The following is a 70466-nucleotide window of genomic DNA, read 5'->3' as shown; positions in this document are numbered from 1 at the left end:
AGAGGGCGTTCTTCAAATCACTAAGACTGAGATAAGCGTTGCCGAGATTGCCATGCGCAAACGCCTCCCCTTCCTTATCTCCAATATTTTTAGCGATATCAAGATGTTTTTTGTGATAGTAAACTGCCTTTTCGAAATCTCCGAGGCTGTCAAAAGCAATGCCAAGGCCACCATACGCAGCCCCTTCTCCTTCCAAGTCTCCAAAATCTTTGGCAATTTCAAGGTAGCGTTCGAAGTATTCTATGGACTTCTTGAAGTCTCCAAGACTTTTATAAATATGTCCAAGGTCGCAATACGCATCTCCTTCCCTATATTTGTTTCCTAATTCTTTGACGCAGGTAAGTCTCAGATTAGAGTATTTTAGTGCATTTTTGGTATCTCCAAGGCTGCGGGAAGCGTATGCTAGACCAGCATATGAGTGTCCCACTGCTTCTTTGTCTCGTACATCTTTGGCAATGCTAAGGCTTAAGCTGTAATACTCTTGGGCTTTTTTGAAATTCCCAAGGCCCTGAAAAACGTTGCCAAGACCTCTGTACGCTTCTGCCTCTCTAGACTTGTCTCTCCTCTCTTTGGCATTGCTAAGGTGAAGCCTGTGGTAAGTTTCAGCTCGTTTGTAGTCACCAAGGAAGTCAAAAGCATGTCCGAGATTGCTATAGGCAATACTTTCTAATGACCATCTGATTGTCTTGTCAGACAGACCTTTGGCGACACTAAGACAACGCTTGTAGAAGCCTATTGCTTTATCATAACTACACAAACCTCGAAAAGCATTGCCAAGACCGTAGCAAGCGTAACCTTCCAAAGGTTTTTCTCCCAGATCTATTGCTATACTGAGTGCACGGTTTTTGTACTCCATGGCTTTTTCGAATTCACCGAGCTTTTGGAAAACATCACCACGACGATGATACACATATCCTTCCTGTCTCTTGTCGCCCAATTCTTTGAAAATATCAAGAGCAAGGTCGTTATATTCTATGGCTTTCTTGTAATCGCCATGACTCAGAAAAAACAAACCAAGAGTACTACACACAGCTCCTTCACTAGCTTTATCTCCTGCATGCTTGGCACTACTGAGCTTTTGGCGGTAAAAGTTAACGATGTCGTTGACATTCCCAGAAAGATTTGGCACATCATCAATATTGCTCATGACGCGTGCAAATTCACCATCTTTAATTTCAACGGGTTGGTTTTCTTTGGGCAATTTCGTTGATGATTGATATGGAGTAAACACCTGTAAAATTGAATTGCTCTTTGTTCAGATATCATTCAGACATTTGATTGTATAAGTTTGCCGGTTTTTACGTACGTCTCTAAAAATTGTGTGCCCAACCATGCAAACGGGGTAGGTTTGAGGTAAGTCTCATGTGAATGTCTTTCTTATCAGAACCATGTGTATACTTACTTCAAAACGTATTTATTTCCTTTTAACGAATTCTTTTGGCCGAACATTTACCCGTAAGCCCAAAATATAAGAACATCGACCACTAACCGTTTTTTTCACAATGTTAGCTTCTGACTTTGGAGTATCCCTTTGGCTTATCCTCCTTTTTTCAAAGAGCTCCTTGTTAACATTGTCAATCTTACGACTGTCAAGTTCGATAAACAGGTTTTAGAAAGTATCCTACAATGGTCTTGGTAAACGATATGGATATGGATGGATTCCAGCTGTTTCTTTTCTTTGGTGGGAATGGGGTTGATTTAGGAATGAAAGAATTACGAGTAGAAAACGGTATAAACGTAAACCAGTTGATCCACTAATGAGCTCAGGGGAACCTTGTGGTGATGGTGGACCATCTTGTATTTGCCTGCTCATTATTTCCTTCATATTTTCATCCTCACTTCTCAAACTCATTAATAATTCATAACGAAAATACAAAGGAAATTGATGTTTAACGAGTGTTTTGTAAATAAGATGAAAAGCTGCTCATTTTTGCATCCTTGATTTCTCTTTCTAAAACCATTTTGTTTGAGAAGCAATATCAGGCATTCGACACAGTGTTTCATCATCAGATGAAACACCTGGAAGTTCGTCAAAAATACTCTGCTGCGCGTCGTATTTTAACTCTCTTCTCGGCGTTTCATCTGGTGATGAAACACTGCATGTCATGCTTGATATGTTACAACCAGTATTTTCCAATTTTACATCCCCCACTTTTATTCGTTGAAAACGGTCAAGAAATCATCCAAAAATGCCAACCTTTTAATTATGGAGCCACTTTTTGATGGGATGCAATCTTGGTCAGATTTAGAAGAAAATATTTTGAAATAGACGAGAAACAAGGTTTGTAACAAGAATCACCCCTTAAAAACACTGAGTGAATATACGTGAAAAAACAAGCCCCACATGGCTATTTGTCAAAGCGAGAAAAATTCCCAAATCCTTGAAATCTGAATGGTTCCGAGAGCGCCGGATTCGCCAGCCGGGAGGAATCGTTGAGGCGTCTTCATTTCAAGTATTTTTGTTGTTCGTGAATTTGTGAGAAGTGGGATTTTGTGCAACATTATCCTTTAAACGGGCCCTAATTATGAGCACCAGCTAAGTTTCATCATTCAAACAAAACATCTGAGTCGAAGTGAGAAACGAGCATGCTACTAAATAAATGCAAAACGGGCGATCATATAGCCGTATGCAAACAATGCAATATTGCTTCTATACACTATTTATACGACATTTTTTTCTCGGTTTCTTTATTGTTATGCTTTTCCATCTCTTGTAACCTGGGACCAGGCTCCGCATTGGGGAAAGAGGAGAAAAAAATCGGCGAGCGAAGCGAGCCCAGCGGTAGTCTGGGAAGGGAAAGGGTGGCTGTGGCACCGCCCGTCCCCCCCCCCCGGCCCACCCATCGACGCACTTCTCCAGCCGATATATATTTTTCCCATTTCACTTCGTGTTTTGCCTTTCCCCCCACTTCGGAGCCTGGTCCCAGGCTAATTTTTTGCTGAAACTGCAAACTCTGAATTTTTTCCGGAACGAATTTGCCCGTAAGACTGATTTTCTTACTTAGTCTTGAGTTATCTGAGTTATAAACACCTCGGGCAGAAGTTATCCGTCTTCAGTTATCAAGACTTAGATCATGTTATCAGAGAGGCCCACATAGGGCCTCCTGGAAAAAAATAAGAACCGTTAAAGACTTTGACAGCAGATCCAAGAAAGGATACTGATAACGAAGATGAGAAATAATGAAAAAAAACGTTGACGTAGTAAAACTGAAGAATTAATAACGCGGTCAGGGTTTTTGTATTTACTCTTCTAAGAAAGGATAGCCTGTCCACACGTACGTTAGCGAACTAGTTATTTGTCCAGTGCATTACGAATTAATAAATCCCACGCGGGGGTTATTTTTTGTACACACACTAGAAGATCTGAAAAGAGAAAATAGAAGGTCTGTGAAGAGGCTAAAGAAAGGATACGGCAAGTCCTTTATCACACCAGATGATGGCTTCTTCAAACTGCTTCAACTTTAAACAGGTGTTTGCTCCTAATGAAAAAAAAGTAGACTCGTTTAAAATAATTGTTTCAGGAAAAATTCAAGTTTTCAACTGAGATTCATTTTCACCTCTGATAATCGCCTTGAGGTAAGAAGGCTGTAGTGCTGTCGCAGCTTTTACGTCACTTAGACAATCTGGATAATTTCCTGAAAAAGAGTTTTATTACACCCACATTAAAAAGAATAATCCGCACAAACTGAGGGGGCAGCGTCTACTTTATAGACTCCACGTAAACCTTGCGTACGCTCGAGTTGTTATCAAATCCGATACGACGAAACACTTAATGTGATGTAAGAAAAGTTTAGTGACCCATGAAAGCAAGATTGTGAGTATTTTATAAGATTCCTTGCGAATGCAGCGAAGTAAAAATTGGCGGAACTGGAAAAGGGGAAAGATGCAGAATAGACAATAGAATGTTGGATACGGAACAACATGCAGTGTTGACAATGCGTTGAGTTAATATAATATGAATGATACTTTACCCAAGTGATAATACGCTGATGCCCTGTTGTTGTATAATTTGGCATTCAGATCCTCATCCTTGCATTTTACTTCAATTCCCTCTGTGTACGAGTTAATAGCCTTGACAAGATCACCTTTAAGAAATGCATCATTGCCGGCATTTTTGTGAGTTTCTGCTATGGCTGAAATAAAAATACAAACAGAGTGGTTTTGAGTTCTGCCAGTATGAATGAGTGAAAGCCAGAGATCAAAACATAACATTTGATGCCTGGCAAATTGTACATTCACTTGACGTAAAGACCGTGGCCATGATTACAAGTGCGCTTTCTGTTTAGATTTTACTTACACGTGCGATCAAGAGGTCTTGGGTTTGTTGGTGGATTGCTCTCCTCTTTTGCTGGTTTATCACCTTCCTGTGTTAAAATGTGTTCGCATTCTATGAAAGAACAAGTCTTTATCTCCAACAGATCCTGGTTGTTCTTGTCAATCTTACAAGAGTTAAGGGGGTAGAAAATAATAATAATCTTGGCTGGCGGCGGTGGTAGTAGCAGCAGCAGAAATTGGAGAAATGGTTCATCGGTAATCCGTTTTGTACGTGTATATAAATGGCTACTCTTTGTGTGAGACGTCAGGACGCGTCACCAACAAGTCACTTAATATTTAAACCGACTGTATTAAGAGATATTGACCTAGTAAAATAAAGGATTGCGACGTAACAATTTGTCCGGTCAGCGATTATATTTACTCCTCTAAGAAAAGATAGCCTGTTCACACAATTTTTTTCCTTTCTTTTGGTTTGAGTAATTTATCCAGTGCGATACGGCTTAATAAATCCCCCACAGTTTCTATTTTCGTGAGCGCACAAGATGTCAAAAGAGAAAATAGAATGTCTCTGAACAGGATAAAGAAAGGATACGTCTAATCCTTTGTCGCACCAGATGATGGCTTCTTCAAACTTCTTCAACTTTAAACAGGTGTTCGCCCCTAGTGAAAAAAAGTCGACTCATTTGAAATGATTTAATGGAGAAAATTTTAAGATTTAGGTGTTCTACTGAGATTCCTTTTCACCTCTGATAATCGCCTTGAGATAAGATGGCTGTAGTGCTGTCGCAGCTTCTACGTCACTCAGACAATCATGGTAATTCTCTGAAAAAGAGTTTTTTGAGAAAGATGACTTTTTAATCAGTGACACATACAGGCGGCCAAATAGGAGTCGAAGCTACGACCTTCAGGCTGCTAGTATAGTCCGGATGCTCAACCACTAATTAAGCTACAGGGGACTAGTGGGAGCCAAGGGAAGGTTCAAGTGACAAATTACGCTGGCACATACTGCTAGGACTAGAATATTGATATGTGCTTATGCGCAATGATAGAGATGTGATGGGGAATTTGAAGTCTGTTGAATATATAAAAAAGATGGTTTTACGATCCGTGGCACAGGAGGTACTGGGAGTACATGTACTCGGATTCTTCCTTCCGAGCCGCCTGTTACACTAATTTAAAAATCATCTTTCTAATATATTTACAACGCTCACAATTCACTGGCACATCTCTATCAAGAATTTTTATCCCTTAGTTAAATTAAAAAGAATAATCCTCAAGTAGAGTAGATCAGAAAGAATTGCACCCTATTAACTCGAAAAAGTGAGCGCTTAAAATTCATATTTTATCCACTGGTCACTTAATTGAGGGGCAGTACCTATTTTGTAATTAAACGATGGGTACAACTGGGCTGTATTCATACTGGAAACGACAACACTTTGTGCGATCTAAGGATCCTTAAGTAACCCAAGGAAGCAAGATTGAGTATTTTATAAGATTCCTTATTGCGAACGCAGCGAAGTATAAATTGACGGAACTGGAAGATGCGTGCATAAATTGAACCTATTACGGCACATAAAACGGACATACGGTTTTCAGGTACTCCAGACGTGAGCTAGTAATGAACACGGAAATGAGACCAGGCACTATGCTCTTTGAGATGAGGTTGAAATTCTCTATAGAGACTCCATCCCCCTTCCCCCACTGTTTCTCCCTTAGGCTTTAACAAGGTCGTCCGCATAACCAAGAGATGATAATAGGACATAAAACTTCACCCTGATAACATCAATAGGGTCAATAGAGACAGTTGAATTGAGATTCTAGGAGTGTCTTTACGTAAAAGGGCAAAGATGCAGAATAGACAATAGAATGTTGGATACGGAACAACACGCAGTGTTGACAATGCGTTGAGTAAATGTAATATGAATGATACTTTACCCAAGTGATAATGGGCTGATGCCCTGTTGTTGTATAATTTGGCATTCAGATCCTCATCCTTGCATTTTACTTCAATTCCCTCTGTGTAAAAGTTAATAGCCCTGACAAAATCATGTTTACTAAATGCCTCATTGCCGGCATTTTTGTGAGTTTCTGCTAAAGCTGAAATAAAAATACAAACAGAGTTTTGAGTTCTGACAGTATTTTAATGAGTCAAGGCCAGAGAACAAAACATAACATCTGATGCGGCTGATATATTGTAGAACCACTTGAAATAAAGACGCTCGTTATAGGTACGCTTTGTGTTTGGAGTTTTAACACTTACTTGTACAATCAAGAGATGTTTGGTTTGTTCGTGAATCGCTCTCCTCTTTTGCTGCTTTATCGCCTTCCTGGGTTAAAATCTTTTCGCTTTCTATGACAGAACAAGTCCTTATCTCCAACAGATCCTTATTGTCCTTGTCAATCTTACAAGAGTTAAGAGGATAGAAAATAATCTGCTCTTACCTTAAACTAGGCTGACGGCAGTGGCAGGAATGACACGTTTGAGTAGCAGCAGCATCAGTTGAGCTGCATTTTCAGATGGTTCGATAATCAGTTTTCTACGCTACTCTTTGTGTGAGACGTCAGAACTCGACACCAAAAATTCACTTAATATTTAAACCGATTTTATCGATTCAAGCTTAATTTACTAAAGGAGGTAATAATCTGTGCGGTCAGGGATTTGTATTTGTTCTTCTAAGAAAAGATAGTCTGTCCGCACATGCACGATTTTTCCTTCCTTCTTTTTGAGTAATTTATCCAGTGCGTTGCGGCTGAATAAATTCCCTGCGGTTTTTATTTTCGTACGTGCACATTAAGATCTCAAAAAAGAGAAAAAGAAGGTCTGTGAGGACGATAACATAGAAAGGATACGGTTATTCCTTTATCACACCAGATGATGGCTTCTTCGAGCTGCTTCAACTTTAAACAGGTCTGCGCCCCTAGGGAAAAAAGGCGACTTATTTGAAATGATTAAATGGAGAAAAAAAATTCAGGTTTTCTACTGGGTTCATTTTTACCTCTGATAATCGCCTTGAGATAAGACGGCTGTAGTGCTGTCGCAGCTTTTACGTCACTCAGACAATCATGGTAATTCTCTGAAAAAGAGTTTTTTTGAGAAAGATGACTTTTCAATCAGTGACACATACAGGCGCTCAATAGGAGTTTGAAGCTATGACTAAGCTACAAGAGACAAGTTGGAGGTAAGGCCACTACTACTATAAGTTTCAAGCTTCAAGAGACTAGTGCGACCTAAGGCCACTACTGAACAAGGTTCAAGTGACAAATGACAAATAACCTGGATGCTGCTAGGTCAAGAATGTTGATATGTACTTATGCGCAATGATACAGATGTGATGGTGAATTTGGAGCTTGTTGAACACATGAGAAAGATGGTTTTACAATCAGTGGCACAGGGAGTTTTTTGGGAGTACTCGGATTTTTCCCTCTGAGCTTCCTGTGTCACTAGTTGACAAATCATCTTTCTAAGGTACTGAGCAGGCTCAGCGTTCGCCATCACCTCTCGTTCAAGAATTTTTTCTTATTATTCTTTAATTAAAAAGAATAATCCTCAAGTAGATTAGAAAGAATTGCCCTATAAGCTCGAAAAAAATCAGCTCTTAAAATTTATGCTTTATCCAGGGGTCTCTTAATTGAGAGGCAGTGCCTGTTTTGTATTTAAACGATGCTTACACCCGGGCTGTCTTCATATTCGACACGACACTAAACATTCTGCGCGATCTAAGGATCTTTAAGTAACCCAAGGAAGCAAGATTGAATATTTTATAAGATTCCTTGCAAATGCAGCGCAGCATGCATAGGCGGAACGGGAAGATGCATGCATGAATTGAACCTATTACGGCACATAAAACGAACATACGGTTTTCAGAAACTCAGACTTGAACTATTAAATAAATGAACACGTAAATCAAGAGACCAGGCACTATCTGCTTTGAGACGATGTTATCGAGGTCTATCGAGAACCCACCCCTCTTCCCCCTCTGTTACTTTCTTAAGCTTTAAAGAGTTCGCCCACCTAAGACTTTATCCTCATTCATCAATGGGGCAATAGAGACAGTTACATAGAGATTCCAGAGGTGTCTTAACGAAGAAGGGCTGGGATGCAGAATAGAGAATAGAATGTTGGATACGGAATTTAGTGCAATGCTGACAATGCGTAAATATGACTATGATACTTTACCCAAGTGATAGTGAGCTGATGCCCTGTTGTTGTGCAATTTGGCATTCAAATCCTCATCCTTGCATTTCACTTCAATTCCCTCTGTGTACAAGTTTATAGCTTTGACAAAATCACCTTTATAAAATGCATCATTGCCAGCATTTTTGCTAGTCTCTGCAATTACTGAAACAAAAATACAAACAGAGTTTTGCCAGTAACTGAACTAGCGGAGGCCAGAGAATAAAACTGAAAATGTACGTTGTCTGACATACAAAATGTAGCGCAGAGCCAGTGAAGACCCTGGTTAACAAACCCGCTTTTTGTTTGAAGTTTACTTACATGTACAATCAAAAGATTTTGGGTTTATAGTTCCTGAATCGCCCTCTTCTGTCGCGCGCGTCTTCTGAACTCCAGTTTATCATGATCTTTCTACTTTGCCGATTTGCTTTAATTATCAGCTCAGTTGATAAAACTAAGTCTTCGTGTAAGTTTTACTTCTCTACCGACGCAACACCACAGTTTCTTTACAAACTTACCCCTTTAATTGATCAAAAAATTTCGTTGTTGTTGATTGAGAAAAGAACTGAACTGGTTAAATTTTCGCCCAGACAAACGCAAGATGCATGTCTTGGACTCCTTTGTCGATCCCTTTACTTGCACAGTGACCCCTGCCCTTTCCTTACAGTCTGTGCAGCGTTCGTACGGGGCGGGGGGGGGGGGGGGGGGGGGGCGTAGGCTAACGTCATATTCAACAACCTAGAACTATTTTTACTGAGTGATTAAAAGTATGCATGATCGAGAGTTCAAGTGATATAAGACTTCAAACAGATGGTGGATAGTCAGTGTTAAAGTAAACTTGCCATTCCACATTTTAGTTAAGGCTTAGTATAATTCTACCCCGCGACCAAGGTTCGTTACTGGGTTTAAAATAAGACTGGTCAACTGTCTGAGATAGGAAGCACGTACCGGGAACGAACTGTAACTGTTCGTACCTTCCTTACTCACAGTTTCTGACAAACTGGTTCATTCTTTCCGGCTATTAAAAGACGTTTTTTGCCGCAAGGTTATGGTAGTCGAACTAACCTGAGTGGCTGGCGGTTTTCAGTGGGGAGCGTGCCCTGAACGAGCTGAGAAGCCGCGAGGGGACGGCGCGAAGGGGGGTACGGGGCGAAGAGATGTGCGCAGGAAAAACGGCGAGGGGGTGGAGTAAGGGGTGAGAGTTTCTCTCCCGCATCCTCATCTCCTTATTTTCTCCCGCTCTCTTACTTTGCGCAGCACTCTACTATCTGAACGCCTGGATAGGCTACGACTACAAACAAACCTCTAGCTACATAGGCTTCCCAAGAACGAGACTAAACAAACTTAAAAATTCTGCACTCGTTCTCCAAATAGCGATTAATACTGAAACCTGTGTTATAACGTCAACTACTATACTAAAATCGTTTTATTCAATTTATATACACCTCTTAAAGTGTCCTCCTCAAAGTCATTGTCAGTTTCATTGTCCTCCATTGTTTTCTTTACAGGATGGTGTGACATTCATTTCGCCTGTAGCTGTAACTGAACCCCTTACCACAGCTCCTGTGTTAAGAAAAATAGTATTCACATAAAATATAATAATAATGATAGTTACTTACTTTACACAGTTGTAAACTAACTGGGGACACCTAACTTACTACACACCAAGTTACACAGGGTGATTTTACTCGAGCCGTGTATACTAACAACTACTGCAAAATAGCTATTGGTGAACAGAAGAAGACAATGGAATTAGTACATAATGGTGCGTATTATTCTACTACCTATTTCACGGGTTAGTTAAAATCACTCTACTGTACTTAACTAGGATACATTACGATGCCTAAGATATCAAATTAATTTGCAGTCCTGCTAATCGCAAATGTAAATTTAGCTAGAAGAGTTGCTGCTCAATCTTTAAACTTTTCCGAAATTCATTTGCTTGACTGACATTTAATTTTGAGTCATTTAGTTTAGCATATGAAATTTAAAGCTGAATTTATCCAGATTAGTTTTCAGTTTTCAGCTGATTTTATTCAGCCCCCTTTCCATTTGTTTTGTGATGTTGTAATAAGTTGATCGGTCTGTATAAATGGAGCACTGTTATCCCTGTTTCTCGATTCACGTGCCTGTGTGATTTACGTCCACGAGCTGAAGATTAAACTGTTAAAGTCCAAGTTTGAGTCCTGTCTTGTTTTCAGTTGTAGCAGATCCGCAGTACTATGGAACAGTGACGAATTCCAGTCTTGCTAACCAAGCGAGTTACAGAAGACTGAGTTAGTTCCCCTCCTTGTTTTTCATACGCCGCCAAAATTCCCTCAACGCTGTTTTCCCCGATTTGTGCTTGGAAAGGCAAAACCTATCGTCACAGCATTAGTGCTATAAATATTGCCGAGGGTAAATAACGGAATTATTATTATTATTAGACACATTGAGACTCTTACAGCTCTCTGTAGTTACATCTTGAAGGCCTAAAATTTTGATTCTTAAAAGCGTGTATAGATTTAGCCTCTTTGACTCCTCTCTTGACACAAGTTTGACCAAATTACGGGACTCAAATAGGCACCCTTTGTTGGCGCACAGATTCACATTGAGAAAGGTGTTGGCAGTGGTGTGCAAACGGATGAAACAACTCCCAACACTATTAGGACCTGCAGTGCATCGGTGTGAGAAGGATACAGACCATAAGACTTCAATGCGCGTGAGTGGCCCTAACAATGTTGGAAGAGCTATGCATTACGGATCCAACATTGTTGGGCTACGCTTCGGCGATCAAAGAACAAAAAAAATTTTGAGACTTCTTAGCTCAAAGGTTTTACTGCTGTCAAACTTTGCGTAGCAACTCCTGACAACACGCAACAGCGTGCAACAAAGTGTGCAAAAGGACGCAACATATGACAACCAACAATGTTGCATCAGTTTGCAAGGGGCTTATTAAATAAGAGATTTACGAACACAATGGGCGCAATTCAAGCACGACGTTTGACTCAAGGCTGTACCAACCATAACGTAAAAACAACAGAAATTGTCGTGTGCAATCACTTGCAATTCAAAGAGTTGTTTTACCATTGTGTCTTAATTCAAAAGAAATATAAAACTGGCCCGTCATCAGTCAAATTATAAGCCTCTAGACCATTGTTATAACATCAGAGAAATCATATAATATAACGTTTAATACTCTTTAACTTTTTTCACCTCCCTAAAATTACATGAAGCTCCTTTGTGTACGGCATCGGTTTTTTTACAGGTAAGGCCCGTTTCAAACGTCGTCCTACTGCCGTGCCGAACTAAATTGATCGAATTAAGTTCGACTTTAGCACGGCAGTAGCGCGGCGTTTAAAACCAAGTCGTGCTATTGTCGTGCCGAACTCAATTCATAAATTATGAATACATTAGAATACATTTAAAAGTTTGCAAAATCGTTTCTTTATTTTTGTGTTTTGTTTTCGCAACAACCTTTCTATTCGACTGAATTAAATTCGACGTCTAAAACCGAGTCGTTCTAGAGTTGTGCTACAGTCGAGCTACAGTCGAGCAAGCTTAGCACGGCAGTAGCACGACGTCTGAAACAGACCTAATATTGTCAATATCAATAACACACAAAGAACAAGGAAGTGAAATTTGATGCCTAATTATCCCTTCAAGTGAGTTTAGTTCGTTTTCCTGACATGAACTAAGAAAAACATCTATAGGCGTTCTCGTTTCGTAACTCCAAAGACACGACAGGTTCGACATGACTCTGTTTACCTGCCTAAACTTCTTTTGTTCATAGATATCACAGCACCATATTAAATAGAAGCAATGGAATACCAACTATTCATGCTTCCATTCCACTTACCGCGGACTCTTGGTACATCAAAGAGTTACCGCTATGTTTAGTGCGTAACCCAAAAGTTTCGTCATTTCAATTTAAATGTTTGGTCGAGCGTAAAGTTTCCTTTGACAAAGATTATGCATATCCTTTGCGATATCAATAACACTCTCACATACCTCCGGGTAGAGCTAATAAAGCTTGATTTGTTCATATAAACGTAAATAGACACCTGTCCGATCGTCATTTGACGGCTATCCTCCAGGTACATTACCCAACTTGAGCGTCGATCGTATGAACTCTTACATGTAAATTTCGCCTTTTCAAATTATAACACTCGTCGACTGTCGTATTAGTATATAAATATGATCGCGCTCGCAGAGCGCAAATTTTGGGGCCGTTCTTGAAATCTGCACACCTCATGAAAGTACAACATATAAGAGCTTTTAAAAAAGTCTCATATAAAGGGGCGATAAAGATAAAGATAAAGATAAAGACTTTGAAACTTACCGGACGACTGACCATTGAACCGTCTGGAGTCTTCGCTGAAGCAAGCTTACACCTTCCCCAAACGTAACATTTCGTAAAAGTGGAAATGTTTAAAATGCTTGTGCTGCCTTAAACTCATGACATTTTGTACGAAGAGAAAGGCTACGGAAAGGCTCGTATGCTACGAGTTTTGTAGTATCCGTGTATACTACAAAAATATGCACCCACAGTACAGGAAACAAATTGAAACCTAGCTGGAGGGAAAATTCCTGTGGAACGATTAATTTTTGAGGGGGTAGTACAGGGGAATTCATATATATTTTTTCTCGCAGTTGTACTGAAGAGGTGAATAAACTATGATATCAGCCATTATCCATTTAAAACTGTTTTAAAATTTTCGATAGCTGTGTAACTTATCGATTATTAAATTACAAACAAACAGCTTTGCGTCTATATCTCTTTACGTCGCCCTATCTCTTTAGGTTTGTGACATGCGCGTTGCTTAGCGACCCTGATGACAATGTTTGTACTTTACTAAAAGTGTCTGGTTCTGTTTGCTTGCTCTTTAACTAGCCGAGATATTGGCCGTTTACATGTAATACAAACGAAAACGCTTCTTTCCTTTCGCGAATTCCTTTGCACTAGCTATGCATAGTTCTTCCACATCTAAATGAAAAGCCCGGGTTAGCAGGAAGTCGTGGCGCGTTTGGCTGGGTATGTGCCTTAAGGCTATTCTTTGCTTTTTTTCTTATTGTATTGGATTTAATGTTGCATTCCAAATTAAAAACACCTAGATCTTTTATTTCTTTTATTGGCTGGTAATGTGAAACTTTTGCGCCTTTTAAAGACAACAATGTGGTGATAATTACGACTCCGACGTGTAGATCTAAAAAAGACTTGGAAAAGCGGCAAATTGGGCTTTCCAGTCTTTTCCGCCCTTTTTCGCTGTGTTCCCTTCGTCGGGGCCGATTACTGTAATCGTCTTCTGCCTTTTCTGATTTTCACCTTAACTTGTTTAAGAAGAAGGGTTAAGAGCGTCCTCATTCTCCACGGTAGGAGCCCGCGCGCTCACGTCAGGCATGTGATTAGAGAAGCGAACTCGACAACAAAAAACGGACTGTCATTCCTAAAAGTTTTGACCTTAATTTCGTTGTTTTCTCTTCAGTCAGTAACTGTCTTTAACATTAAATTGGCGTTCCATTTTGCCTTGGCTTTTCCACTGCTCTCTAACTGGCCAGCCTCTCATTATTGAAAGGACCCTATACTTCTATGATAGAAATTTTCTTCCGAGTTATGCCGAACAATTTTCGAATCTGAAGGTCTAGTTATGTACTAAACAGATTCTTGTTTGCTCTTTCCCTTTCAGCCTATCTATTTCCCAGTCTCTTGTGGTCACAGAAAGTTAATGTTTAATGGAAGAAGATCCAAATCCCTTCAAGAAATACTCTGAATGGACAAAAATTCTGACAGAAGAGGAACTTCATCATATCAACTGAAAGAAAGAGTTCAATCTTTTCTGAACGAGATCAAGTTTGAGCTATATATTGTAGGCTTTAGTAAATTGTGCTCGCAAAAGTAGCATTATATGCTTCCAGAAGTGCTCGTATACAATAATTATGCTAGAATTTTATAAGAGAATTTCTGGGAATAAACAAAATACGTACTAAAAATATTCGAAATAAAAATGACTAAACCTCGTGTTTGTGTTGTGTCCTTTCTGTTTGCTTCTAAAGCCATTTCGAGGCCTTTTTTTCCTAGTTTTAAAGATTTTGAGTTGCACATACCATATAAGAAATACACCTGGAAAGGAAGTCGGGGGCCCTATTTCTCATTATTCTACATTGTACTCATTATCCGTCTTCTCATTGGCTAAGACCTATAGCTAATTTTGGAAATCAGCACAACTTACAGATTAGTTAGTTCTCTGCTAGCAGATAACTGACTAATCTGTAGGTTGTGCGGGCAATGCATGATTACCAACAACAATTATATCAATTCAGTTTCCTTACGACGGTGCGTTTGTCGTTGTTTTCTTCAAAACAATGTACAATAAAACAATTATTAGATATTCGGTTTTTGTGATATCCTAAATAATTAAGGTCTCAGTAACAGTTATTAGCCTCGGCCTTCGGCTGGGCTGATAACACTTACCTTGACCTTGTTTAGTTTAGTCCTCGCGAAAGAAGGCGGCAAAAATTGGGTGAGCATGAAGACATGCTAAGTGAAAGGATTTTGACTGTCTCATTGGTTAGTCCGGTAAAGCCTTTAACGGCCCTAAGAGTGATCAGCATGAAATTTCTTCTATCAATGGCTTATCTGGAACTCATTCATCACGTGAAATGAGAACACAACCACACAAGATGAATTCAATCGCTCTTTAACTATTTCTCGCCTGCACAATGTTTTCTCTCACCCCCTCGTCCCGCGCTCCACGCACGTCTCTTGCGCTTCGCGCTAGACTGTGTCTTCCCCATTAATCGGACCGGCGTCAGGATTTTCATGGGCCAAAGTTCGCAAACAGAAATTCTCGTCTTGCCGGTTAGCCGCCCATGTTTTTCGCTATCTTCGGCAAATATTTTGGCAGTTGACGAGATCCTGGCAGATATTGTTTGGGAGCGATGATAACAAGCTGCTCCGCAGATCTCCTTGGGGCTTCGACGTGCGTGGGAGGCTAGCTGCTCCTCGGATTGAAAATATCGCGTTTCAACGAACCGGGAAGGAACCCTTCATATAGACCATAATGCATCTTGTGCACAACCATTGTTTCCAGTTTCTGGGTAACATGGGTATTATAGCCGTCCCAAGAGAAACTGAAGACAATGTTTATGCAATTTCCTTCTTTTTTTTTGGGGGGGGGGGGGGGGGAGGGGGGTAGAGAGTAAACACGATACATTATGGCCTATGTGAAAATGGTGAACTCAGTATTTTTGCAGCGTATTCAGCCCTTCAAATCATAAGTTTATTTTGCGGTATTTTCCAGTATGGTTTGAGGTCTTTCAGCATTGAAAAAAAAAATATACAATCATTTTGGGGCTGCGTCAAGTTGTGTTTTATGATGGCTCTAATTGGCTAATAACGATGAGAGGAAGCGTTGGGCTACAAATACATTCTACTCGTAGGGTAGGCTACAAAAAGAAAGTCTACAGATTTCAGATTACCAGAGCTTGGTATCTCTCAGATCGCTTTCACGGCTCTTCTTCTGTTAAGGGTACTTATCGAAAATTAACGCTAAAGGAAAGCCTTAACCTCGTTCCCAGAATTCTCTCCTACCCGTCCCTACGTCACTCTGTAGGCACGGGTAGGAGAAAACCCTGGGAATGAGGTTGGGAAAGCCTTTCTCCTTTTTACTCATACTTCGCCTATCAGCTTCCGTGTTACGTCTAAAGTCAGTGAATGATTTGGGCGAGATAAAAGGGTTAGGAGTTAAAACGAGCTAAAGTTAGCTCACGCTTCAAGAAGATCTCTCCACTGTGGGTCATTGTTTGGAATTGGCGAATCCAGTTGACTTCAGATATTTTTTGACAGGTGCGAAGATAAGAAACTGTTTTCCTCTAGGGTTGTCGTTTCATTCAGTGTGGTCTTTCGCTATACCAAGGTAACAAGGAAAGACGCAAAAATTTAGAACAATCAGTTACCTTCCAAGTTGGAACGGAATCAATATGAAATCCTTTCATACAAGTGATTTGTGCCTGGTTTCATTGACCACCCGCCATTTTCGCACTAAAAATTGGTTGGTGCTCAAAACCTGAGCCTTCCAATCTCTTTATGGTGGTACCTCACTTGATAAAACAGATTTTGTGCGCTTTGCCTGCCAACGTCACAGCACTATATATATTTCGTAGGATTTTACAAAAAGAAATTTGTACCCCTGTATCAGGGGTAAAAGGGCTAAAGAGAGAGAAGGGAGAACACTCTAAGAGTGAATTAAGGGATTAAATAAGAAACTCTTTCATGTTCAGCTGCATTCCATGCACAAATCTCGAAATATGTTAGTTCTTATCTTTTGTTGCGTTGCCAAGTATACTATGAACCTTAATTTAAAACTTCTTTGCAATGCCTAAAGGAAGGAAGTGAATTAGACCCGATCAAATTAGATGTTCCATTGCAAAGAATTTTAACACTTATTTTTTAATTATTTATCTTTTTGTATTGCTGCACGATAACAATCAGATACCGCTTAAAACTACAGCTGAAACTACCGTGCTGAGAAAACACCATATATCAGTCGCGAAACTGCTCCTTTAACATTTAAGGCCTCGTTGCTTTCTAGAGTAGCAAAAAACTCACAGATTTCAGCCTTGTAATTAGTTTTCTCTACAAATTTTAGGGAACAATTGTATTGTGGGACACAGATATAATGAACCTCTATATAACGAAGTCCTCGGTATAACGAATGATTGAACGAAACCGCGTGAAAGCGAACAAATTTTGCCAGTGCCTTGGCTCTTTGTTTTGTAGGTTCCACAGTACTTCATTTGTCCGAAAAATGAAACAGAACATGATACATGAGATTGGCCTTGCTACAGTTTATTATTGAAATAAATTGTCTACTTGCTTAGATTGCTAGTCTCCCACGCAGCCGTGAGTTGTTTCTTCGCGGAAGAGAATTAAGATACCGCTTCTTTTACTCAAACGGGCATTATCTGGGTAACTTCAGGCAGGCGATATCTAAGTCTCATTTACTTTGCTCACAGTCAGATGAAGTTGTAGAAAGATCGACAAGACTTTGTTTCATACCATCTCTCTGCCTTTTGGGGACATAGTTTCTTAATTTATTTACGAGACCCTGATTTCTTCTTGTTCGTCGAGAGTGACGTCATCGCCTATAAGCGTAAAAGGCGCCCAGTATTTTACATCGCTGAACGTCTCGGATTCTCTGAGACATTTCATTGCGTAGTTAAGAGACTCGCTCGCACTTCGCCCTTTAACAAGGTTATGGTAGAAGCTTTTCATGAACTCCAACGTGGCCTCGTCATATATGGCCCAAAGCGACACCAGAACAGAACGAGCACCAGCACCAATAAAGGCACGTGCAATACCGACCACGCCTTCAGCTTTGATGTCTCCTCGACCACTGTGACAGCAACTAAGGACAACTAGCTTGGCTCGCAGCTTCACCCTCATCACATCTTTCATTGTCAACATGTAATCCTCTTCTGCAGGGGTCTGCGATTTCCGGCTTTCAGGATTTGGGCTCAACGCTATCTCTCCGGTTTCCATGCGTCCATGTGCAGCAATGTGTACTACGGCAACCGAACTAATCTGTCTTAGAACTTCACATTTGGTGGCCAATTTTCCAGTGAGAGGTGCCGTATTAAGAATCTGTCCAATCATCTGTGCTTCTTGTCTGGCAAAAGGAAGCTGTTCGAGCTGGTCTCCATGGCTGTTGATAACTTCACTCACGTCTGGATCTCCGACAATTAGAGCTCCACTACTGGAGTGATATTCTGGACAATGAGCAAGAATTTTCAAACTTGTCAGAGAGGGAATTATTCTGACTTTGAATGATTCACACAAGTATTTGGAAGAAGGATTCAGTAATGCAGCAAACGGAGCAAGCCATAATGGACCATCCGGGACAATGATTATTTCATCGCCATCAATTAGATTTAACATCGGGGCAATCACATAGCTGTACAAAGCTGACAAGGGATGAATATCGTCTTGGAGAATGGCCTGTGAGCTCTTTTTGGATGACCGCTCCACAGCAGAGCAGTTTTCGCGTAACACATCTAAAGACCGATTCTCGCAGTTAACATTAGCACGAACACCAATGTTTTCGTAGGCAAATTGAATTAAGGACTGTAATGTTTCAGCTGCAAACTTTGCACAATGATGGCCTAGTGTCTTCCCCCAGTGAAGAACAGGTTTCTCTTTTGAAAGTAACCAGATATTTACTTTGTTTTCGTGCACGTTTACAGCTAAGAATACGATGCTTGATGAAGTGCTGTTCAACATGCCAAATTCCTGTTCTTCTAGAGGTTTTCCTCTGTAATGGCAGTATTGACATTCTTTTAAACCATATTGAGAAATCATAAGATCAGCTAGTGACTGGGCCCGACCTTCTTCGGCAGCAGCTAGAGCTTCACCAATCTTTTCTTGTTTTAACAGACATCTCCACAGACTTATGTAAGCAATGTTACATTCGTTACGAAAACCAATCTTCCATTGATCTTCAGACTGGAGAGACCCTCTTATTTCATTAGACACTTTAACGCTTGATCGGTAATTTTCGACTGCTTTAGGCGGACTTCCCATCAACTCATAGCATCGGCCAAGATTATGGTAAGCGACAGCAGTCCCCATTTTATTTTCAAGCTCTTCATAAATTCTAAGCTGTTGTTTGAAAAGTTCTTCAGCTTTTTTACAATTTCCAAAACACAGGAAAACTCCACCTAAACTGCCATAGGCATCCCCTCTCCCCGCCTTGTCTCCCAGATCTTCAGCAATACGGAGACGAAGGGTGTAATATTCAAAAGCTTTACCATAATCCCCAAGTTTTTCATAAGTGTTGCCGAGATGAAAATACGCGCGTCCTTCCCCAGCCTTGTCTCCCAGACCGTTTGCGATACTAAGGCGCTGTTTGTAGTAGTGGAGGGCTTTCTCGAAGTTTCGAAGACCGGTATGAACGTTTCCCAGATTGCCATTTGCAACTGCCTCACCAACTTTGTCTCCAGTAGTTTTAGCAATCCTAAGTTGTTGGCTATGATAATAAATGGCTTTTTCGAAATCCCCGAAACTGTCATAAGCAATGCCAAGACCACCATACGCCTCGCTTTCTATGACCACATCTCTGACATCTTTGGCAGTATCAAGGGAACTTTTGTGGTGTTCTATGGACGACTTATAGTCTCCAAGGCTGTGAAAAATATGGCCAAGCATGCTGTATGTTTTTCCTATCTCCCTTTTGTTTCCGATTTTTTTGGCATAGTCAAGACTCCGTTCCAGGTAGCTGATCGCGGTTTTAATATGTCCAAGAGCATGGGAAGCATTTCCTAGTCCTCCATATGCAATGGCTATTTTTTCCTTGTCTTTCAGATCTTTGGCATTGCTCAGGGCATATCTGTAATAATCCAGGGACTCTCTGAAATCACCAAGGCGAAACAAAGCGTCACCAAGACCTGCATACGCATTTCCTTCCTCAAGCTTGTCCCCTAAGCTTTTAGCAGCACTAAGAAGTAGGTTGTAGTTGACCACGGCTTTTTTATAATCACTAAGACCAGCATAAGCACAAGCGAGATAGCTATAGGTTTTTTCCTCCAAAACTTTTTCTCCCATTTCTTTGACATCACCAAGAACAATGTTGAGATGTTCTATGGCTTTCTTGAAATCATCTGGACGTTTAAAAGCAGTGCCCGATCTGATGTAAGCCTCGGCTTCCAAGAACTTATTCATGATCCATGAGTGCTTTATATTTAAGAGCGTCTTGTCAAACTTGTCAATCTTAGGATAGTCAAGACATGTAACAAGGTTTGTGTGAAGTTAAAAAAAGAATGGGACGGATGACTTTGCCAGAGGATATTTAGGAACGGACCATTAGAAAACTGATGGGGGGCAGGGGGGTTGGGGGTGTGTCAAGGTTTTTTTCTTATAGTTACACGCGCAAAAAGTGAGTTTTTTTTGCTTCGCTGCTCACGGCTTCGGTGTCAAGCCGACAACGAAGATTCCCGCCACACGCGAGAAAAAACCTCTGGTACGCTGGGTACCAGAATGACCATGTGTTTTGGTGGGAGGGAAAAACCTCAGCCTGAACTAGAGAAGAGAAGAGAAGAGAAAACAAATTTAGAAACTGATCTATAGCTCTTAAAATAACAAAGTATATTAAGATATTTGACTTTATAGCTTATAAACACAGCTGAGTTTTTAGCTCCGATATTCTCGAAGAAGATAATCAAATATTCAGACTTGGACTTTTTGCGCGAGGAGTTAACGCCATTCTGCAATATTTTCTTATGTTTTGATCATTTCTCAAATTTAAAATGCTCCTAAATCACTAGTGAGATACAAATAACTTTCACTTATAGTCAGTTGCATAGTTTAAGCTGTAGTGTCTGGACACCAGCGTTTCTATCAAGACATTGCACATGAGTACGCTCTGTGTAAGACGTTAATGAAAGGATTTACACAGTGTTATGTGAAATGCAGGCATCTCAGCATACGATTTTCATGAAAAAAAACTTACATTCCCTGCCTAGTGGTGGCATAAGAGCAAAAGAAAGGCGCCATGCCGTCTAGGACAGTCATTGTGTAAGTTACATCAATTAAACTTTAGTATTGTGAGTCATAAGTGTAAACTTGAACAGTGAAAGTCACGTTTAAAGAACAACCTCTGTAATAAAACGAAGCAGCGTCATTTTCATTTATCTTAATGACTAAAACGTGTGAATGAAATTTTCGGAAAAAAATTCCTACAAAGGGTTGCACTTAAAAAAAAAAAATTCTTGCACAGGCAATCGGCCAGTAAAAAGGTCTTGCAAGGCAAAAACCCCCACCCCTCCCTCATAATGGTCCGCCCCTTAACAATTTAATTAGGAGCTTGAAGCTTTCCAGGAAGAAATATTAATAGCAAAAAAGAAAACATCAATTTATGAATTATCCTGGATCACAGCATACGAGATTCTCGCGCTATGCAAATCCTTATTAATTAAAGATTGAACAGTTGTCGTTTACTGTTCTACCACTCGCTCTCTAGGTGTGATTAAGGATTTAGTTGTTATAATTGTTTGAATTGGGCTGTTTTCCTCATAGATGCAGGCTTTTTCTTTATTAGCGGAGAAAAATCAGGTTTAACATTTGATACTTAAAAATTATGAGCATTGTAAATGGTGGACGGCGTCATGGAACCGACCGCAATTTGGTAGTTGGATGCCGTTGATAATAATAATTTAACATCAGAGACAAAAAACCACAGGATGAACTAAGCCTTTTACGTTTCCTTTAGGAAACAGTATAAGTAAAATTCTTTACAGTGAAACTTAAAAGAACTACCCTTTTTTGAGAAAGGAGAATGTCATTATGGACAAAAATGGACAATATAATAGAAATACGGTTGAAGTAGTTTTAAAGATCAATTGCAGGCAGTAAAGGATACTGAAAGCCCTTGCTCACACCATTTCTTAGCCTCTTCAAACTTCTTCAACTTCACACAGGTAGTCGCCCCTACGTGAAATTGAGACATGCCACTGAATTCTATCTTACACGTCTTTAAAACTCATCAGCAGTCCTTTACAAAGCTACATGTTTTAATTGTTTCTAAGGGTTTTAGTAAAATACGATCATCGCTACCAAGTTTTTGAAACCCGGCCATGAGATATATCTTGTATTCTTAACTCACATGGAGATGGACGAGCCCTGTCCTCCTTTGTTTCCTGACCTTGTACTGATTTCAGGTTAACTTGAACTATGGTGGTCCTATTCTGAACGTGAGTTCCAAATGCCCATATTTTTTAAAATAAATTTTAATGTATAAACAATTCAAGATTTAATGGAAGTGATATTATCTCCATTTAAATCAGGGGTATAAAAGGTTTGGTGTAAAGCAAGTTTTGGGTTATAAGACTTCTCTTCATTGTGTAGCGTGATAAACTGTGTTATAATCTATTCTCACCTCTGACAATAGCCTTTAAGTAAGTGGGATGTAATGATACTGCAACTTTGTAGTCACTAAGTGAATCCTCATAATTTCCTGTAAATAAATAATAATAAAAAAAACAGTAATAAAAAATAATAATAATTTTCACCTATGAAAGAATGTACCTGTATACGTTATTCACTTCAGAAGTTTGTAAAAGAAGAACTGATGTGTCGGGAAAAAGAGAGTCACAAGAGTCATGTTAATCACATTTCCTGGCTTGGTCTCACCTGCATCATGATAGGCGTGGAAAGGGGAGGGGGAAGGAGGGAAAAGGGAGTTATTATGCAAAATAACTGGCTTCGTATAGCACGCACTCCTTTCCCTTTTCCATTTTTTCTCTCCCTCCCTCTCTGTATTTTGCGCCTGCCACGCAGGACATACTTGGACTACTGGTCACTGAGAACTCGCTGGATTAAGTTTCAGATCAGTTAAGGCACAAGATCCTATGTGCTAAATTGTCATCAGATACCGTAGTCTTCAAGAGGGTAATGACTGTGCTGAGGTTCATATCATTTTTTAAAATTACAATATTTCATTACTCCTTTTAATTTAATCTTCTATGATCGTTTTTGTTTATTTTGTTTTGTTTATTGTTCTTTTCATTCCTTAAGGTTGAAATTAGTTTTTACAAGAAAACAAAAATACTCTACCCGCATAAAAGTGTGCGGTCGCCCTGTTGTGGTAAAGCTTGGCGTTTAGTTCGTCATCCTGGCTGTTCACATTGATTCCTTCCGTGAAGAAGTAAACGGCTTGAACAAAATCGTGTTTACCGAAAGCTTTGTTACCAGCACCCTTGTGCACTTCTGCTAATGCTGAAAAAAAAAAAAAAAAAAATTATACCAGTGAAGTTGAAAGTATGCAAAAGGTAACGATTACTTACATGTCCTCTTCATTTCCAAAAGATTCTTATTGCCATCGTCAATCTTAAAAGAGTTAAGGTGATTAAAATGTATACACAGGGATACGGCCGGAATACGGAAATTTTTGCTGTGGAATCCAAAACTAATTTTGTGATAGTTAAGTCTACTAAAAAGGATATATCAGTGAATATTCAGCTTAGAAACATGGATGGAACGTACTATATACTCTCTAGTTCGCAAAGACCAGATAGAAATATCATATCTCATGTATTTGCGCACGAATTTCCAGATTGTATAGAAATTAAGCCAGTTTTTTTTGTTAAGATTAAGGTCGTTGAACAGTCAGGTGCAGCAATAAAGAGCGTATTACAAAAGTCAGATCCTTTCAGAGAGAAAACATGCTCAAAAGTTGACTACTTGGTCCGCCGAAATAACGGAAAGGGATCTTGCCGCAGTACTGCTAAGAGTTATTTATGAGCTAGTATGTCAAGACTGCAAGAATAAGTATGTTGGGGGAAACATCATGAAGCGCCTACACTCGCGGGAAAGAGCTCCTGAATGCTCTGGAAAGACGGGAGGAGAGTTCGGTAATGTGGAGACACTCATGTGACAGGCATGACGGAAACGTTCCTGACTTTGTAATGAATGTCACGGGCACATTTCATAACGAAGCGATGTTAAGACAAATCACAGAGTCTGTTCTGATTAGTAAAATCAAGGAAGATAATCTATTGAACTAAAAAAAGTGAATGGAACTACGTTCGCATCCCAAGGACTGTTGTAACCCAACAGCCTTGTCACTAGGGGTCGTTAAAGTGTCTGTTATTTTGAATACTGTGGCGATCAACTGAAGGGGTCGTTAGACGAAACTAGTTTTGTGAATCACCATATAAATTTAATAGTGTGTTGAAAGTGGAAACACATTAGATTCTTTTTTTGTTTACTGAAATATCTGTTAAGCAACTAAAGCAAATTACTGCAAGTTAATTTATCCTTACATCTCGTATTCAATTTTGGCTTGGGTTAGCACCTATAACTCGCACCTAAAAAAAAGTGCAGATTAAGCAAAATCTTGTAGGTAGATTAATATTCTTTGTAAACACACATGGTAAATATACCGAGAGTACTTTCCCATTGCTGAATTCGCTAGACATACTCATACATCGTTTATTCTCTGCATTCTTTAAAATTTACCGATCTCTGGCATAAAGGTTTACTACCCAACATATTTCTCGACACCTTTCTTTACGCTGGCGATATCCATAACTATTAAACAATACTAGATATGCAACCAATCAAAACTCATATAAACCTCGTGTAAGAAAGAATACTGGCAAGCAGAATTCATTTAAGGCAATCGGTCGTTGGAAAAGCATTCCACAATACCTTAAAGAATTGAATAAGAACGCTTTTTTCAAAAAAAAAAAAAAAAAAATCAAACATCATCTACTGTTCGAGCAATACTTGTCTAAACCTAGCACTACCTAGTTCTGCCTAAACTCCCTTCTTTTAAAACTTATCTGTATTTATACGTTTGTATTTTGTTTAATTGTTATCAATTGTTGTTCGTTTTTTTCTTTTGTATTATGTTATCATTTACTTATTTATTTTAATTTTGATCTTTCTGGTTCATCGATCGCCTGTATTTATTAATTGGTATTTATGGTGGCCAATTAGGAAACCTAATGGTTCACTTGGCCATCATACTCAAACTTTCAAGTTAATTCTGTAGCAACATCTTCCTGTAAAAATCAACCAAAGTCTGTAAACTAGCATTAGTCAAAATATTGAGGGAAAAGAAACTGAACTGAACTGAACTGAAGCAACCCCTACATGTTCAGTTGCAGATGAAACAGACAATACCGTGCCCGCGCACAAGTCTAGAAGTTTTGTCAGTCTTTTCTTATGTTTCATCATCAAGTACAGTCGAGTATTCGAGTATCTACTAACAGCCACGGCCTCTCTACAACGGCCAAATTTTTTTTTGGCGAGCAAGCCATACATTGACTCTTGTTTAAACCTGTCGACAAAAGCCACCTCTCTACAACGGCCACTTTCCTCTTTCCCCAAGGTGGCTGTTGTGGAGAGGTTCAACTGTATACAACTTAATTAATTTAAAGCGTCTCTGCAATGCGAAAATGAAGGAAGTGAATTAAACTGAGGCCCAACAAATTAAACTTAATATTGCAGTGTACCTTTTTGTTTCCTTGTGTTGTCTTCAGCTCTTCTACTGTTGCACAATATTGCTCAAAATTACAGCTGAAACTAGGCTAGTGTACTAAAAAAAAACACGATAAATCTGTCGGGACACTGCTCCTTCAACATTTAAGTCCTCGTTTCTTTCTATCTTAGCAAAAAACCTTACAGTTTTCAGCCATGTAATTAGTTTTCACTACAATTTTGGGGGCCAATTACAAATTCTATATGAGTAGTCCATTTGTGCAAAAACTAATTAAAACAGAACGTAATACATGAGATAGACCTTGAAACAGTATATTATTGAAAAATATTCTTTGCAGTGACTTGTCTCTTCACGGAAGAAAAGGGGTACCACTTCGTGTATTACTTGGGCAACTTCAGGCGATATCTAATTCTCATTTACGTTGTCCACAGTTTGATAAACTTGGCGAAAGAGCGGCCAAAGAAACACAAGCATAAGATCGGATCATCTATCTGTCTCTTGAGTTTCTCTATGAGGGCCTGATTTCTTGTTATTTGTCGAGAGAGTGACGTCGTCGCCAATAAGTGTAAAAGGTGCCCAGTATTTTACATCGCTGAACTTCTCGGATTCTCTGAGACATTTCATTGCGTGGTTAAGGGACTCGCTCGAACTTCGCCCTTTAACAAGGTTGTGATAGAAGTTTTTCATGAACTCCAACGTGGCCTCGTCATCGATGGCCCAAAGCGATACCAGAACAGAACGAGCACCAGCACCCATAAAGGCACGTGCAATACCGACCACGCCTTCAGCTTTGATCTCTCCCCGACCACTATGACAACAGCTAAGGACAACCAGCTTTGCTCGTAGCTTCACATTCATCACGTCAGTCATTGCCAACATGTAATCTTCTTCTGCAGGGATCTGCGATTTCCGTTCAGGATTCGGGCTCAACGCAATTTCTCCGGTCTCCATGCGCCCATGTGCAGCAATGTGCACTACGGCAACCGAACTAATCTGTTTTAGCACTTCACATTTGGTGGCCAATTTTCCAGTGAGGGGTACCGCATTTAGAATTTGCCCAATCAGCTGTGCCTCTTTTCTGGCAAAAGGAAGCGGCTTCAGCTGGTCTCCATAGCTGTTAGTAACTTTCGTCACGTCTGGATCTCCTACAACTAGAGCTCCAAGACCGCTGTGGTATTCTGGGCAATCGGCAATCATCTTCAAACTTGTAATCGAGGGAATCACTCTAACTCTGAAGGATTCACATAAGTATCTGAAAAAAGGATTTAGCAATGCAGCAAAGGGAGCTAGCCATAATGGACCATCCGGGACAATGATTATTTCATCGCCGTCAATCAGATCTAATACTGGTGCGATCACATAACTGTACAGCGTGGCTAACGGAAGATTTCCTTCTTGGTTAATAGGCTGTGAGCACGTTTTGGATAACCGCTCCACAACAGAGCGTTGTTTATGTAATGCATCCAAAGATCGATTCTCACACTTAACTTTAGCACGAACACCCATATTTTCGTAGGAAAATTGAATCAAAGACTGTAGCGTTTCATTTGCGTTCTTTGCACGATGATGGTCAAGTTTTCTCTTCCGGTGAAGAACAGGTTTCTCTCTGGAAAGTAACCAGATATCTACTTGGTTTTCAAACACGTTAACAGCCAGGAATATTGTGCTTGATGAAGTGCTGTTTAACATGCCGTTCTCTTTTTCTAGAAATTTTCCGCTGTATTGGCATTCTTGTAAACCATATTGAGATTTAATCAGATCTGCTAGTGACTGAGCCCGTCCTTCTTCGGCAGCAACTAGAGCTTCAGTAAGCTTCTCCTGTTTTAACAAAACTCTCCAAAGACCTGTGTAAGCTTGATTACATTCGTTCCGAAATCCAATCTTCCACTGATCTTCAGACTGGAGGAGACTTCTCATTTCATTGAACACTTTGACGCTTGTTTGGTAATTTTCGAGTGCTTCAGGTAAACTTTTCAGCATCTCAAAGCATTGTCCAATATTACTGTAGGCTCTGCCTAGCATTCCTTTGTCTCCTATTTCTTTGCCAATTCTAAGCTGTTGTTTGTGGCAATCTATGGCTTTCATGTAGTCACGGAGATTTTGGGAAACTGTACCTAGATTGCCACAGGCAGCCCCTTCCCCAGCCTTGTCTTCAAGTTCTTGGGCAATACAGAGACGCCGGTCGTAATAGACCATGGCTTTGTCGTAGTCGCCAATATGTTGATAAGTGCGGCCGAGATGGCCATACGCACGTCCTTCTCCTGCCTTATCTCCCAGGTCTTTTGCCATACTAAGGCGGTGTAAGTAGTAGTAGAGGGCCTTCTTGAAGTCACCAAGACTGAGATAAGCGTTACCGAGATTGCCGTGTGCAATCGCCTCCCCGTCTTTATCTCCAATTTTTTTAGCGATATCAAGATGTTGGTCGTGATAGTAAACTGCAGTTTCGAAATCTCCGAGGCTGTCAAAAGCACTGCCAAGGCCACCATACGCGGCCCCTTCTCCTTCCAAGTCTCCAAAATCTTTGGCAATTTCAAGGTAGCGTTTGAAGTATTCTATGGACTTCTTGAAGTCTCCAAGACTTTTATAAATATGTCCAAGGTTGCAATACGCACCTTTCCCGATATATTTGTTTCCTAGTTCTTTGGCGCAGGTAAGCTGCAGATTAGAGTATTTTACTGCATTTTTTGTATCTCCAAGGTTGCGGGAAGCGTTTGCTAGACCTAAATATGCAAGTGCCACTGCTTCTTTGTTTCGTTCATCTTTGGCAATGCTAAGGCCTAAGCTGTAATACTCTTCGGCTTTTTTGAAATTTCCAAGGCCCTGAAAAACGTTGCCAAGACCTGTGTAAGCATCTCCCTCTCCAGACTTGTCTCTCATCTCTTTGGCAATGCTAAGGTGAAGCCTATGGTAAATTTCAGCTTGTTTGTAATCACCAAGGCAGTCAAAAGCATGTCCGAGATTGGCAAGGGCAACACCTTCTAATGACCTACTGATTTCCTTGTTAGCCAGACCTTTAGCGACAGTAAGACAACGGTTATAGAAGCCTATTGCTTTCTTATAACCACACAAGCCTCGAAAACAATTGCCAAGCCCGTAGGAAGCCATACCTTCCATAGGCTTTTCTCCCAGCTCTATTGCAATACTGAGCGCACGGTTTTGGTACTCAATGGCTTTTTCGAAATTACCGAGCTTTTGGAAAACATCACCAAGACATTGATACACATATCCTTCCTGTCTCTTGTTGCCCAATTCTTTGAAAATATCAAGAGCAAGGTCGTTATATTCTATGGCTTTCTTGTAATCACATTGACCCAGAAAAAAACCACCAAGGGTACTATACACGGCTCCTTCACTAGCTTTGTCTCCCACATGCTTGGCAGTACTGAGAATTTGGCAGTAAAAGTTAACGATGTCGTTGAAATTCCCAGAAAGATTTGGTACATCACCAAAATTGCTCATAACGAGTGCAAATTCATTATCTTTTATTTCAACGGGCTGATTTTCTTTGGGCACATTCGTTGATGGTTGATATGGAGTAAACACCTGTAAAATTGAATTGCTTTTTGATCAGATATTAGTCAGGATATTTGATTATATTGGTGTACTAGTTTTTACGTACGTCTCTAAAATGCATGCGCAACCACGCAAACGTGGTAGATTTGAGGTAAGTCACATGTGAATGTCTCTCTTTTTTTAACCATGTGTATACAGTGGAACCTCGATTTAACCAACGAACCTCAGTATGTAACGAAGTACTCGGTATAAGGAACCATTTACTTCAGCCCGGCCAAAATTACAATAAAATGTATGGAACAGAACCTCGATATAACGAAATCCTCGTTATAACGAACACAACCCAGAAACGCAACATAAAGTATACCTCGATATAACGATTAAATGTCAACATGTGACCTAAAGATGGTTAAAGATGAATTCAAACAGAGCAACGGGGATAAAATTTATGTGTAAAGTAGTTTCAAGCAGTTTTGTTTGCCTGTTCTTGTGTTTCTTGTGCCGTAGCTAACAGCTTTGAAGTTAGACAATAGCTTCGTATACAAATGCTTATAACAGGAATTGTTCAGACCCGGACATGCTGGGCGTTGGAAATTAATCATTAATTCTACCTCGACATAACGAATATTTTGCTTGTTTTACAAAAAATTCGTTATGGAGGTTTCCGATATAACGAACCCTCGATATAACGAACAAATTTCCCCAGTCCCTTGACAGAGTTAAATCGAGGTTCTGCTATACTTACTTCAAAACGAATTTATTTGCTCTTAACACATTTTCTTGGCTGAACAGTTACCCGTGAGCCCAAAATATTCTGTACATCGACCACTAACCGTTTTTTTGACAGTGGTAACGTCTGACTTTGTAGCATCCTTTTGGCATATCCTCCTTATTTTTAAGAGCGTCTTGTTACCATTGTCAATCTAAAGACTGTCAAATTCGATAACCAGGTTTTAGAAAGTATCCTACAATGCAATGGACTTGGTAAATGATATGGATATGAATTCCGGCTGTTTTTTTTTTGGTGGGAGTGGGGTTGATTTAGGAATGAAAGAAATAAGGGAAGAAAAAGGTAAGTTGATCCGCTAATGAGCTCAGGGGCACCTTGTGGTGGTGGTGGACCATCTGGTATTTGTCTGCTCATTATTTCCTTCTTACCTTTAAACCTCAAATCCAATATTTTCCAATTTTGTATAATCTCAAACATCCCCAATTTTTATTCATTGAAAACGGTCGAGAAATCATCCAAAAATACCTAACTTTTAATTATGGAGCCACTTTTTGGGTTGAAATAGACGAAAAACAAGGCTTTAAAGAAGAATCACCCCTTAAAAATACTGAATGAATACAAGTGAAAAACGAGCCCCACGTCTCGAGTGATTTAAGGCATGGCTCCTCGCTTCATTTTGGGCTTTTATCATTTTTTCTTGTTTTGTCTGCCATCTCTTTTCATTTTTACTTAAACATATGTGCTTAACATTGGAACCATTTTTGGACCTCACACTGAGCCTCTTAAGGTCACGTGACCAGCCACGCCCATAATTATGCAAAATTTAGTATTTTTAGATTACACCATGAAAATGACTGTTGAAGCTCCCGTTTATTTTTCCATAGTGTTAAGTTTAAAGGCATATTAGTCAAAATTAAACGGGGAATTGCAAAATATTTTATTCCTATGCAATTATCAAAATGTTTTCTCCTCGGCCCAGTCCCACTCTCAACTGGAAACGTTATAGTTCACGCAAAACAAATAATTTTGAAAAAGCCCGATTAATTCCATGAACCTTGTGTTAATAGTCATTGAAAGAAAGCAAAATAAATCACAGCTAGTAAATGCAAAATGTCGTAAAATTGGACCGAACTAAATTGCAAAAAAATGGGCGTGACAAGTCACGTGACTAAGATAGCTCATTAGTGACAACGTATAAAAATATTTTTTAAGAAGTATTTACCGCATGCAAAGTTTCAAGTCGAAAAGTTAAATCCCCTTTAAACTAGCCCACCCCCTTACAAATTTCAAGAGACCCATTCCTTAATTCACCCGAGGTGGTTATTTGTAAAAGCGAGAAGAATTCCCAAATCCTGAAATCTGATTGGTTCTAAGAGCGGATTCGCCAACCGGGAGGAATCGTTGAGGCGGCTTCATTCCAAGTTTCTTTGCTGTTCGTGAATTTGGGAAAAAGTGTGATTCTGTACAATGTTATTCTTTAAATGGGCCCTAATTATGAGTACCAGCTAAGTTTCATAATTCAGGCAAAATATCTGAGTCGAAGTGAGAAACGAGTATGCTACTAAATAAATGCAAAACGGGCGACCATATAGGTCTATGCAAACATTGCAAGATTGCTTCTATATACCGTTTATACGGCATTTTTTTCTCGGTTTCTTGATTGTTCTGCTTTTCCATTTTTCGTAAACTGGGACCAGGCTCCGCATTGGGGGAAAAAGAGAAAAAAATCGGCGAGCGAGGCGAGCCCACCGGTAGTCTGGGTAGGGAAAGGGTGGCGGTGGCGCCGCCCGTCCCCCCTCTCCAGCCCACCCATCGGCTCCCTTTGCTAGCCAACATATATTTTTCTTATTTTACCCCGTGTTTTGCCTTTTCCCCCACTTCGGAGCCTCGTCCTGGACTAATTTTTTGCTGAAACTGTAAACTCTGAATTTTTTCGGAACGAATTTGCCCCGCAAGACTGATTTTCTTACTTAGTCTTGAGTTATCTGAGTTATCAACACCTCAGGCAGAAGTTATCCGTCTTCAGTTATCAAGACCTAGATAGTGTTATCCGAGAGGCCCACATAGGGCCTCCTAGAAAAAACGAACTGTTAAAGACTTTGGCAGCAGATCCAAGAAAGGATACTGATAACGAAGATGAAAAATAATAATAAAAAACGTTGACCTAGTAAAAATCAAAGTATTAATAATGCGGTCAGGGTTTTTGTATTTACTCTTCTAAGAAAGGATAGCCTGTCCACACGTACGTTAGCAGACTAGTTATTTGTCCAGTGCATTACGAATTAATAAATCCCACGAGGAAGTTATTTTTTGTACGCACGCTAGAAGATCTGAAAAGAGAAAAAGAGGGTCTGTGAACAGGCTAAAGAAAGGATACGGCAAGTCCTTTATCACACCAGATGATGGCTCCTTCAAACTGCTTCAACTTTAAACAGGTGTTCGCTCCTAGTGAAAAAAAAATTGACTCGTTTGAAATCATTGTTTTAGGAAAAATTCAAGTTCTCAACTGAGATTCATTATCACCTCTGATAATCGCCTTGAGATAAGACGGCTGTAGTGATGTCGCAGCTTTTACGTCACTTAGACAATCTGGATAATATCCTGGAAAAGAGTTTTATTATACCCACATTAAAAAGAATAATCCGCTCGAACTGAGGGGGCAGCGCCTACTTTATAGACTCTATGTACCTTGCCTACGCTCGAGGTGTTTTCAAATCGGACAAGGCAAAACACTTAATGTGATTTAAGAATAGTTTAGTAACCCACGAAAGCAAGATTGTGAGTATTTTATAAGATTCCTTGCGAATGCAGCGAAGTATGCATTGGCGGAAAGGGAAGATGCATGCATGAGTTGAACCTATTACGGCACATAAAATGGACATACGGTTTTCAGGGACTCCAGACTTGAGCTGTTAATAAACACGCAAATGAGACCAGGAACTAAGCTCTTCGAGATGAGGTCTAAATTCTCTACAGAGACCCCACCCCCCTTCCCCACTGTTTCTCCCTTAGGCTTCCGAGGTCGTCCGCATAACCAAGAGATGATAATAGGACATAAGACTTCACCCTGATAACATCAATAGAGCCAACAGAGACAGTTGAATTGAGATTCCAGGAGTGTCGTTACGTAAAAGGGCCCGGATGCAGAATAGACAATGGAATGTTGGATACGGAACAAAATGCAATGTTGGCAATACGCTGAGTTAATATGAATGATACTTTACCCAAGTGATAATGGGCTGATGCCCTGTTGTTGTACAATTTGGCATTCAGATCCTCATCCTTGCATTTTACTTCAATTCCCTCTGTGTACGAGTTGATAGCCTTGACAAAATCATCTTTACTAAATGCATCATTGCCGGCATTTTTGTGAGTTTCTGCTATTGCTGAAATAAAAATATATACAGAGCGGTTTTGAGTTCTGCCAGTATGAATTAGTCAAAGCCAGAGAACAAAACATAACATTTGATGCCTGGCAAATTGTAGATCGACTTGAAGTAAAGACCCTGGTTATTACAAGTACGCTTCCTGTTTGGATTTTACTTACATGTGCGATCAAGAGGTCTTGGGTTTGTTGGTGGATCGCTCTCTTCTTTTGCTGGTTTATCACCTTCCTGTGTTAAAATGTGTTCGCCTTCTATGAAAGAACAAGTCTTTATCTCCAACAGATCGTGGTTGTCCTTGTCAATCTTACAAGAGTTAAGGGGATAGAAAATAATCTGCTTATACCATAAACTTGGCTGGCGGCAGTTTTGTAGCAGCAGCAGCAATTGGAGAAATGGTTCGGTAATCCGTTTTGTACGTGTATATAAATGGATACTCTTTTTGTGAGACGTCAGGGCGCGTCCATCAAGTCACTTAATATTTAAACCAGCTGTATTAAGATATATTGATCTAGTAAAATAGAGGAAGTAATAATTTGTGCGGTCAGGGATTTGTATTTACTCTTCTAAGAAAAGATAGCCTGTAGACACACTTTTTTTCCTTTCTTTTGGTTTGAGTAATTTATCCAGTGCGTTACGGCTTAATAAATCTCTCACAGTTTCTATTTTCGTGCGCGCACACGAAGATCTCAAAAGAGAAAATAGAAGGTCTCTGAACAGGATAAAGAAAGGATACGTCTAATCCTTTGTCGCACCAGATGATGGCTTCTTCAAACTTCTTCAACTTTAAACAGGTGTTCGCCCCTAGTGAAAAAAAGTCGACTCATTTGAAATGATTAAATGGAGGAAATTTTAAAATTCAGGTGTTCTACTGATATTCCTTTTCACCTCTGATAATCGCCTTGAGATAAGATGGCTGTAGTGCTGTCGCAGCTTCTACGTCACTCAGACAATCATGGTAATTCTCTGAAAAAGAGTTTTTTGAGAAAGATGACTTTTCAATCAGTGACACAGACGGCCCAATAGGAGTCGAAGCTATGACCTTCAGGCTGCTAGTCCAGATGCTCTACCACTAAGCAATAAGTAGCCTGCGTAGCAAGCGTTTCCTCGCGACGTTCGTCTAGAAAGCTGGGACAAGAGCAAAAAAAACATGAATGACGGGGGAGGGGGAGGGGAACGAAGGAACCGCTTGCCCGCAAACCCCACGATTTTGAAAAACTGCGTTCGCCCACGAACGCAGCTTCTGATTGGCGCGGTGAGGGTAGTGTTGATTACTTAGCCTTCGAAACATCAATCAAAGCAGGTATGCTTTGTTTTCGTGTGTCACGTATCTGGTCTCATCTGATTTGTGGTCGCAGATTACAAATGCTTTGGACTGATATCTATTGGAATCGTGTTTGTGCGAAGGTTTATGAGATCAGAGTCGTCAAAGTATAATTGGAGATCGAGCAGTGGAGACTAGGGAAGGCCTATTTATTGAGAATGACGGCGTGCAGATCTGACTGGCAAAAATGGACCGTTTGTTGGAGATAACATCAACATATTAAAATCAGAACATCGGTACTCAGCGGTACTCGACACTAGCTAAAGCCGCCATGGACAAGCGATTTGTCAGCTTTTTGAAATGAAAAGATTCTTTTTGTTTATTGGAAATTTAGCGGCATCGATTGTAGAGAACTCTTCGACACAGGCTGAAGAGCAGCCGCTCTGCAAAACTTATACCCGGCGGAGTGAATTGTTCCGGACAAATCATTTTTGACGTGTCGACAAGGTTTCAGACGAGATAAAGCCACACAATAAAAAACAAGAAATTCTGCAGCAATCGCTCATAGTTTTAACTTTCTTTTATCGTAAATCTTTTTTATTACAGTTCTTGCAATCGCCTGTAACGTGTTCTATTATACAACAAAGTAATTTTACAAATCTGGTAATCCAGGGGTAATGCGTTCGTTATGTTTCTATTTTGACGAGCTGTCAATTTACAAATAAACCGAACCGTGAAATATCAAGGGGCGTTTTCCAGAATCGTAGGGTTTGCGGGCAAGCGTTTCCTCTTCTCCCCTCCCCCTTCAACCTTTTTTTTTGCTTCCGCTCTAACTTTCGCGCACTAACTCGATTGGAAACGCTTGCTACGCAGGCTAAGCAATAAGAGACTAGCGGGAGTCAAGGCAAGGTTCAAGTGACAAATTACCTACATACTGCTAGGACTAGAATGTTGATATGTGCTTATGCTCAATGATAGAGATGTGATGGGGAATTTGAAGTCTGTTGAATATATGAGAAAGATGATTTTACGATCAGTGACACAGGAAGTACTGGGATTCTTCCTTCCGAGCCGCCTGTTTCACCAATTAAAAAAATCATCTTTCTAATATATTTTCCAGGCTCACAATTCACTATCACATCTCTATCAAGAATTTTTATCCCTTAATTAAATAAAATAGAATAACCCTCAAGTAGAGTAGATCAGAAAGAACTGCACCCTATTAACTCGAAAAAGTGAGCGCTTAAAATTCATATTTCATCCACTGGTCACTTAATTGAAGGGTAGTACCTATTTTGTAATTAAACGATGGGTACAACTGGGCTGTCTTCATATTCGAAACGACAACACTTTGCTGCATTTTTCGTCATTTCCTCGTTAAACACAAAATTCTTCCAAATTTGTTCATCAGTAACTTGTTATGGTGAATTATGCGTGTGTTTTTAGCCAATCAGAATCGGGGAAATATTTTGAATGAATAATAAGGATCCTTAAGTAACCCAAGGAAGCAAGATTGTGAGTATTTTATAAGATTGGGGATTGGGTCGAGCAATCATGGCGGCAAAACGTGTCACTGTCGCTGCGTAAATTTGTGGACGGGAAGTACGCCTAACGTTGAATTTTTGCGTCATTTTTGTATTCTAATATCTTGGTAATGAAACATCGATGCCAAAATCTGGCGGTAGACCTGACAGCCTCTATTAAATGTCTAAAAGAAACGAGCGAGAAAACAGATCATCAAGCTCATCTTCACAACAGACGCCATCGCCCAAAAGAAATCGTCGCTCAAGCAGCACTGTGATGGAAGACAGCAAACAATCTGAGGCCCTTAGCCTGGAGCAGTTTAACCAAATTATGGACAAACTTTCTCGTTTAGATGCCCAAATGCAAGAGCGTTTTGGAAACCTGACAACCGAAATTTCAATCTTAAGACACGAAATGAAACAAGAACTTGATGGTGTGAAAAAGTCCCTGAGAGACGTAGAAAAATCTCTAGAGCCGGCTTGGGACTCAATCAACGACATTCAAGAAGAAACAAAAAACCACAACGACTACAACAAAACATGCCAACAAAGCCTCGACTCTCATCTCCAAGAACTAGACCTGCTCAAAGTAACCTCAAAAAAGTTGACAGCGAACAAGCTGAAATCGAAAATTTGAAAACAAGGCTGCTTGAAGAACAGGAGAAAATTATCGCTTTGGAGAATTATTCTAGACGCGAGAATCTTCGATTTATGAATGTACCTGAACGCAATGACGAAAATTGCATGGATGTAGTGTATGATATAATAGAAAATTACATGAATATTAATGTAGAAGATATCCACTTCCATGCAGTTCATCGTGTTGGGAAACCGCGCTCAGAAGACGCCTCCAAAAGCTTTCCGAGACCAATTATTGCACGCTTCCTCAGCAGGGAAGACAGAGACGCAGTTTTTAGAGCGAGAAACAGGTTGAAAGATTCAGAGAGAGCTAAGGATGTATACATTACGCAAGATTACGCAAAAGCGATACAGCAGGAAAGGAAAGTATTAATCAAAGCGATGTTCCAAGCAAAGGAGCGAGGTTTGAGCGCAAAAGGTATCGATAGAAAGCTTATTATCAACAATGTTATTTACAAAGTAAGTAATATCCCTGAAGACCTTAGGCCTCCTCAATCCAGTGCACAGGCTTAATCGAGACATTTAATCTAAATTTTCTGTTATTCCATTGTCACGCGAACGTACGACTGCTTCCCGTATCAGACTACAGTGTAAGTTCTTCTGAGACTCCTTATGGACCCAACCAACGGACTTTTAATGTTTTGCTTGATTTATTTGTTTATTTTAGCCTCGTACCTTTCTGTTTCTGGTGGCAATATTTATTTTCTTTGTTTAGGAAAAACGACATTTCAGTAAAAAAACCATCAAACACCTCACATTAGCAAATGATAATTTCGTCAATACAGATAGCGAGATCCTAGAAGAAGCAAAATCCTTCTATCGGAATCTTTATTCGTCAGCTAATACGCAACCCGACACTAAGGAAGAAAATATGTTTTTCCCAGACGGAAATACTCTTATCCTAAATGAGCAAGAGCAAAAACAGTGTGAAGGCTTCCTGACTGCCTCTGAATGTTTAGAAAGTTTAAAATCGATGGAATCAAATAAGAGCCCTGGAAGTGACGACCTCCCAGCCGAATTCTATAAAGTCTTTTGGAATGACATCGATCAGCATCAGTTAAATGCCTTAAATTGTGCATATACAAAAGGTCTCTTATCGATTACTCAAAGAAGAGGATTGATTACTCTCATACCAAAAAGAACAAACCGACCAACCTGTTAAAAAACTGGAGGCCTATCACCCTTCTTAATTGCGATTACAAAATAGTCACCAAATCCATTACAAGTAGAATACGAAAGGTCCTACCAAAAATAATTAACAACGATCAAACTGGTTTTCTAAAAGGCCGATTCATCGGAGAAAACATCAGACTTATTGATAGCGTTATTAATTACACAAATACAGAAAAAATACCTGGTCTACTACTGTTTGTCGACTTCGAAAAAGCCTTCGATAGTATTGAATGGTCCTTTATAGAAAAAACTCTGAAGTACTATAATTTTGGAACCTCTCTGGTTACTTGGGTAAAAGTATTCTATACCGATATCAGCAGTTGTGTTCGGAACAACGGATGGTCTTCGGACTTTTTCAACTTAGGTCGCGGTGTGAGACAGGGATGCCCGCTGTTCCCATATTTATTTATTTTATGCGCTGAAATACTAGGTAATACAGTAAGGAAAGATAATGAGGTCCGTGGAATAAAGATTTTTCATACTGAGTGTAAGTTATCCCAATATGCAGATGACACGACTATGATTTTGAATGGCTCCAAGTCCTCCTTTTTGAGGTCTCTGTACTTACTTGATGCTTTTGCTTCCGTATCGGGTTTGAAGGTCAACTATGAAAAAACTGAAGCCCACTGGACTGGCGCCTCTAAAAGTTCTAATCTCACTTTCCCTTCAAGTAAACCAATAACTTGGGCAAACGAGAAGGTCTTCGCCTTGGTGGTGGTTTTCGACTTTGGAAGACAGGTCTCTTAATTCTAACTTTATTGAGAAAATTGAGAAAATAAGGAGTATCTTAGATAATTGGTCGGGACTGACCCTCTTGGGTAAAATTACAATCATAAAAACTCTAGCCGTATCACAAATCGTCCACATATTGTCATCTCTTCCAACACCTCCTGACATACTCAAGACAATCAACTCTATATTGTACGATTTCCTTTGGGACGGTAAGGGCGATAAAATCAAAAGGACGACAATGATAAATAATTACGCAAAAGGAGGACTTAAGATGTTAGGTATTCAAAGCTTTAATGAATCCTTGGAAATGAAATGGATCCAGGGGTATCTAAATGAAGAAAATAAAGGGAAGTGGAAGCTTTTTTTTGACCATTACTTAGGGAAGTACGGAGGAAAACTATTGTCCCGAAGCAATTTGAAACAGCAAGATTCTACGCTGCTCAACCTCAAGGACCCTTTCTTAAAATAAATCATACAGTACTGGACAAAATTTAATTACAAAGACGATAACCTCGATTTTGCCTCCAATATATATGGTACAACTCTCACATTAGAATTGAAAATCGTCCATTCTTCTACAGATCATGGTTGAGCGCGCGGGGATAAAGGAGATTAGAGATCTGTTAGATAACGACCAGAATTTTCTAAGCTATAACGCCTTCATAGATAAATATAGCATCAAAACCAACTATCTCGAATATCACAAAGTGATATCTGCTGTAGCACATTACAAGAAAGTACACTCTACAGCCTATCATGACCCAACTCCAAAGGATCCAGTTGATTCCCCTTCTGTCTCACACCAAAGTTTCCAAGAAAATTAATGATGTCTAATAAACGGAAAAGCTTCTATACCATCAAGAAGTCAGGGAAAGTGGTTGGAAGAGAAAGACATACATTGTAATCTTAGTATAATAGTAAACTGGGAAAATACGTACTGCCTATCATCTCTGTGTACAAGAGAGTCAAAGCTTAGAGCCTTCCAATTTGGAATTCCTTCACAGAAAAATAGCCACAATGACTTTCTGTACAAAATAGGTATCAAACAAACAGATTCCTGCTCCTTTTCCGAGGAACAAAAAGAAACCCTCGTTCATCTATTCTGGACTTGCAAATGCACTCAGAACTTCAGGAAGAGCATGTTCGAGTGGATCTCTCAAAATTTCAAAGATTTAGAAAACGTCATTCCCTCATTGTCTCTCTGTTTCGGTCTCATTGACGACGTAAAAAGACCTTCTCTTTCATCACCTACTCCTTATAGCTAGACATTACATATACACCTGCAGACTTGGGAACAAGCTTCCTAAGCTGCACGTGTATATACAGGTACTTATGAACTCGACCGAAATTGAAAAGCAGATTGCATTCCACAATAACGACTCAAACGTCTTTGTACGGAAATGGTCTCGCTTTAAAAATACCCTCTCACAAAATCTATTGCATTAACAATATATAAGAAGCGTAAAACGTAGAATCCCTTGACTTTAAATCAAATATCTTGTATGACTTTTTGTGTGATTGTATTTTACTATATGTATATACTTTTTGCTTGATTTATTTGTTTATTTTAGCCTCGTACCTTTCTGTTTTTGGTGGCAATATTTGCTTTCTTTGTTTAGTCATACAAATTAGTTGCATACTCGAAAGATCTCCACGTTTTTCATATGTGTGTGAGATCATAACATTGCGTGACAATTAAGATGGACACTTAATTATCGCGGTAGTGATCGGAATGTATATCATTAAGGGATCAATTTCAATACCTTGTTTTTAAAGGGGAACTCCGGGAGAAAAATGACCTTCTTCTTAATGATTTGCCTACATTTGTTGTTTCAATTTTTGATTACTAAGTTAAGTGATTGTTCGTTAGAACGAAGCTATTTCACCCTAAAGCGGAGTCAAAAATGCAAATGGCATTCGGCCATCTTGAAAATTGTTCGCCTGCTCAGAAATGGGTCAGCGTTTTCATTTATGACGTCAGAATGTCAAGCGTAATCCGATATTTACGCGGCTTCTAGTTGTGTACAACATTTTGCATCGTCTGCTTTGGGAGTTTTTCTTACCTTTATCACTCTTATAATGTCGAATTCTGGGTCAGAATCCGAGTTCTCCGACGAAGAACAAGGAGCTCAAACGTTTTCTACCCAGCCGTATCAGTTTGAACCGCGGGTGAACACGGATGAGAGGGATATCAACGCTGAAAGTCTTTCTGGCGACGAGTCCATGGAAGGCAGCGAAGAATTGAATCCAAGACTGGAAAATTCCGACTGGTATGTGCTGTGCTGTTTGCTTCATTGTAATTCTTTTACCGATGTGCGAAATAAACTGTTTTTTGGCCCAGATGTCGTGTTCGTAATTGTTTCGTTTTTGTTTTTTTCGTTTTGAGAGCCTTGAGTACGTAAACATTATCGAGCGGCCGACAAATCGCTTAGTGTTCGTAGTTTTCAATATGTCTTGCGAATTAGGTGCTGTGAACGTGAAAGCTGTTAAAGACCTAGCATAAATTCCCTCCTCCTCCCGAAGCTGGACTTTTCAAGTAGAAGGGAAGGATTTTGAACAATTTTCTTGGCTCTTCGCCTTCTTTTATATAAGCTAACACTAGCACGGGTGCAAACAAAAAGAATTGTATTTTTGTAAATGTTGATCTTCACTACACATCGGTTCTTCAAGTCAACAGGCGGCCGATGGTCCCGCCTAACCTATTTCAGGAGAGAATTTCATGTTTAACTATCTAAATTTGCCAGTGTCCTCATTTTCTTTACTGGCTTGTATAAACAGTTTTCTTAAACTCAAACAAAATTAATATTTTACTTCAACATATTTTTTCTACATATAATATCACAAAAAAAGTTAGTAACATCTAAATCTTACGAAACCTTAAATTGTTGTCTCAATTGCTGGTGTTTATTCGGCTTCTTAACCTGTACCTCATGTTAAAAGTACAACAATTCAGTTTTTGTTTCCTATTTATGATTTAGGTGCTCATGTGATAATTGCCAGATTATGGGGAGAGTGGAGGCATGCATATGCTGCCAAGAAATAGAGCAGGTTAAAAATAAGCTTAATGAAGAAGTTACTAGTGGTGAATGTGAGGAAGAGCCAACATGCATCACGCAGCATCCAGGGTTCCATCCAGTGTGTATAAATAGATAGGTCCTGCAGACTGCATGGTATCAAAATAAGCAACAATACAAAGAATCTTTTGATGGTTTTGAAGACAAACTCTACAGGCACATAGCATACAGACAATTGGCCCGATAATGCTGGGGAATCCTGGGCGAGGAAATAAGGGTTGTGCTTCCTTCATGGCTGTAATGTGTATCAGGCACTTCTATACTCCACCTGGGCCTGAGGAGGAGTTTGTCTTTACAGGGTTTAAATATGCAGACGAGTGGCATGACTTATAACTGACATCAGGCTGCCAGTGTAAATGAGAAACTGTAAGCCACTTATGATGCATAATATACAGTTATAAAGAGGGTACTAAAAATAATTTGCTTACATTTTGTCAGCTGAGTTTTTAAGCCTTTAGGTTATGTATTTTCATTTTACACTATGATATGTTGAAAAGTCCTATACACATGCATCCATGTACATATGTCTACATAGGTTATGAAAATGCAAATCTCCTTGAGAACATAAAAAACATGGTGTGAATAAGGAAAACAAAACATACTAGCTAAAAAGGTCTATTCCTCATTATTTGCAGTCAAAAAACCTGACAAGTGATGAACTGTTCTTGTCATGTGGGTTTCAGTTTTTTACACGTAATTGGAGTAAAAAGACATGGGGGTTTTTGAGTTTCTTATTGTCAAGTTTGGAAAAAATTTCAGTGTTACTGTGATTGACTGTTACAAGTAGGAAACCTCCAGGAAATGTGTCAAAGGCTCACTATTGTTAAGTCATCTATTAAATCTTGACCGATGTTGGCGTATTGCACCTGATTTACTAGGAGGTGGTTCTGAGGCAATGTTACTTGGCAGGTGTGGATGAAGTGGCTGTGCGGCTGCATTCCCCTGCTCAACACGACTGAGCACCTCTGAAAGTAGGTCTGACAAGAACTGATATGATTTCTTCTCATTAATTGGTTTGACAACCCATCTTTTATTTGCTTTTGGGAAGCAAAGCTTGTATCGTGCCTCACCTGCCCGTTCACCTGACTTTATCACAGCTTGACGGCCAGTGTTAGCATTGTTGTCTAGAGCGGCTAGCTGGGTCCTAGCTACCATGCCCTGGTAAGAATAATGCTCGCGTTTGGAGGCATACTTCAGCATCATTGAATGGTACACCTCAATTTTACCAGTGTGACAGAAGTCAGTTAGTTAAGCCAGATCTTAAAGAAGCTTTTTATTTAGTACCACTTCCTCTAAAGCTATGTGAGCTTGTGAGCCTGGCTTAAGCCAACAAATTTGCTTAGCTTCAGAGGAAGAGATACATCGGTGGCAACACTGATGGAAGAGCGTGTTGCCTGACCACTTGTGCTTGTTGGCTACGTGATCTAAAAGAGACTTCCACTTTTCACGCAGAAGCTGCACATTCCCATCGCAGTTGCCGCACACCACCAAAGGTGATTGGAAATGGATTGTATCCATGGGGCCAGTTCCTCACAACCCTTTTGTTTGGCTTTATTTGTAAGTTTTTTGACCACCCACTTGGAGAGATGCCAAACATCATACTGGTGGTTGATGTGTGGGAAGTCCTTCTTCATGCTGCTGCTGATGGAAGCATGGCGGTCTGTAGCAATCCTGTTAATCATGATCCCCTTTTCCTCCAAGTCTTGGAGGACCAGTGTGTTAAAGTGTAGGTGCCATATTTGGCACAGTGGCCAGGGCTGTCACACCTGCCATCACCATCGAGATTTACAACTTCCTTGGAAGTCAGTCTATCTACCTGCAGTTGACTCTCTACTTCCCATGCCTCATTCACCACAGGGAACAGGTATTTACGCTGGATGTCATAAAAGACACTTTCGCTGAAAAATTACAGGTTAAAACATGATGCCAGACGACTTATGGCAGCAAAGTTACCTGTAAAAAGAATGGATGCTGCCAGTAATAAATTTCCTAGAGGTTTCCTTTTTACCACAGGTTGTGACTCCCATGTCATTTTACACCAACTCTGGCACACACGCTGTACAGATAACCTTTTTCCAACAGTTTTCCTCTTCTGTTCAATGACAACATCACCGCATTCGTGGCATCTTTTAAATAAATTATTTAGATTTGAATTAAAGACTACAAATTTTTTTCATTGCCGGGTTTTTCTGGGAACTCATCTTCTGATTTTTCATCGTCATCATCATCATCTTCATCAGCATTGCCATAGTGTTTTCCTTTAGGGGGGAATTTCCAGTGGGGATCTAGGTCTTCATCATCAACTTCATCATCTGTGTAACTGACATGACCATCAATGTTGTCATCATCATTTTCAAGCCTTGGGTCTTCTTTGTGCAATGGAGTGAAAGGGATGGTGCTAAAAAAGTTATCATCATAAGTAGGAAACACTGAACTGGGACATGCTCTTAAAGAATAAGTGTGATCCTTCAAAACCTTCCATTGTACAGCATCGACATATGGTGGGACATACATGTAGGGCTCGTTTTGTATAGGGGTGGGGGTAACATTAGCTTTGTTCTTTTTTAGTTTGGAATCCTCAGTTTGAACTGCTAAACTTCTTAAGGTAACAGGCTGACAGCAACACTGAATGCCAATGTCATACACTCTTGGTTCTGAGGAGCCTGTTTCTTCATTATTATCAAACTGGTCTTGATCTGAAGAGTCTTCCAAGACATCCTCTGAAGAAGAGCTTGACTCATCGTCACAGTCTGGGAAGTCAGCAGCTAAAAGTTCTTCCACAGCCTGATGGAATAAAGTTCAATACTTAACAGTATTTTCTACAAATATTTTTGGAATGTTCAATTGTCTGTTTTTATCGTAATGTCGAAATAATGAAAGTGAAATTACAGTCTCGCGCTTTTTTGGGTTCCGGACCATATTTAAACAGAGACGGTATAGCGTCATCCCTTAATTTTTTTCGAACCTTTTCGCCCATTAGTTCAGCAGGGAAATCCATCCGAAAACAGCTGGGCAAGAAGTGTTCGCTGCAAACATAGTTGTGTTCCAGGGGTGGCATATCTACACGCCTTACTCGGTCGAGCCATGCCTTCGTTCTATGGTCTTGCGGGAACTTGTGGTAACTCACGGCTTCTCCCGTCTTTTCTGAGTAATTGTGGCAGTCAGGCACAACGCAGCTGACCATTTTCTCCTTTGCTTACAAACCGTCAAAAAAGGTTGAACTGGAGGCCACGGACGCAATACAAAGGAACGAAATAGAAGGAAGTTCTACCCTCGTAGTTCTCATGTGCGAATCTCCCGCGAACCCTCCGCCAACCAACCGCGAACCATTGACGTTCTTACGTCACAACGCACTGCTGACCATTGTAACGCGGCTCGTATTCTTTCCAAGATGGTAGAATACTACGACGGCTTTTCCGGCAGCTTTTACGTAAAAGATTTACTTAGCGGTAGGAGTACGGTAAGAAAGTTTATTAAAAACTGAAAGTTTAGATATAGGACTACTATTCTAAATAAGTTCGTTTTTATCCCGGAGGTCCCCTTTAAGCATGTTATCTTAATTTTTTAGTCAGTTGGGTTTAGATTTCGTGTGTACCTTTTGCAGTGAACTTTTCCTATTTGGAATAAACCCTTGAAACTGTGAAATCGTGAAGTTTCTGCGTTAGCATTCACGACAAAAGTGGCACCTCCGACGGGACCGTGAGAATAATGGAGACGCTTATCGGAAAACTGAAAGCAAAACTACAGCTTTTGCAGCTCACCCACGAGAAGACAGAGGGTATTATTAGTACCGGGATCACCGGGAAAATTCGTCGACATAAAGAAGCTTTACAGAGCATAGTTATCGGCGCGGAAGAAATAAAGAGAGAGATCGACCAAGCCAAGCTTGAAGGTGGGGAGGCCTTAGACAAAGTTAAAGAATGGGGGAAAGAATTCGAATTGAAAATCGACGCCGCAGATACGGAGATCACCTTACTCGAAGAACGTGTGAAACGAATGGTGGTTGATGCGGAGAATGAAGAAAGAGAAACAAAGGAGACCCTGTTGGCCCGCCAGCGTGAAGAACAATTAAAGTTCGAAAGACAGCAACTGGAGCAGAAGGCAGAGTTCGAAAAGGAAAAGGTTGCCTCTCCGAGTAAACAGAATGTCAAACTTCCGAAGCTTGTCATCACAAAGTACAATAGAGCCCTTGAGAACTGGCTGGCATTTTGGAATAAATTTGAGGCGGAGATTGACAAGACGGGTCTGCCTGCGGTCACGAAATTCGCCTATCTTACGGAGTTAGTGGAGCCTCGAGTGAGAAAGGGGATCGATGGCCTACCTTTTACATCAGAAGGCTACGAGCGTGCAAAAAATATTCTTCAAACAAATTGCTGCCAGACAAACGAGATTATTAGTGCCTATGTGGAAAACATCCAAGGACTCCCTGTTATTTCCGGAACACATCCCGCGAAGATTCACGATTTCTTCGAGACACTCCTGTACAATGTTCAGTCGCTTGAAACCCTAGGAAAAACGTCGGATTGCAAGGCATTGGTTCGAGGAGTCCTGAACAAGCTGCCGGGAATCAAAGCGGAACTAGTTCAAGGGAAACCGGACTGGAAAACGTGGGATTTCAGTCAGCTTATCAACGCCCTTCGCGGGTGGAAGGAGATTCACCCGCGTGAAATCGCGAAATCCCGTGACAGAAGTTTTTACGTAGAAGACCAAGACCCGAATGCACCACGGGGGTGTGTTTTCTGCAATAACACTTCACACAAGCCTAGTGATTGTACAGTTATCTCAAGCGCCCCCGATAGGAAGAAGTTTCTACAAGAGAAAAGGCTTTGTTTTAATTGCACTGGCCTCATCGAGCAGCTCGCTGTCGAAGCCGAGGAAACTGCGCTCGCTGTAAGCAGAGGCATCACACATCTATCTGCCATCAGCCTACCCAACCTGCAAACGAAGGATCTGCAATGACCGCCGCACACAGGGAGAAAGTCTGCCACCCAGTAGTTATAATCAAGGTCAATGGAGTGAAATGCCGTGCGTTACTTGACACTGGGGCCATTGGATCGTACATATCAGCCTTCTTGGTGAATCTCCTGAAAGTAAAGCCTTCTCGCACCCTGACACGTGGTATTAAAACAATCATAGGATTGGTCACGAAGCGCGTCGAGACCTACGATGTGAAGATATGCGATACACTAGAGAAGTGCGTGCTACCAGTCTGTGTGACGAAAATCGAACAGCGCGAGCTGCTAATCCTAGAGAATCCTAACTATCCTGAGATGCTGGGGCGATATCCACATCTTAAAGGTGTCCGAATGGAAGAAACCGACACAAAGGAACTCCTTCCCATCCCTGTGATACTGGGGGCAAATGAGTACACGAAGATCAAGATGGCCGGTTATCAGCGAGCATGAGCCGAGGGCGAGCCTATTGCTGAGCAGACCAGGTTCGGGTGGACGATAATGTCATCAGGTGCTGAAGTTGCTCTCAAAACATGTTCTTGACACAGACCTCAATTGGAGACTACGAAGAACTGTGCCGTATGGACGTATTGGAATTGCAAGACACGCCTATCGGAGATCAGGACGTTGTGCACCAGGAGTTCCTTGAACAGCTTAAATGCAGTCCAGAGGGATGGTACGAAACTGCGCTCCCTTGGAAAGGTGGTCATCCCCCCTTGCCTAATAATAAGACAGCGCCTAAAACGGAACGGCAAATTGGAAGATTATGATGCCATAATACAGCAGCAACTAGAAGAAGGCGTTGTTGAAGAAGCCGAAGAGCCCGCCCAAGTGAAGGAATTCTACATTCCTCACAAAGCTGTTATCAGAGAGAGTTCAGAGACGACGAAAATGCGAATTGTCTATGACGCCTCCGCCAGAGCCTATGATGCAGCTCCCTCCTTAAATGACTGTCTGGAATAGGGACCCCCGCTGCAAAATCAGTTATGGAAAGTGCTAGTGCGCGGACGTTTCAATGAAGTGGCTATTGCAGGAGACATACAAAAGGCGTTCCTACAAGTACGTATCCGCGTAGAAGACCGAGACGCGCTGCGTTTTCACTGGATCACCAGAGAGTATCCCGAGCAAGTACGTACCCTGCGATTCACACCAGCTCTGTTTGGTCTGGGTCCATCACCTTTTCTCCTCGGAGGAGTCATTCAGCATCACCTAAACATTTGTCGACCTGATTACCCTGATGCTGTACCAGAGATTGAGCGGGGTCTGTATGTGGATGACTTTCTGATGGGAGACCAAACTGTTGAAAAGGCGTGGAAAATTAAAGCTACCTCCACAGAGATCTTCGGAAAAGCCTCGTTTAATCTTCATAAATGGAACTCTAACGTCCGAGAGTTAGAAGCCTTCGGCGCACACGACAATGAAGGAGTGGTCACCTACGCAAAGGAACAGCTAGGAGTGAAGCCGGGGGAGTGTGGACTCCTTGGATTGAGGTGGAACAAAGACTCTGACATAATTGCAGTTACCTTCCCCCAAGAAATTGTAGCCGCTACAAAGAGAGGAGTGCTGGGCAAAATCGCAAAGGCGTATGGCCCCCTCGGCCTAGTCTCGCCTTTGACTTTAGAAGGAAAAATGCTGTACCGTGATGCCTGTCAAAAGAAGATGGCCTGGGATGCAGAGCTGCCCCAAGAACTTTTGAAGCGAAGGCAGAAGTGGGAAATGAAACTACCTGTTAAAACTGAAGTACCTAGAGCCCTAGTTCCAGCCAACCTATTCAAGCAATTGCACTTCACGCCTTTGGAGACGCTAGCGCTCAAGGGGTCGCCGCAGCTGTCTATGCAGTAGTCGAACAAACGTCAGGGGGGAACCAAGGATTGGAAGCTGCCAAAGCACGCCTCGCTAAGCAGGGAGTCACCATTCCCCGCCTGGAATTGGTTGCAGGCCACATGGCAGTCAATTTGCTGACCAACGTCCACGATGCTCTGACCGGGTACCCAGTAAAGTCACTAAATGTTTGGCTTGACAGCACTGTTGCCCTTCATTGGATTAGAGGCGCCAGCGAATACAAGCAATTTGATGGAAACCGTGTCCGCAAGATAAAAGAAAAGGAGTCCGTCATTTGGAGACACGTACCGACACAAGAGAATCCTGCAGATCTGGGGAGTCGAGGCGGGCCAGTTAACAAAGAGAGAGGACCAAATCGGCTGAAGGATCCAGCTAGCTGGCCCCAGATATTGTAACAACTGCAACCCCAGAGTCTGAGGCAGAAGCGAAAGCAACCAAGCAGGTGTTCGCCTTAGCTGTGGATGGAACAGAATCGGATGTGTTTGATGAGTTGCCTTTGGCACTGTTTGAGAGTAGGAGCGTGGGTCCAAAGGTTCATCAACAACACAAGGAACTCCGAGCACAAGAGGAAGACAGGCGCTCTCACCACAGAGGAGATAAACTACCAGAAGCTTCTCTGGGAGAAGAAAACCCAAAAGAAGTGTGCCGGATTGGAACAGTTCGAAGACGATAAGCTGAAACTTAACCTGCAGATGAATCATGATGGTGCTTTGAAATGTCGCAGAGGGATCCAAGGTGATTACCCAGTCTACCTACCTGACAGTGAGATGTACACTGAGAAGCTCGTGCAGCACGCCCGTGAAGCCACTCTACATGGGGGAGTGAGCTTAACCATGGCCAAAGTGCGAGAGACACATTGGGCCCCCAGATTTCGCCAGCTCGTCAAACGCCTAATTAAGCGCTGCTACGCATGCAAGAGGTTTCATGCTGTTGCATACTCCAACCTCCCTCCAGGAAACCTGCCTCAGGATCGTACTGTGGAAACTACGCCCTCTCAGGTAGTCGGGGTTGACTATGCAGGTCCAGTAAAGTACCGTGTTAGCAGAAACAGAGAGGGAAAAGCCTACATAGTCCTGTAAGTTTGCAGCCTGAGCCGTGCCTTGTACCTCGAACTGACGAAAATCATGGAGACAGAAGAGTTTATCAGTACCTTGAAGCGATTCATCGCAAGGAAAGGCCGCCCAGAGAAGATTTACTCGGATAACGATCGAACGTTTGTGGGTGCAGCAAAGTGGCTGCGAAATGTGATACAAGATGAACGACTGCACGATTTCCTTGCCCAGCTGAACATCAAGTGGCAGTTCAACCTCACCAAAGCACCATGGTGGGGTGGGCAGTTCGAGAGAATGATTGGCCTTGTCAAGCAAGCCTTCAACAAAAGCGTTGGAAATGGAACTCTTACCTGGAGCGAACTGCAAGATGTCTTGCTGGACGTGGAAGTAGCACTGAATAACCGACCTCTCAGCTACGTGGAAGAAGATGTACGGCTGCCTGTGCTAACCCAAAACATGCTGCAGTTTTGTCGTCCTAACCTACTTCCTGAAGACCACAATCAAGAGAACCCTGATCTTCCAAAGCGAGCGAGGTATCTAGCAAAGTGCAAGGATGTGGTATGGAGGAGGTGGTCTACTGAGTACCGAAGAAGCCTTCGTGAAAGACACAACCTCAACACAACAAGCAAAGGCAACTATCTCTATCAAGGGGAGACGTCGTTATAATCAAGGGTGAAGAGAAGAACCGCGGGCACTGGAAGCTAGGAATCGTCGCTGAGCTGATCACTGGCAGAGACGGTGTCGTCAGGGGTGCGAAGTTGCGAGCTGGAAAGTCCTACCTTGAGAGGCCTATTCAACATTTGTACCCTCTTGAGCTGTCATGTGACATGACTGCAGGCGCGCCTATCAGAAACCTGGATCCTAAAGCACCAGTGTTCAGGCCGACGAGGGATGCCGCAGTTGCAGCCAAGGTCAGAATCCAGGACCAAGCAGACGACGAGGAGCTATCTTAGGAACTTATTATGACGTTTATTACTCATAGATTATTAACCGGACATGATTTAGTCACCTTTCCTTGTTCATTTCTTTCGGAAATGAACAGGGGGAGTGTGTGTGAGATTATAACATTGCGTGACAATTAAGATGGACACTTAATTATCGTGGTAGTGATCGGAATGTATACCATTAAGGGATCAATTTCAATACTTTGTTTTTAAGCATGTATCTTAATTTTTTAGTCAGTTGGGTTTAGATTTCGTGTGTAGCTTTGGCAGTGAACTTTTCCTATTTGGAATAAACCCTTGAAACCGTGAAATCGTGAAGTTTCTGCGTTAGCATTCACGACAAATGCTTTGTAAAATGTAGAATCCCTTGACCTGACATCAAATATCTTGTATGTCTTTTTGTGTGATTTTATTTTACTATATGTATATACTACAATGTATGTCAATACTTGTTGTGGCAATAACAAAAAAAAAACAAACAAAAAAAAAAGATTCCTTGCGAGCGCAGCGAAGTCATTGGCGGAACGGGAAGATGTATTCATAAATTGAACCTATTGACCACTTCAGAAAATACCATAACATACCATCATACTCTTTGTTGGTCACTCCAAAATTTTGCAGAAGCATTGTTTTCAGTTTCTCTTAGGGCCATTTTAACTCCCAAGAGAAACTAAAGACAATGCTTATGCAAAATTTTGGAGTGACTAATAAAGCGTATTATGGCATGTTATGGTATTTTCTGGAGTGGTCAATTACACCACATAAAACGGACATACGGTTTTCAGACTCCAGACTTGAGCTATTAATGAAAACGCAGATGAGGCCAGGCACTATCCGCTTTGAGACAAGGTTAAGATTCTCTATCGAGACCCCATCGCCCTTCCCCCACTGTTACTTTCTTAGGCTATAAAACGGTCATCCATATAGGATTTCATCTGTGATAACATCAATGGGGTCAATAGAAACAGTTGTATTGAGATTCCAGAAATGTCTTCACGTAAAAGGGCCGGGATGCAGAATAGACAATGGAATGTTGGGTACGAAATAAAGTACAATGTCGACAATGCGTAAAGTTAATATGAATGATACTTTACCCAAGTGATAGTGGGCTGATGCCCTGTTGTCGTACAATTTGGCATTCAGATCGGCATCGTTGCATTTTACTTTAATTCCCTCTGAGTACAAGTTGATAGCCTTGACAAAATCATCTTTACGAAATGCATCATTGCCGGCATTTTTGTGAGTTTCTGCTATTGCTGAAAAAAAAAAAAATGCAAACAGAGTTTTGAGTTCTGCCAGTATCTGAATGAGTCAAGCCAGAGAAGAAAACTTAACATTCGATGCCTGACAAACTGTAGATCCATTTGAAGTAAAGGTTCTGGTTATAACTACGCTTTTTGTTTGGAGTTTACTTACATGTACAATCAAGAGATTTTTGGTTTGTTCGTGAATCGCCCTCCTCTTTTGCTGCTTTATCGCCTTCCTGAGTTAAAATCTTTTTGCGTTCTATGACAGAACAACTATTTATCTCCAACAGATCCTGGTTGTCCTTGTCAATCTTACAAGAGTAAAGGTGTAGAAAATAATGTGCTTTCTTAACCTAAAACTTATGTAGTTGTTTGTAATAGCAGTAGTTATGACAGTAGCAAAAGTAGTAACAGCTACATTTTTGAATAGTTGACAAAAAAATAGACATTGACCTTGTAAAAGTAAAGGAGGTAATATTTTGTGTGGTCAGGAATTTGTATTTACTCTTCTACGAAAAGCCGTAGCTGTACACACACGTTTTTTGTTTGTTTGAGTATTTATCCAGTGCGTTGCGGCTTAATAAATCCCTTGCAGTTCTTATTTTCGTTCGCGCACATGAACATCTCAATAGAGAAAAAAAAGGGTCGGTGAACAGGGTAAAGAAAGGATACGGCTAGTCCTTTTTCACACCAGTTGATGGTTTCCTCAAGCTGCTTCAACTTTAAACAGGTCTTTGCCCCTAGTGAAAAAAGTCGACTCATTTGAAATGATTAAATGGAGGAAAAAAATCAGGTTTTCTTCTGAGATTCATTTTCACCTCTGATAATCGCCTTGAAATAAGACGGCTGTAGTGCTGTGGCAGCTTTTACATCACTCAGACAATCATGGTAATTCTCTGAAAAAGAGTTTTTTTTGAAAGATGATTTCAATCAGTGACACATACAGGCGCTCAATAGGAGTTTGAAGCTATGACTTTCAGGCTGCTAGTCCGGATGCTCTACCACTAAGCTACAAGAGACAAGTTGGAGGTAAGGCCACTACTGAACAAGGTTCAAGTGACAAATAACCTGCATACTGCTAGGGCAAGAAAGTTGATATGTGCTCATGCGCAATGGTAGAGATGTGATGGTGAATTTCGAGCCTGTTGAATGCACGAGAGAGGTGATTTTACAGAGAGAGAGAGAGAGAATAATCCTCAAGTAGATTAGAAAGAATTGAATTGAATTGAAAAAAAATCAGCGCTTAAAATTTATGCTTTATCCAGGGGTCTTTTAAGTAATTGAGGGGTAATGCCTATTTTTTATTTAAACGATGCGTACGCCCGGGCTGTTTTCATATTCGACACGACACCACTTTGTGCGATCTAAGGGTGCTTAAGTAACCCAAGGAAGCGAGAGTAAGTATTTTATACGGTTTCTTGCGGGTGCAGCGAAGTATACATTGGCGGAACGGGAAGATGTATGCATGAATTTAACGTATTAAGGCGCATTAAACGGGAATACGGTTTTCAGAGACTCTGACTTGAGGCATTAATGAACACGCAGATGAGACCAGGCACTATCCGCTTTGGGACAAGGTCAAGATTCTCTACTGAGGCCTCACCCTAGCGCCACTTATTATAGGGTAATGAGTTTATCCACATTTGACTTCACCCTGACAACATCAATACTGACAGTTGAATTGAGATTCCAGAAGTGTCTTTACGTAAAAGGGCCGGGATGCAGAATAGACGATGTCATGTTGGATACGGAATTTTTGATGTAATGTTGACAATACATAAAGTTAATACGAATGATACTTTACCTAAGTGATAGTGGGCTGAAGCCCTGTTGTTGTACAATTTGGCATTCAGATCATCATCCTTGCATTTCACTTCAATTCCCTCTGTGTACAAGTTTATAGCTTTGACAAAATCATCTTTAAGAAATGCATCATTGCCAGCATTTTTGTGAGTCTCTGCAATTGCTGAAATGAAAATACAAACGGCATGAGTTTAATTTTGAGTTCTGCCAGTATCTGCATGAGTCAAATCCAGAGAAGAGAACAAAACATAACATTTGATGCCTGACAAATTGTAGATCATCTTGAAGTATAGACCGTCGTTACAGGTACGTTTTTTGTTGCGAGTTTACTTATACGTACAATCAAGAGATTTTGGGTTAGTTCCCGAATCGCCCTCATCTGTTGCTTCTTTGTCGCCTCCCTGTTTTGACACCTTTTCGCGTTCTTTGATAGAACAAGTCAGCTTTATCTGCAACAGATCCTGGTTGTCCTTGTAAATCTTACTAGAGTAAAGGTGCAGAAAATAATGTGCTTTCTTAAACTAGGACTTATGTAGTTGTTGGCAATAGTAGTGGTTATATTATATTTTCAAATAGTTGACTCCCTTTCTGTACATATCATGCAATGGCTGCTCGCAGGTCACTTATTTTAATCGACTTTATCGATTCAAACTGCTTATTTACTGAAAGGTAAAAAAAGAGTTACAAACCGTTATGAACTCCATGGAAATTGAAAAAGAGATTGCCTCTAATAATAACAATATGTCCTCCTTAAAAAACAAATGAAGCCCTCTTAAACTTTGCCCCTCGGACAAATGAACTTGCTGTTATTAAATAATTCCAAAAGTTCCAAAAGTTAAAAGTGATGCAGAAACAAATGCAAATGCAAATCACCTTTTAGTTGGTAGGACAGACTCCTTATGTTTTTGTTGTATCGTGTTTTATTTTGCAATTTTGCAAACAGTAGTCAATTTTGTAAAATTTTTTCAGGCTTAATTGGTTGCAAATGCTGTAACATTGTATTTTTCCTTTATCTCTTGTACGTTGTTTTTATTTTTTCTCCATGTAAATGTAAGTATTGTTATTAGAAGTGTTGTAACCAAATAAATGTTATTATTAAAAAAAAAAAAAAAGAAAAAAAAAAGAAAAAAAGAGTTGATAGTGACATATTAAAAGTAAAGAAAATAATAGTCGTGCGAGGGGCTGCGAGCATTATTCTAAGAAAGGATACGGTTAGTCCTTTATCACACCAGATGATGGCTTCTTGAAACTGCTTCAACTTTAAACAGGTGTTTGCTCCTAGTGAAAAAAAAAAGTCGACTGTTTTAAAATCATTGTTTTAGGAAAAAATCGCGTTTTCAACTGAGATTCATTTTCACCTCTGATAATCGCCTTGAGATAGGACGGCTGTAGTGCTGTTGCAGCTTTTACGTCACTTAGACAATCCTGGTAATTTCCTGAAAAAGAGTTTTATCATACGCACATTACAAGGAATAATCCGCACGAAAATTAGATCAAATCTTGACTGAGTGGGCAGCGTCTACTTTATATGTAAACCTTGCGTAAGCTCGAGGTTTTTTCAAATCCGATACTACAACACACTTTATGCTATCTACCGAAAGTTTAGTGACCAACGAAAGTAAGATTGTGAGTATTTTATAAGATTCCTTGCGAATGCAGCGACGTATGCATTGGCGGAACGGGAAGATGCATGCATGAATCGAACCTATTACGGCACATAAATTTAATACAATGTTGATGCTTTAAGTTAATATGAATGATACTTTACCCAAGTGATAGTGGGCTGAAGCCCTGTTGTTGTACAATTTGGCATTCAGATCCTCATCCTTGCATTTCACTTCAATTCCCTCCGTGTACAAGTTTATAGCTGTGACAAAATCGTCTTTACGAAATGCATTATTGCCAGAATTTTTGTGAGTCTCTGCAGTTACTGAAATAAAAATGCAAAAAGAGTCTTGAGTTCTGCCAGTAAGTAAACTAGTCAAGGCCAGACCGAGAATAAAACTGCAAAATGTTGCCTGACATACGAAATGTAGTGTAGACCCACTTCAAGTAAAGGCCCTGGTCAACAAGCCCGCTTTTTGTTTGCAGTTTACTTACATGTGCAATCAAGAGATTTTGGGTTGTTTCCTGAATCGTCCTCTTCTTTTGCTTCTTCGTTCCCTCCCTGTTTTGACAGATTTTCGTGTTCCTTTATAGAACAAGTCTTTATCTGCAACAGTTCCTGGTTGTCCTTGTAAATCTTACTAGAGTGAAGGCGCAGAAAATAATGTGCTTTCTTAAACTAGGACTTATGTGGTTGTTGGCGATAATAGTGGTTATATTATATTTTCAAATAGTTGACTCCCTTTCTGTACATATCATGCAATGGCTGCTCGCAGGTCACTTATTTTAATCGACTTTATCGATTCAAACTGCTTATTTACTGAAAGGTAAAAAAAGAGTTGATCGTGACATATTCAAAGTAAAGAAAATAATAGTCGTGCGAGGGGCTGCGTGCATTATTCTAAGAAAGGATACGGTTAGTCCTTTATCACACCAGATGATGGCTTCTTGAAACTGCTTCAACTTAAAATAAGTGTTCGCTCCTAGTGAAAAAAAAAGTCGACTCTTTTAAAATCATTGTTTTAGGAAAAAATCGCGTTTTCAACTGAGATTTATTTTCACCTCTGATAATCGCCTTGAGATAAGAAGGCTGTAGTGCTGTTGCAGCTTTTACATCACTTAGACAATCTGGATAATTACCTGAAAAAGAGTTTTATCATACGCACATTACAAGGAATAATCCGCACGAAAATTAGATTCAATTTGACTGAATGGGCAGCGTCCACTTTATATGTAAACCTTGCGTAAGTTTGAGGTGTTTTCAAATCCGATACGACAACACACTTTATGCTATATAGCGAAAGTTTAGTGACCAAGCAAGATTGTGAGTATTTTATAAGATTCATTGCGAATGCAGCGAAAAATGAATTGACGGAACGGGAAGATGTATGCATGAATTGAACCTACTAAGGCACATAAATTAAATGCAATGTTCAAGGACACTTTGAGTTAATATGAATGATACTTCACCCAAGTGATAGTGGGCTGAAGCCCTGTTGTTGTACAATTTTGCCTTCAGATCCTCATCCTTGCATTTTACTTCAATTCCCTCTGTGTACAAGTTTATAGCTGTGACAAAATCATCTTTAAGAAATGCATTATTGCCAGCAGTCTTATGCGTTTCTGCAGTTACTGAAATATAAATACAAAAAGAGTTTTGAGTTCTGCCAATAAGTGAACTATTCAAGGCCAGATCGAGAATAAAACTACAAATGTTGCCTGACATACGAAATATAGTGTACAGACCCACTTCAAGTTAGTAAAGACCCTGGCCCCGGTTGTTCAAACGTTGGATAGCGCTATCCACCGGATAAACCACTATCAAGTGGATGAGTATTACGGAAATCAATTACGCTATCTGTTGGATAGTGATTTATCCGGTGGATAGCGCTATCCAAGGTTTGAACAACCGGGGCCAGGTGTTTTCAATCGCTTTTTGTTTGCAGTTGACTTGCATGTGCAATCATGAGATTTTGGGTTGTTTCCTGAATCGTCCTCTTCTTTTGCTTCTTCGTCGCCTTCCTGTTTTGACAGATTTTCATGTTCCTTGATAGAACAACTCTTTATCTCCAACAGTTCCTGGTTGTCCTTGTCAATCTTACAGGGGTAAAGGTGTAGAAAATAATCTAAATTCATTATTAACCTAGGACTTGCGTAGTTTTTGGATTAGTAGTAGTAATTATGACAGTAGGAAGCACAGTAACAGATGTAGTTTAAAAAATGGAATCTTTTTCTGTAAGGGCAGCTACTCTTTAATGTAAACCGTTAATACTCGTCACTGAGAGATCATCATTTTTAATCACCTTTATTGATTCAACTTCTAATTTACTGAAAGCTAAAAAACAAAGTTGATTGTGAAATGTCAAAAGTAAAGAAAATAATAGTTGTGCGATGAGGCAGCGTGTATTGATCTAAGAAAGGATACGGCCAGTCCCTTTTCACACCAGATCATGGCTTCTTCAAATTGCTTCAACTTTAAACAGGCCCTCGCTCCTAATGAAACAAAGTTGACTCATTTGTCATTTGTCATAGAAGAGAAATAAAGCTTGAGATTTTTAAGTCAGTTTCATTTTTACCTCTGATAATCGCCTTGAGATAAAACGGTCGTAGTGCTGTTGTAGCTTTTACGTCATTCAGACAATCATAATAATTTTCTGAAAAAGATATCCATATGATAATCATCCTTAAGAAGAATATATATCAAAATATAATTCCGGACACCCTTACGCAAAAAATTGACTCTCATTAAGACGAAAACATTTACCCCGTGACACTTAGCTGATAGGCAGCACGTACATTAAAATTAAATTTGGTTTACAGCCCCCGTCTTATAAAAAATGGACACAACTGTTATACTCTGACTCACCGTTTACGGTATTAACTCATCGAAGAGCCGTATCAAATTATTCGGCACTTAATTTAGGTCGGCCTTTTTTGAAAACCTCTCATTTACGAATTACTCAGTACTATGTAAACTTTCTCCCTCTTTCTTTTTTTCGTTCCAGAACAATGAGAAACTATATTTTTGAAAGGCATAAGAATCACCATTAAAACATCATTAGCGCCATCTTCAGCACTTGACTTTGCAGAGCTTGAACATTGGTTAAAAAGACAGAGACAGCCAAAGGTTTCCTTCGGTTTTCGAGTCTTACTTTTACAAGAAATGAGCGTGCACTCTCGAAACTGAATTTTAAAGGAGGTCTATAGAGATATCCTTAAATGCCACGCACCTCATTAAATAGAAAGTTAGTTTCTGATCTCTCATTCAGTATATTACCTAAGTAGAAGTATACCGTCGATCTGTTGTTGTACAGCTTGGAAACAAGTTCTTTATCCGTGCATTGAATTCTGATTCCTTCCGTGTAAAAGAAAATGGCTTTGGCAAAATCTTTCTTTGAGTACGCCTCATTGCCTGCATTCTTGAGTACTTCTGCTTTTTCTACAACGAAAACAATGTTCCTGAGGAAGTGTGAGCACATGCCTTGCATCAGAGTTTACCTCCCAACACAACTGTTGTGAGACGTTCACTTGTCCCGTGCATTAACTAGACTACAGCTGTAAATTAGTCAGACCAATTCGCTCTAACAAAGGGCTAGCATTCTGAACGTCAGTTTATCAATCTTTCTACGTTGCCGATTTGCTTTAATTACTGATAAGTCTTTGTGCAAGTTTTACTTACCTACCGACGCAACACCACAGTTTCTTTACAAACTAACCCCTTTAATTGATAAATGATTGAGAAAACGATCTGGTTAAATTTTCGCCCAGACAAACGGAAGATGCATGTAGTGGACTCCCTCGTCGATCCCCTTACTTGCAGAGTCATCCCTGCCCCTTTCCTACAGTGTGTACAGCGTTCGTACAGGCGGGCGTACGCTGACGTCATAACCAAATTTTCTTACTTCGATAGTTTTCCAATTTCTGTAGTAATACAGGCTCCGCTATTAAGATCGGGACAGTACGATCACCCCATTTTCACAACAACCACATTTTGAAGTCGGCAGTCGACGACCTTCTCCGCAACGTTACGTCAAGCAATCAGACAACCAAGAACTATTTTTGTTCTGAGCAATCAACAGTTCGAGTGATATAAGACTTCAAGCAGGTGGTGGATAGTCAGCATTAAATTAAACCTGCCATCCCCTATTTTAGTTAAGGCTTAGTATGACACTACCCCGTTTAAGCGACCAAGGTTCATATTAGCGGGGTTAATGCAACTACTTGGTTTAAAACAGGACTGTGGACTGTTTGAGATAGGAAGCACGGACGAGGAACGTTCTTTAACTGTTTCTCGTACCTTCTTTACTCGCACTTTCTGACAAACGTGTTCATTCTTTCCGGCTAAAGACGTTTTATGAGGCAAGGTTTAATATGGTGGTCAATCTAGTCTGCGTGGCTGGCTGTTTTCAGCGGGGAGCGCGCCCCTGAACGACCGGAGCAACCGCGAAGGGAATGGGGGAAAAGTGCGCGCTCTGAAACTATCCTGTTCCAGGCATTCAAATCGAGGGGAAGGCGCGAAGAGATGCGAGTAGGAAAAACGGCGAGGGGGTGGGGTAGGGGGTGAGAGGTTCCCTCCTCTCTCCTTCCCCCTTCCCTCCTTATTTTTTCTCCCGGTCTTTTACTTCGCGCTGCACTCCACTATCTGAACGCCGGGAACAGGCTATAAACTCTACAAACAAACTGCTAGCTACACAGGCTTCCAAAGATCAAGACTAAACGAACTTAAAAATTTCCTACTTCTTCTACAAATAGCGATTAATACTGAAACCTATGTTACAACGTCAACAACTTATACTAAACTCCTTTCATTCAGTTTATAAACACCTCTTAAAGTGTCCTCCTCAAAGCCATTGTGTTCCATTGTTTTCTTTACAGGATATGTGACATTCCTTTCACCTGTAGCTTTAATTGAACTCTTTGCCACAGCTCCTGTGTTAAAAAAATTAATATTCTTGTAAAATTTAATGATAATGATAATGATAATGGTAATATTATGATAATGATAGTTACTTTACACAGTTGTAAACTAATTTGAGACATCTAACTTACTGCACACCAAATTACATAATGTACTTAACTAGGATACATTAAGATGCCTAAGATATCAAATTATCTACAGTCCTCCTAATTGCGAATGTAAATTTACCTAGAAGAGACATTGCGATCCTTACAGCTCTATGTAGTTAAATTTTGGAGGCCTAACATTTTGATTCTTAAACGCGAGTATCTTATGACTTTTATACTCAATTACGGGACTTAAATAGGTATCGTTTGTTCGGGCACAGATTCGTATTGAGAAAGCTTAAGCTACGTGCAAAAGAACGCAACAATCCCAACGTTATTAAGCCAACAATGTTGTGAATTGTTGCGTTCGTATTGGCAGTAGTGTGCAAACGGATGCAACAACTCCCAGCATTGTTGGGACCTGCAGTGCATCGGCGTGGAAAGGATACAGACCATAAAGACTTTGTAAACTCCAAGGAGGCCATGTTTAATGCGCGTGCGTGGCCTCAACAACGTTGGAAGCGCTGCCATATGCATTATATTACGGATCCAACATTGTTGGGCTACGCTTCGGCGATCACAGCACAAAAGAAATTTTGGGAGATGCTGGTTTAAAAGTTTGACTGGTGTCAAACTTTGAACAACAACTCCCAGCAACACGCAACAACATGCAACAGGGTGTGCAAAAGGACGCCGGCAAAATGTAACCACTAACAATGTTGCGTCCGTTTGAAAAGGGCTTAAGACACTTTACGAACACAATGGGCGCAATCAAGCACGACATTTGACGGAAGGCTGTACCAACCTACTGATCCTACATCCTGCATGACGTAATCACGACAGAATTATCGAGTCTAATCACTTTGCAGGATAATTGATTCAAAGAGTTGTTTTATTATTGTGTCTAATTTCACGAGAAATATAAAACTGGCCCTTCAAATCAGTTAAATTAGAATCCTTTAGACCATTCTTATAACATGAGAGAAATCATCTAATGTTAAATTCTTTAACTTTTTTCACCTCCCCAAAATTACATGAAGCTCCTTTGTGTACGGCCCTGGCTTTTTACAAGTATGTTAATATTAATAACACATAAAGAAGAAGGAAATGAAATTTGATGCCCAAGTATCCCTTCGGAGTTTAGTTCGTTTTCCTGACATGAAGTAAGAAGAACAACACCTTTAAGCGTGCTCTGTTTAGAACCACTTAGAAAGAACAGCTACAATGTCGCCAAGAAGAATATAAGTCGTTTCGTAACTCCAAAGACACGACACGTCCGACATGACTCTGCTTACCTCGGGTTAAGCTTGCTTTGTTCGTTGATATGACTACACCATAAATAGAAGCAACGGAATACCAACTATTCATGCATCCATTCCACTTACCGCCTCCTTGGTTCGCCAAAGACTTACCGCTATGTTTAGTGTGTATGTTTATAGTATTGATAGTAAAATAAACTAAAAGTTTCGTCATTTCAATTTGAATGTTCAGTCGACCGTGAATTTTCCTTTGTCCAGAATTAGGCATATCCCTTGTGATATCGATAACAGTTCCACATGACTCCGAGTAGGGCTAATAAAGCCTGGTTCGTTCATATAAAGGTATATAAATAGACACCTGCCCGATCGTCACGAGACGGCTTTCCGCCAGGTACATTACCCTATTGGAGCGTCGATCGTAACTCTTACAAGTAAATTTCGCCTTTTCATATTGTAACTTTCATATCACGGTCGCAAAACGCAAATTTTGGAGCCGTTCTTGAAATCGGCACACCTCATGAAAGTACAACAAATCAGAGCTTTTAAAACCTTCTCATATAAAGAGGCGATAAACTTAAGACAAAGACTTTGAAACTTACCGGACGACTGACTATTGAACCGTCTGGAGTCTTTGCTCAAGCAAGCTTACACCTTCCCCAAACGTAATATTTTGTCAAAGTGGAAATGCTTAAAATGCTTGTGCTGCCTTAAACTCATGACATTTTCTACGAAGAGAAAAGGCTACGGAACTATATTAACTGGACATGCATGGGAAGTATACGAGTATAATACAAAAATATTCATCCACAGTAAAGCAAACAAAGAAAATGAACCTAGGCGGAGGGAAAAGTCCCGATGAATGATTAATTTTTGAGGGGGCGGTACAGGGGAATTTATATTCACTCTTTTGTCTCGCAATTATAGTGAACAGGTGAAGTTTTATGCTATGATATCACCCTTTATTCATTTTAAAACTGTTTTAAAATTGTCGATAGCTGTATTAAATCGCAACAAACAGCTTTGCGTCTATCTCTTTACTTGGTTCTTCTAGGTGACTCTCAGGGTTTGTGACATGCGCGTTGTTAGCGACCCTGATGGCAATGTTTGTACTGCTAAGTGTCTGTTTCCGTAGCAAATTGTGATTGTTCTGTTTGCTTGCCCTTTGACTATACGAAATATTGGCCGTTTACATGTACTACAAACGAAAACTTTTTCTTCCTTTCGTGAATTACTTTATTTGTACTACATATTTTTCCACATCTTTTAAAAATGAAGAGCCCGGTTTTAGCAGGAGGCCGTGACGCTTCCCAAGGCTACTCTTTGCTTATTTCCTTATATATTGTACTTCATTTAATGTTGCATTCCAAATTATAAACACTCCCAGATGTTTTATTTTTTTTGGTTGATAATGTGAAACGTTTGGGCGTTCTAAAGACAATGTGGTGATAATTACGACCGCGACTTGCAGATCTAAAAACCACGCGACCAAGTGGCAAAACGGCAAATTGGGCACTAGAAGTCACGTCTAGTGGTTTCCTCGCGTTTTCGCTGTGTTTCCTTTGTCAGGAGCCTTTGCTGATTTTGACATCGTTCTAGGAAAAGGGTCGGAAATGCCTTCATTCCCCACGGCAGGTGAACTCTCGCCGTGACTCTCGCTCACGTCATGTATGTGATTAGTGATTAGAGAAGCGAACACGACAACAAAAAACGGACTGTCATTCCTAAAAGTTTTCTGTTTTTCTTTGTTTTCTTTTCAGTTAGTTATTTTCTTTAACAATGGCGTTACATTTTCGCTTGGTTTTTCCACTGCTCTTTAACCGGTCAGCCTGTCATTATGGAAAGGACCCTATACTTCGTCCTTCTTCTAACTTATGGAGAACAATTTTCGAATCTTAAGGTCTAGTTATGTACTAAACAGATTCGTATTTGCTCTTTCCCTTTCAGCCTATCCCAGTCTCTTGTGGTCACAGAAAGTTAATGTTTAATGGAAGAAGATCCAAATCCCTTCAAGAAATACTAATGGACAGAAATTCTGACAGAAGAGGAACTTCATAAATTGAAAGAAAGAGTTCAATCTTTTCTGAACTAGATCAAGTTTGAGCTAGGCTTTTATAGATTGTGCTCGCAAAACAGTGGCGGATCGTAGGGGAGGGTCCGGGGGATCCGGAGGACCCCCCCTAGCTATTAGACCTGACCCATCGAAAGGATCGTATATCACTTTTAAACTGGCTGGTTTTTTTAACTGAAACATCATCGAAATTATAATGTGCAACCACAACTTGTGGGGAAAGTAATTTGCCACAACAAAATTCAACAGTCCTTTCTGAACCAAAGATTGCCCCCTCCCCCCCCCAATAAAAATTCCTGGATCCCCCCTGCAAAAGTAGTATAATATGCTTATAGCAGTGCTCGTATATGCCAATAATTATGCTAGCACTGATTTATAAGAGAATTTCTGGGAAGAAACAAAAAAACGTACTAAAAATATTTGAAATAAAAATGAATAAACCTTGTGTTTGTGTTGTGTCTTCTGTTTGCTTCTAGAGCCTTCTCGAAACCGTTTTGACGAGTTTTAAAGATTTCGAATTGTACTTACAATATAAGAAAAACACGTGTAAAGGAAACTGGGGCCCTTGTTTCTTATCATTGCAAATAACAGTAGCTGATGCCTCTCTGAAATTCATTATCATCGTGCATCCTAGCCAAAAAACTGAAGAGACTTACACTTTCAAGAGACAAAGAAATGTGAACGATCAGTTTGCTCAACCTAGTCATTGCTGAGTTTCTTATGTTAGAGCACTCCTCAAATTGCAAAATCTCCAAATTGTCAACTTGTTTAATTTTGGACCAACGCGAAAGCCTAGCCTCTACTCGAAGGGTACGTTTCTGGGAAACTACCCACCTGCCCAATTTTGGCTTAAGGGAGGGGCCGAGGTGGGCGTTTTCCCCAAAAACCTAACTTGATCCATCTTGTTTTCATCAGACTTTCCTTTTTCAACATCTAGTTTTTCCTTTTTCTTCCTCACGAAGGGAGGCGGCTGAAATCAGATAATCATGAAGATATGATAAGTTAAAGGTTTTGACTGTTTGATGCTGTTAACCTTTTAAAGGGTCTATGTCACGCAACTTGCTATCTTATTAAAAAGCTAAAACGTGTCTTGGATTCCAAAAATAATAGCCCAGTTTTGTTATTCAAGACTATAATTAGGCATCTATTGCAACACATGGCAAGGATGGACTTGGGTTGAAACTTCCAAAAATGGGGCCAACGTTTTCAAGTTTCAAAGACATGCCTGCAAGAATCGCCAAAAAACTATTATGGTAATTTGTTTGGTTTCTTCTTTGTGACTTGACAGGAGCGTTTTGTGTCTGGGTAAAGCATTAGTAAAGAATTGACCTAAAACAGCAATATCTTCGTGACATAACTCCTTTAAGCCCTAAGAGAGATCAAATTTCTCCCTTGCTGTAATATCAATGGTTTATAAAACTGATCCGTCACAAGAAATAAGAATACAACCACACTAGATGAATTCAATCGCTAATTTAACAACTTCTCCCCACTATGTTTTCTCTCTCAGTTCCAATTACCGGGAAAAAAGGCCGCGAGGGTTTGAAACTTGTATCAAGAAGAAATGCAACTCAAATTTCGGTTTGAGACATTCCGTCCGGAAAAACAGGACTACCATTCAGATGTTCCATTGCTCTCGGAAATTTTTCCGCTGAAACGACCCAAAAAGTCGTGTTCCATACAGTCAAGTCAGTTAACTCTCGCCTTGCGGACAACCCGCTATAATGGACACCCCGATAATATAGACAGCAGTTGAATCTCAGGCAAAAATAAACTACAGACGTTTGACTGAAATAAAGTCCAGCTATTAAGGACTCTCGCTAATGAGGACACTAACTCGAGGTCTCTACAGTGTCCGCCATACCTTTTCAACCGGATTTTAAGGAAACAAGTTGCAAATGGTAAACAACCAATGATGCTTGCCGGTTCCAACGGTGACCTTCTTGACCTCGCCCCATGTTAGCGAATTCGGATGCTGGAAATGTTTGCTGTGGAATTCTGAATCCTGAGCTCTGGTATCCGGAATACAGCTCAAGGGAATTCAGAATTTCACTTGCGATTGGAATCCGAAAGCGATGGCCAAGCTCCATTGAAAGCTCCAATGAATACGGAATCCAGTATATGGAATCTGGAATCTACGGCGTGGAATCCAGAACTAAGACTGTCGTGGATTTCCCTATGAGGCGGTTGAGGAGATTTTACTGTCTCATCGACAAACTCCACGGTCGTTGCCTTTTTCTTTTGGTGATATGGGAGTGAATTAAGGCATTTGTGCGGTCCTGGGACCTTGTTAGGGGTCACATGACCCTTGTCACGTTGTTCTGTTCGTCCGAACCATGTGCTTGTTGACTCGTTACATAACATAAAGAAAATATCATTTACAATTCACAATTTTAAGTTTAAGTATGTCAGGCAAAAAGAATCTACATGAAGCTAACATCTTGTATTTTAGTCTTAAAGTCTGCAAAAAAACTGGTACCAAAAACGTCCGGCAGTGCATTCCACTGCTTAGCTGAAAAGTAAGAAAAGAAGTTAAGACCATAGGTAGTTGTTTTAGGTTTACTTAGTGAAAGAATGTAGTTGCCACGAAGATCATAGGAAGAGGACCGGAGTGAAAACATATTCTTCATATAAGTAGGAAAATGAGTGAAAAACAAACTCTTATATAACAGAATGAGGAAATTTTGAATGCGTTTGTTAAACAAAGAAGTAGAGCTGACTTTTGAGAGAAGAGTGTTGTATGGAGACGAGTAATCTCCAAGTATAAATCTAAGTACTCTTTTATTTAAAGCTTCATGCTTATCCGCATCGCGCGCTCCACAAAAGTGCCAGGCAAAGGAGCAATGATAAAAGTGAGGTAAAATATACGCTTTGTAAAGTTTGAATAAGATTTCCTTGCGTATGAGTTTTCTAAAGCGCAACATAACATTAAATTGATTATTAATCTTTTTGCATACATTTGATATATGTTTAGAAAAATTCAGATTATTATCTATTTCCATTCCAAAAATCTCTAACGTGTCCTTTACTGGGAAGGAAAAACCATACTCCGTCGTTGTGTTCTTTGAAACTATTTTAGCCGTTTAGTAGCTCGATACACTACATTTTTGGCGACAAGAAGCGTGTTCGGACGCCCACTGCAAGATAGACAAAGGAAGGGAAGTCTACGTAAATCATGCCCACGTCTGGGAAGTTGGACGAGTACAACGAAACTGAAGATTGGCACCATTACATCGAGCGTGTAAACAATTTCTTCGAAGCGAATGAAATCACAGATCCTGACAAGAGGAGATCCATTTTTCTGGTATGTGTGGGAGCGAAAACCGATAAACTTTTGTTAAGTTTGGTTACCCCAGAAGATCCAAAGGATAAAAACTTTGAGGATTTAGCAAAACTCCTCCAAGACCATTTCATGCCAAAACCCTCCGCTTTTGCTCAGCGAGTCAAGTTTAACACACGCTCTCAACAACCAGGTGAGACCATTGCAATGTTTTTAGCTGAGTTAAGACACCTGTCTGAACGCTGTGAATTCTGAATTACGTTAGATGAGTTGCTTCGTGATCGGCTGGCGCGTGGTGTTTGTGATATCAGAATACAGCGCAGATTATTGGCTGAACCCAAATTAACATTGAAGCGGGCACTTGATCTAGCTCTCGTCATTGAAGCAACAGATAAGGATGCTTCAGAGATACAGAAGGCAGACGGTGAGGAAGGGGAAGCTTCTGTCAACAAAGTAGACGTCAAAGTTAATAAGGGAAGTGAAGTTAAGGTGATTCCCTGGTTTTGCACTGCGCATCTCTTACTGCGCATAACAAGATGGCCGCCGTAAAAAAGAGCATGTGAAGTAACATTATTAAAATGAAGTTGACTGAAGAGAAACGCTATTGGAATTTTTGCTTGCTGTTGTTTCTTGCAGAGGTGTGTTGGGGATGTGCATAACGTAAGCAGTACGCGTGTTGCTGAGTTCGACTTCCTCTCGGAGAACCTCGATAGTGGATGTTTAACTTGTGCTTACTCACTTTGATTTTCATTTAAACGCTTTCCTTATCACATTGTGTCCTAAATGTGATATCTCGATGTAAATTCTGTAAAAACGGATTTTTAATACTTTCTTCCCCCTTTCACATACATTCTATTTGAAACTCGCCCCAGTCCTCCCTCAAAAATAGGAGAAAATGCATTTGGTGCGCTCTTTCTGCAGCTCTACCGCAAAAACGATTTCGGTGACCCCCATTTTTTTAGTTCATGATTTTATAAGGACAGTGCTTCCTTTCGATGAGAAAAAAATTGGCACAAATCTATGTTCAGTTTTTTGGCAGTTGTACTAAATTGTACGGATTGAGCTATCACGGGTCTAGTAGCGCGTGACAAATTTAACTGTACTTTGGAGCGTAAAGTAAAAACAAGGGTATTAAAAGGCATTTTTCTGGTACGTAAGTGGTTAAACAGTACATTTAAGTCAAATTCTGTGCGATGCCACATGCATCATCGAAAAAATCTCTCCTTTTTGTCTAGTTTTGGGCTGCCCGCGGTTTTTGTAAAAGGGTCCTAAATAGCCGTATTTGTCAGCATTGTGACGTCAAAACGAGCACGGTGACCCCCACTTTTTATCACTTTTTTATCATCTTCTTGACTTGTTACACCAGTGTACCAAGTTTCATCTACAATCTATGTTAGGTTCTTTTACTAAGGAATCACCTTAAGTCTTCTCGTTGTGGCGGCAACCACTACCCCAAAAGCTGTCATTTTAAGGATGCCAAATGCTATTGTTGTGGTAAATTTGCCCTATTTAGCTCGATTGTGCCCAACTAAGAAGAAAGGGAAACAACCACAGCCAGTTAATGACAAGAAATCAGACAACTCCGAGCCTACCAATCTTCTTGAGGGTGCCATGAAATCACCAGGGGAGGAACAGGGTGTGGGTGCGTATTCCTTGTTTAACTTTGGCAGTCAACGCCCTTTACCCTACAAAGTACAGCTAAGTGTTGCTGGGCAACCCCTTGAAATGGAAGTTGACACAGGGGCCTCGTTGTCTGTGATTAGCGAGGAATTATACAACTCCCTTGTTTCAGCAGGTCAAGCACCCTAATTTGTACAGTCAGGAATTGTCCTTCGCACATATACCGGGGAAGAGGTCAAAACTAAAGGGTCTTGTTCTGTGTATGTGTGTTATGAAGGGGTTGAATACTCGCTGCCGCTTTTGGTTGTAGGCGGCAAGGGGCCTGCTTTCTAGGTAGGTACTGGCTCGGGAAAATCAAGCTGAATTGGCCCATAATGAAGCAGCTTTCGTCACACAATAAGCGAATGGAAGAGATTTTGCAAAAAACATGCTCAGCTGTTCGAGGAGGGGCCTGGAACTCTACAAGGGGCAAAGGCCAAAATCCATGTTGATCCCACGGCTACCCCTATCTTCCATAAAGCCAGAACAGTACCGTATGCTCTGAGGGAGAAAATTGAACAAGACCTAGAAAGACTTAAAGAGCAGGGACCATTGAATCAGTCAAGTATTCCGAGTGGGCCACCCCGATTGTCCCCGTCATGAAGAGTGATGGCTCTTTAAGATTCTGTGGATACTATAAGCTCACTGTTAATATCCTATCGCCAAGCTTGATAATCTGTATACGAAATTAGTTGGAGGTCAAACATTTACTACATGCCTATGAACAGATGCTTGTGGATGAGAACTCTAAGGAATTTTTAACGATTAACACACAGAAGGGCCTGTACAGGTATAACCGTCTCCCTTACGGGGTAGCCTCAGCACCTTATATTTTCCAGAGAACTATGGAGGGTTTGCATCAAGGAATCCATTCAACGGGAGTTCTGTTCGATAACATTCTTATTACAGGCCCCAGTACTGAAGAGCACTTAGACAACATCGAGAAAGTTTTGAGACGCCTCTCGGAAGCTGGTCTACGACTCAAGGCAGTAAAGCGTCAGTTAATGAAGCCAGTTTTGGAGTGCCTAGGGCACCGAGTTGATGCAGAGGGGTTTCATCCTGTTGAAGCAAAAGTGAAGGCCATTCAAGAGGCCCCAGCACCAAAAAACCCCACTGAACTGAGGTCGTTCCTTGGTATGCTTAACTTCTGTGGGAAGTTTATACCTAACCTGTCATCCATTCTGGAACCACTACATAGTTTACTGAGGAAAGATGTTGTTTGGAAGTGGGACGTGGAACAACAAGAAGCATTTGATAAAGCCAAAAACCAGCTTCAATTATCAGACGTATTAGTGCATTATGATCCCGAGAAAGAGCTGGTGGTATCCTGTGACGCATCACCCTATGGTGTTGGCGCAGTTCTATCCCATGTTATGGAAGATGGATCCGAGAGACCCTTGGCATACGCCTCGCGTACACTCTCCACGGCAGAAAGGAACTACGGTCACCTACAATCCTGGACAAAAGTCCTTGGGACAGCACTGCAGTATTCATATTTTTCTGTCTTTTCTCGGTTCCCTCTTAAAACACTACATCCTTTCAGAAATTTTCTTGTAGGTCGCCCTCTCCCCACCCTATACAAAGTTGAAACTTGGAAAAAATTCTGGATACGCGCGTCCAACATTGATTGCGGGGTGAGGGGAGGGATTGGACCTGTGTGAATTGGAAAACGCCCCAGAAGTGCAAAAGTGCCCCAAGACTTTTGTCCATGATTGTAGAAGATGGAATGGTAGTTCAGAGACATCATGACCAATTAATTTCTCGTACTACAGAGCCTCTTCGCCCCACTCCAACAGCTCAAAGGGCAGGCCATAGCAAAGAGGGAAGTCTTGTTCCGAAGGTTGCAGTACCCGATGTGAATAGTTCTGAAGTAACCTGTAGGGAGTTGGAGTCACCCACTAACCCCGAACACCCAAGCTTAGTCACTGCCACCCCTGATCGACGATATCTAGTAAGGGACCGAAGACCACCACAGCGTTATTACTGATGGACCCCTCCTGCCCCCATGAAGGTTTAGTTTAGGGCGAGATGCCGCATATTGTTTAGGAACTTGAGGGGGAGGAATGCGCGGTCCAGGGAACTTGTTAGAGATCACGTGCCCCCTGTCGTGTTGTTCTGTTCGTCCGAACCATGTGTTTGTTGACTTGTTGTGTTCCTTGGAAGTATTGTAGCTGTTTAGTCGCTCGATACTCTACAGCATTGAATAACCAACTCTTTCATGTTCAGTTGCAGATAAAACGGGCAATGTTGTGTCAGTCTAGTTTATGTTGCATTGTCAAGTATGCAACTTAATTT

At 40.5% G+C, this 70466-nt stretch overlaps 5 protein-coding genes, 3 long non-coding RNA genes and 2 pseudogenes across 8 annotated transcripts in view; 2 read left to right on the top strand and 8 right to left on the bottom strand.

Moving 5' to 3' along the window:
• Positions 1-3475, bottom strand: part of LOC140928530 (uncharacterized) — a 6016-nt gene extending 2541 nt beyond the window's left edge. Inside the window, exons 1-3 of the mRNA XM_073378284.1 lie at positions 3412-3475; positions 1490-1579; positions 1-1231 (exon numbers count right to left, since the gene is read on the bottom strand). The exon at positions 1-1231 is cut by the window's left edge and continues 2541 nt beyond it. Coding sequence (XP_073234385.1) covers positions 1-1147 — 1147 coding nt within the window. The 5' untranslated portion in view covers positions 1148-1231; positions 1490-1579; positions 3412-3475. The remainder of the gene's footprint in view (positions 1232-1489; positions 1580-3411) is intronic.
• A 519-nt stretch (positions 3476-3994) lies between these two features.
• On the bottom strand, positions 3995-5092 carry LOC140926958 (uncharacterized). The gene is made up of 4 exons (XR_012164509.1): positions 5020-5092; positions 4868-4935; positions 4298-4439; positions 3995-4133 (listed from the first exon to the last, which is right to left on the bottom strand). It is a non-coding gene; the product is annotated as an uncharacterized lncRNA (long non-coding RNA).
• Positions 5093-6644: 1552 nt separating this feature from the next.
• On the bottom strand, positions 6645-7361 carry LOC140928532 (uncharacterized). Its single transcript, XR_012164654.1, has 3 exons — positions 7272-7361; positions 7126-7193; positions 6645-6677 (listed from the first exon to the last, which is right to left on the bottom strand). It is a non-coding gene; the product is annotated as an uncharacterized lncRNA (long non-coding RNA).
• A 9515-nt stretch (positions 7362-16876) lies between these two features.
• On the bottom strand, positions 16877-51782 carry LOC140928529 (uncharacterized). The gene is made up of 13 exons (XM_073378283.1): positions 51663-51782; positions 51341-51502; positions 33940-34017; positions 33788-33855; positions 33216-33357; positions 32893-33054; positions 32192-32269; positions 32046-32113; positions 23264-23306; positions 23034-23195; positions 22357-22434; positions 21841-21908; positions 16877-20192 (listed from the first exon to the last, which is right to left on the bottom strand). Exons 9-13 carry the CDS (start codon positions 23274-23276, stop codon positions 17526-17528), a joined length of 2988 nt encoding a protein of 995 aa, XP_073234384.1. The 5' UTR covers positions 23277-23306; positions 32046-32113; positions 32192-32269; positions 32893-33054; positions 33216-33357; positions 33788-33855; positions 33940-34017; positions 51341-51502; positions 51663-51782; the 3' UTR covers positions 16877-17525.
• On the bottom strand, positions 25808-28651 carry LOC140926957 (tetratricopeptide repeat protein 28-like). Its single transcript, XM_073376629.1, has one exon. The coding sequence runs from the start codon at positions 28537-28539 to the stop codon at positions 25909-25911; it is 2631 nt and encodes an 876-aa protein (XP_073232730.1). The 5' UTR covers positions 28540-28651; the 3' UTR covers positions 25808-25908.
• LOC140926146 (uncharacterized) lies at positions 42285-43138 on the bottom strand (annotated as a pseudogene).
• On the top strand, positions 46107-50412 carry LOC140928528 (uncharacterized; annotated as a pseudogene).
• A 383-nt stretch (positions 51783-52165) lies between the features above and the next one.
• On the bottom strand, positions 52166-53775 carry LOC140928531 (uncharacterized). Its single transcript, XR_012164653.1, has 4 exons — positions 53637-53775; positions 53298-53459; positions 52312-52389; positions 52166-52233 (listed from the first exon to the last, which is right to left on the bottom strand). It is a non-coding gene; the product is annotated as an uncharacterized lncRNA (long non-coding RNA).
• A 118-nt stretch (positions 53776-53893) lies between these two features.
• Positions 53894-56704, bottom strand: LOC140926145 (stress-induced-phosphoprotein 1-like). Its single transcript, XM_073375935.1, has 7 exons — positions 56372-56704; positions 55964-56041; positions 55817-55884; positions 55397-55463; positions 55065-55226; positions 54655-54732; positions 53894-53958 (listed from the first exon to the last, which is right to left on the bottom strand). Exons 1-7 carry the CDS (start codon positions 56625-56627, stop codon positions 53894-53896), a joined length of 774 nt encoding a protein of 257 aa, XP_073232036.1. The 5' UTR covers positions 56628-56704.
• A 9703-nt stretch (positions 56705-66407) lies between these two features.
• On the top strand, positions 66408-68321 carry LOC140926144 (uncharacterized). The gene is made up of 3 exons (XM_073375934.1): positions 66408-66705; positions 66778-66936; positions 67924-68321. Exons 1-3 carry the CDS (start codon positions 66408-66410, stop codon positions 68319-68321), a joined length of 855 nt encoding a protein of 284 aa, XP_073232035.1.
• The last annotated feature ends 2145 nt before the right edge of the window (positions 68322-70466 follow it).

The sequence above is a fragment of the Porites lutea genome, chromosome 2 (genome assembly GCF_958299795.1).
Source record: "Porites lutea chromosome 2, jaPorLute2.1, whole genome shotgun sequence".
NCBI classification, from domain to species: Eukaryota; Metazoa; Cnidaria; class Anthozoa; order Scleractinia; family Poritidae; genus Porites; species Porites lutea.
This window is presented reverse-complemented; position numbering and strand designations above follow the sequence as displayed.

What these genes read in the sequence shown, in the direction of transcription:
- LOC140928529 (XM_073378283.1), bottom strand. An exon ending in CTTAAAGGCTATTGTCAGAG is followed by an intron (nt 21,909 to 22,356) that starts GTGAGAATAGAT and finishes AATTTCACGTAG; the next exon opens with GGGCGACTACCTGTGTGAAG. An exon ending in GGTGTGAGCAAGGGCTTTCA is followed by an intron (nt 20,193 to 21,840) that starts GTATCCTTTACT and finishes GACTATCCTAAG; the next exon opens with ATTGACAAGTTTGACAAGAC.
- LOC140926957 (XM_073376629.1), bottom strand. Translation starts at nt 28,539, where the DNA reads ATGGAAGGTATGGCTTCCTACGGGCTTGGCAATTGTTTTCGAGGCTTG.
- LOC140926145 (XM_073375935.1), bottom strand. Translation starts at nt 56,627, where the DNA reads ATGTCAGGCAACATTTGTAGTTTTATTCTCGATCTGGCCTTGAATAGT. An exon ending in TCTCAAGGCGATTATCAGAG is followed by an intron (nt 55,885 to 55,963) that starts GTGAAAATAAAT and finishes TTTTTTCACTAG; the next exon opens with GAGCGAACACTTATTTTAAG. An exon ending in AAAATCTCTTGATTGCACAT is followed by an intron (nt 55,227 to 55,396) that starts GTAAGTAAACTG and finishes TTTTTATTTCAG; the next exon opens with TAACTGCAGAGACTCACAAA.
- LOC140926144 (XM_073375934.1), top strand. Translation starts at nt 66,408, where the DNA reads ATGCCCACGTCTGGGAAGTTGGACGAGTACAACGAAACTGAAGATTGG. An exon ending in CACACGCTCTCAACAACCAG is followed by an intron (nt 66,706 to 66,777) that starts GTGAGACCATTG and finishes GAATTACGTTAG; the next exon opens with ATGAGTTGCTTCGTGATCGG. An exon ending in AGAGATACAGAAGGCAGACG is followed by an intron (nt 66,937 to 67,923) that starts GTGAGGAAGGGG and finishes TCTTTTACTAAG; the next exon opens with GAATCACCTTAAGTCTTCTC.